The sequence below is a fragment of the Lytechinus pictus genome, chromosome 8 (genome assembly GCF_037042905.1).
Source record: "Lytechinus pictus isolate F3 Inbred chromosome 8, Lp3.0, whole genome shotgun sequence".
Taxonomy (NCBI): domain Eukaryota; kingdom Metazoa; phylum Echinodermata; class Echinoidea; order Temnopleuroida; family Toxopneustidae; genus Lytechinus; species Lytechinus pictus.
In genome coordinates, this window is record NC_087252.1 from 14,428,158 (window position 1) to 14,500,246 (window position 72,089).

The following is a 72,089-nucleotide window of genomic DNA, read 5'->3' on the forward strand; positions in this document are numbered from 1 at the left end:
CATGCAGTGCCATTAAACGGATATGTATCTCACTAATTAAATAATGCGAGCGCGAAGCGCGAGCTGAAAATTTTTAGACCTAAAAAAGGACATTATAAGCAATTTTTTGTAATCATGATACGTACCGGATCCCTAAACAAACAATGCGAGCGCGAAGCGCGAGCTGAAATTTTTGTATAATTATATTGACATTAAACAGGGAAATTTTAACGATTATTTTTTTTGGAATCCATTTAAAGCATAAATATCTCACCATAGTCATCTAATGCTAGTGCCATGCTTTGCTGATTTTATTAGAAAAAAGTACATCTTAACACATGAAGTCATTGTAATCATGATTAACATACACATCTCACTAATCAATTATTGCGAGCGCGAAATGCGAGATGAAAATTTAGGAAATTAAGACCTGAAATGGAGCATTTTAAGGCTTGTTTGTAGGAATTCATGAACGTATTTCACTAACCAAATGATGCGAGCGCGAAGCTCGAGCTGAAAGTTTTGTATAATTATATTGACATTAAACAGGGACATTTTATTGATTATTTTTTTTGGAATCCATTTAAAGCATACATATCTCACCATAGTCATCTAATGCTAGTGCCATGCTTTGCTGATTTTATTAGAATTACATCTCAACACATGAAGTCATTGTAATCATGATTATCATACACATCTCACTAATCAATTATTGCGAGCGCGAAATGCGAGATGAAAATTTAGGAAATTAAGACCTGAAATGGAGCATTTTAAGGCTTGTTTGTAGGAATTCATGAACGTATTTCACTAACCAAATGATGCGAGCGCGAAGCTCGAGCTGGAATTTTTGTATATATTGAATTCAAACATGGACATTTTAAGGACTATTTTTCAGGAATCCATTAAGAGTATACATATTTCACCATAGACATCTACTGCGAGTGTCAAGCGCGGCTGCTTCGCTGATTTTGTTAGAATTACATCTAAACACATGAAGCACTTTTTGTAATCATTGTAATCATGATTATCATACGCATCTCACTAATCGAATTGCGGGCGCTAAACGCGAGCTGAAAATTTAGAAAATTCAGACCTAAAGAGGGGCATTCTAAGGCTTGTTTGTAGGAATTCACTAAGATCGTAAGTATTTCACTAACCAAATGATGCGAGCGCGAAGTGCGAGCTGAAAATTTGTATTATTCAGATCAGAAAAATTGACATTTTGAGGACTGATTTTAGGAATTCATGAAGAGCAGACACCTCACCATTCAACTAATGCGAACGTAAGCACGAACAGGAAATGTTTTATACTAAGACCTTTTAGTAGTCATGAAAAAGAAGCATAGTATTATCACTATTACCTAAAACAATAATAACTCGAATTGCGAGGAAACATATTTGGTGTATATTGACTTGAAAACGGGAAGTTTTAGTACAACAGGATTATATATCTCGTTAAACTGTCTATGCGAGCACCAGGAACAATGAAGACACATGCCCTGAGCAAATAATGTTTCATAAAGTTATGAATAAAAACTTCTTATGTAATATAACAGAACATAATATAATATAACATTATAATGAACAATAATTTATTCTTTCCCACTACGTTTCTCTTCCTTTCTCCCTCTTTTTCTCCCTTTTCCCTTTTCCCTTTTTTTTTTGCCAGACGATTGGGGGGGGGGGGGGCACGTGCCCCCATGCCCCCCGTACTTACGCCACTGAGTTCATTGATGGCGGGCAAATAATTCCACAGAAGATAAATATTCTAGGTGGAAATAAACTCTGCTCTGACATAAAGTCTGGCGTAAAACTCTGAGTTCTGATCTGATGTGATGAAGTGATCTGATATGATCAAGTGATATAATATGATATGATGAAGTCCTTGTAGAAACTGCAGTTTATATATACACATTTTAACTATTCTAGATCATTCTAGTATTCACTATTATAGAGGCTTCTATATAGTATTCACTATTATTGAAGGTTCTAGTATTGTCTATAAAAAAACATTCTCCTTTCAGGAGCAGTCAAATTCCAGAAGACTCTTGAATGATCTCATTGAAATCAACAGTGTCAATAAAATAGCTAAGCCTATTGTTAATTTCCACTACTACTGGAATCATATTGTTCTCTTCCACAGCCTGAGGAATCTATTGTTTGCTTTTTCGTATTCAAAAATAAAACTCCTTGGCCTTAAAATAGGCAAAAGGCCTGCAGAACAAAACCTTTTACAAACACGTTCTCGAATGTTCATTCTTGGCTATCTATCCTTAACGAGAAGATCACTAAATAAATGAATGTAATTGCTCTTCCAATTCTTCTTCTATATAACAATATATATATATATATATATATATAGGAATTTTCCTCACCTCACCGCTGGTCTAAGTTGATACATTTCAACTAAACGTATATATATATATATATATATATATATAAATGTGTAAAGTTATACATGTACAACAGCTTTGGCAACTCTTTTTATTTAAATATTGTAAAGAAATGGATGAAGAGAACAATGGTAGGCGTAGCTTAAATCAAGGTTCCCCAGAGCTATCTACCCTTTGGAAAATTGGTAATGCCGAAAAAATGTCTCTGCCGGGAATCGAACCCGGGCCCCCAGCTTTGAACGCCGGTGCCTTAACCACTAGACCACAGAGACGGGTTAGTGGCTAGGGCGACCCCGATCCGATTGACCGTCAGATAGACAAATTTTCGACACTATACCAATTATAATTTCCTTTGTCGGGTGAAGGTGGGTTTCGAACAATGGCAAGCCGCCATGCTTCAGCTGGATCAAAGCTATTGCTTTGATACAGTACACGTAGGGGGAACGTATACAAATGTGTAAAGTTATACATGTACAACAGCTTTGGCAACTCTTTTTATTTAAATATTGTAAAGAAATGGATGAAGAGAACAATGGTAGGCGTAGCTTAAATCAAGGTTCCCCAGAGCTATCTACCCTTTGGAAAAATTGGTAATGCCCCAGATAGCTCTGGGGAACCTTGATTTAAGCTACGGCTACCATTGTTCTCTTCATCCATTTCTTTACAATATATATATATATATATATATATATACATACATCAGTACCAGACATAAGTATTAGGGAAGTACTTTCACTTTCGTACCTAGTACCTAATTATCTTTAAGTTTAAAGTATATAAACTAATAAAGAGCAGAGTGGGAACTAAGTCAATGATTGTCAGATCTAATTTGTGTAAGCCGCTAATTCAGAAAATTTAATTTTGAATCTTCGACACGATTACTATCTTCTTTTGAACTTCGTAGATGGACATCTTTCAAGATTAACAAAACAATGTGAGAATATTTTCTTTTGATATATTTGTTGTATTAAAGACGTTGTTTGCATCATTGAACAATAGTCCTAGAAAATGAGGGTTCTGCGTGTTATTCACAACTGGCAGCATCCCTTGGAAATCAGGTAGGTATGCTAAAAAGCAAAAATAAAAAAAGAGTCGACTTCATTTTTTCAAGATTATTTTTATTCTTTCTTTTTTTTATATTTATGTTTTGTCTTTGTTCCTTTTTGTGGCTTGTCATTTTTTTCCTGGACAAAAATCACCTTCCTTTTGTAACGCCACTATTTTTTTTTTATTATTATAATTTTACTTCTCAAATTTCGACCAGTACTCGGTTTTGAAAATCATTCTCAGGGCCCGGCATCATAAAAGTATTCTATCGACCTAAATTCATTTTAGTTTTTACCCAATGACAATGGAATGAATTACGAACTTTTCATTATTTCTAGAAGTCATTGTTGTATTTAAAGAACAAAACAATGTACAAAAGGTATATTAACAAACAAAACACTATCTTAAACAAACACGAACTATCCTGTCACTTATTAACAAAAATCCATACATATTACCATTATATCAAAAAGTGCTGCGTGCGATGTATCTCTATTTACATAGGCATCAGTTTTATATTATATCTTGAATATTATCGATATTTGTATTAACCTCTTAAAATACCCATGAATATTTGAAGAAACATAGCCCTGTCATCTTGACACCGGTGTCTTTCGATTTTGTGATTAAATGCGATAATAACTTACTATTTAAATCTATTTCCTCAAAATGTTGCACGATACGCTAAGTCTTAGGTGTCTACAGAGCGTCCATTGTCTGAAACTGAGGCACTACGCGCTATATTCTAAGCCTCACGTATGACATCATCTTTATATAGCTGCAATCTATAAACAGATATTCTCTGAAAAATGTAAGTCAAAATGTTAAAATAAACTATCCTGTCACTTATTAACAAACATCGATACATATTACCATTATATCAAAACGTACTGCGTGCGATGTATTTCAATTTACATAGGCATCAGTTTCATATCATTTCTTGAATATTATCGATATTTGTATTAACCTCTTAAAAAAACCCATGAATATTGAAGAAAAATAGTCCTGTCATCTTGACACCTGTGTCTTTTAATTTTGTGATTAAATGCGATAATTACTCACTATTTAAATTTATTTCCTCAAAATGTTGCACGATACGCTAAGTCTTAGGTGTCTACAGAGCGTCCATTGTCTGAAACCGAGGCACTACGCGCTATATTCTAAGCCTCACGTATGACATCATCTTTATACAGCTGCAATCCATAAACAGAAATTCTCTGAAAAATCTAAGTCAAAATGTTACAAAAAAAAATCAGTTATATCATGTGAAATCCTACATGTCTCTCTAGAAACGGCTTTTTCTCTTGATGAATGTTGTGACAAATCTAAAAAAAATCACCATTCATTTTCTATCGTCAGGTTTTTATGAGATTTGAACAATCATATGACAAGCTCCTCTGCCTCAGATAAATCAAAGTAGGGGCCCCGGGTCTAATTCTAGGCAAATAATTTTCTTCAAACTCACCAAAATGTAGACAAAATGGATGCTAGGTCTGGAAACATTTATTACAATAAAAGCTACGTCTACCATTCTTCTCTTTTCCCATTCAATTCATAACATACAATTTAAAATAAACATTAGAACATTAGGCTTAGAATATAGCGCATAAATAAATCTTAATAGTCAGTAATTATCGCATTTAATCACAAAATCGAAAGACATGGGTGTCAAGGTGACAGGGCATTTTTTTTTATATATTCACTGTTTTTTTCTAAGAGGTTAATACAAATATTGATAATATTAAAGGAATGATATGAAACTGATATGATAAGTAAATATAGATACAATGCACGTAATTAACACTTTGAAAAAGCCTTGGGAATTAAAAAATATACAACATGTGGGTATTTTGTGACATATAATCTTACTTTAGGGTCTCATCTATCCAATGCAAGTAAACGTTTTGACAGAATGTTACACTTGAGTAAGCACTGTCCATTTTTGTAAAGCTCGCAGAAATCTGTTTGCGAAACCTGAAATGCTCGTCTTCACGCTGTGTCAAGGAGAAAGGGCGAAATCAAATTAACCCTGCGAAACATTTCTCATACATTTCTTTTGCCTTTTAGTCAATAGAAATTAGACAGATACATTCAAGCATTTTGTAACAATTTTTTCCGCCCAAATTGAAATTTCAACACTTAGTAAGCACAACCTTTTACCCTTTTTGTGCCAGCTGGATCTGAGGACATAACTAAATCTGAATAAAAGTTTATATCAGACATCTCTAGCATTTTTTAACCTAAGTTATTATCATTTAAAGAGGGTTTACATTTCATTTTTATTTAATTCTTGTTTCTCCACACCTTTTCCAAGCTTTACAATGATTAACAAAATAAAAATCAAGCCTTAGCAATTTCATGTAAATCACAGCTCTGTGTAAAGCAAATATCGTCCCAATTGCCTCGGTGTGTGGGGGAGTGGAATGGGGCGCAATGCACTTTTTGAAGTGTTTTGGGCAAGGAAACAAGATTTAAAAGCTAAAATATATCTTCAAATCAATTTCAATAGATAAATTGAACGTGTTCTTCATGATTAAGGTCTACTTTTACTCGCATAACTATTTCAAAGTTCTGCGCAAATCATTTTTCACTAACTTTTCAAAAGTAAGCGGTGCTCACTCAAGCGGAAATATTTTTCGACAGTTATATCGTCATTTGCTTAAATGGACCTGTACCAGTGTTACAATGTGGAAAAATCTTCAGTATATTACATATGTATAAGTTTACAATAATTTTTTCTAAGTGGAAACTTTTTTTATACGCACTGTACAGTAATATGTGTGGATGTTTGTTTATTAGTGACACGATTGTCCGTGTTTGTTTAAGGTGGGTGTTTTATTTACTTATTATAAATTTGGTTCAATGTTTTGTTCTTTGAATGCAACAATGACTTCTAGAAATAATGAAAAGTTCGTAATTCATTCCATTGTCATTTGCTAAATGATAAAATGAATTTGGGCCGATGAAATACCTGTATGATGCCGGGCCCTGATCTGATAATCATTTTCAATATAGGTGCAATTTGACAAGTAAACAAAAAAATAGTGCGGATCTGCGCTATAAATGTGATTTTTGTCCAGAAAAAAATGAAATGCCACCATAAAAAAGAAAGAAAAAAAAAAAAACGAACAAATAAAGTACTTTTTGTTCAATTTATGCTATTTAGCATACCTAACTGATTTTCAAGGGATGCTGCCAGCTGTGAATAACAAGGAGAACCCTCACTTTCTAGGGCTATTGTTCAATGATGCAAACAACGTCTTTAATACAACAAATATATCAAACGAAAATATTTTCAGATTGCTTCGTTATTCTTTAGAAATGTCAATCTAGGAAGTTAAAAAGCAGATAGTAATTGTGTCGAAGATTCAACATTAAATTCTCTGATTTAGCGGCTTACACAAATTAGATCTGACAACCATTGACTTTCCCATTCTGCTCCTTATTTCTTTATAAACTTTAAACATGAAGATATTCTATTAACATCTATCTTGATATTATATATATATATATATTTATATATATATATATATATATATATATATATATATTGTTACGATACTGCAACAAATAACAATGAAATATTTTTGAGTGTTGAAGTCGAATTTCCTTTTCTATTACAGGTAATTAATTATACATTTACAAATCATAAATTGAGAATGGTCTTACGTCTTTTGAGATTGCGATAATAATCCAAATGATAGTATCCAGATAAAAGTCCACAATGATGGCGATGATGAAACTGATGTTGAAGCACGATGAATAACAGGTTACACTTCGTAATTCCGAAGGTTCTTTATTCCGAAGGTTCGTAATTCCGAAAGACGTAAATTGCCTATACCTCGATGTTCGTTAATCTAAAAACGTAAAAGGGTTCGTTAATCCGAACATTTGTGGCGTTATTCCGAAGGTTCGATAATCCGAAAACGAAATAAGGTTCAATATTCCGAAGGTTCGTTAATCCGAAAACGAAATAAGGTTCGTTGTTCCGAAGGTTCGTTAATCCGAAAACGAAATAAGGTTCGTTGTTCCGAAGGTTCGCTACTCCGAAAACGAAATAAGGTTCGTTTATCATTTTGTTTTCGGACTAACGAATCTTCGGAATTACGAACCTCATTTCGTTTTCGGATTAACGAGCATTCGGAATTACGAACCTCCTTTCGTTTTCGGACTAACGAACCTTCGGAATTAGGAACCTTATTTCGTTTTCGGATTAACAAACCTTCGGAATTACGATCCTTCGGAAATACGAACCTTCGGAATAACCGAACCTTCGGAATAACGAAGCTTCGGAATTACGAATGTATGCGGAATAACAAGAGTCACTGTAACGAGTTGAAATGTCCGTGAAGACGATGTTGATGATGATTAACAGTCAATTTCAACAATCCATGGGTTGAAAAGCGTTCATTGAACAGGTTGATGATGTTGATGATCTCGATGAGAACTGAGAATTCCTCTCTCAAAATAACTGCAAACAGTTCATTGATGGCGGGCAAATAGTTCCACAGAAGATAAATATTCCAGGTGGAAATAAACTCTGCTCTGACATAAAGTCTGGCGTGAAACTCTGAGTTCTGATCTGATGTGATGAAGTGATCTGATATGATCAAGTGATCTAATATGATATGATGAAGTCCTTGTAGAAACTGCAGTTTATATATACACATTTCAACTATTCTAGATCATTTTAGTATTCACTATTCTAGAGGCTTCTATATAGTATTCACTATTATTGAAGGTTCTAGTATTGTCTTAAAAAAAAAACATTCTCCTTTCAGGAGCAGTCAAATTCCAGAAGACTCTTGAATGAGCTCATTGAAATCAACAGTGTCAATAAAATAGCTAAGCCTATTATTAATTTCCACTGCTACTGGAATCCTATTGTTCTCTTCCACTGCCTGAGGAATCTATTGTTTGCTTTTCCCTATTAAAAAATAAGACTCCTTTGCCTTTAAATAGGCAAGAGGCCTGCAGAACAAAAGCTTTTACAAACACGTTCTCGAATGTACTTTATTATTCTTGGCTATCCTTAACGAGAAGATCACTAAATAAATGAACGTAATTGCTCTTACAATTCTTGTTCCATATAACACCTCCCCCACCGGAGAAAAGAAAGCTTTACCGTAGTAAAGGTTTCTTTAAGATTACTTTTTTCCTTTTAACTGTTCAAAGTCATCCTGATAAATTGTTTACAGTTATCGTGTACAAATGTGTACTACACAAACATGTTTAAATAAATGAACATCAAAGACACTTTCTTCAAATGACACACTTGGTCAAAATCATGAATAATTTCACTTTTTATACACTTGAAAGAGCATCAGCAATGAAATTATTCTTTCCCTTTATGTGTACAATTTTCAAAGGGAATGGTTGGAGCATAAGGCTCCATCTATACAGTCGTTAAATCTTTGTTTTGAATTTCTCCAAAAACACAAGAGGTTTGTGGTCTGTATAGACTGTAATCTCTCCATTGGTTAGATACACCTCAAACTGCTGAAGGGCAAGTACGAGACTCAGGGCCTCTTTTTCAATAGTTGAGTACTTCTTCTGAAACCGATTGAGTTTCTTAGAGAAGTAGCACACTGGTTTTTCGAGGCCTTCTTCATCTTCTTGGAGCAATACTGCTCCTACTCCAACATCACAAGCATCAATAGCTACTTTGAACGGCTTTGTGAAGTTTGGAGCTGCCAAAACAGGCTCATTCACCAAAATGGCCTTTAATTTCTCAAATGATCTCTGACATTCGTCAGACCAAACATACTTCACTTTTTGCTTCAGCAGGTTTGTCAGAGGGCTAACCACTGTACTGTAATTGGGAACAAATGTCCTGTAGAAGCCACTCATACCTAAGAATCTGAGCAATTCTTTCTTAGTTGGGGGAATGGGGAAGTCTAAGATAGCTTGTATCTTGGCTTCTCTTGGTAGCACTTGCCCTTGACCAACCACATGACCAAGATATGTGACCTTTGCCTTGGCAAATTCACTCTTCATCAGATTCACTACTAGATTGGCTTTATCCAGCCTGTCAAACAGTGCTCTCAAATGATCCAGATGATCATTCCAAGTATCACCGTACACTAGGATGTCGTCTATGTATACGACACAATTGTCAAGTCCGGTAATCACTTGATTTGTTAACCTTTGGAAGGTTGCTGGTGCAATTTTCATTCCAAAAGGCATGACTTTGCACTGAAATAAGACTTCATGTGTAACAAGGGCTGATATCTCTTTGGCTCGGTCAGTCAGTGGCACTTGCTAATATCCTTTTAAGCAAGTCTATCTTTGTGATAAAGGCAGAATTTCCAACCCTATCAATACAATCTTCTAACCTAGGAATGTGATACGAGTCAGTCTTAGTAACTGCATTTACCTTCCGGTAATCAATGCAAAATCTCTGAGAGCCATCTGGCTTTGGAACCATTACAATAGGAAAACTCCAACTACTCTGACTCGGTTCGATTATGTCATTATCTAACATAAACTCGATTTTCTCATTCACCATTTCATACTTGCTTCGATTGAGCTTATAAGGATTATAGTCTTACATCACCTACGTCTACATCATGTACAGATAAAGGTGTACGACCTGGTTTGTCTTTACACATATTTTTATATTCTCTTAACAGGCCAGATATATCATTTCTCTGATCTTCAGGCAGGTGTTTTAATGCCTCAACCATATTTCCTAACATATCTGAGTTAGACAACTTTACACCACATGGTTCGTTCTTAGATACATCTGTATAAGACAATTCATTATCTGTCTTCCCATAGCATTCTTCTTCATGATCATTTACATGTTTTTCTTCTTCTTTAACCTGTGTTATACCTATTGACTGACTAGCCTCTCGCTCAAAGTATTCTTTCAACATGTTTACATGACAAACTCTTTGAGACTTTCTTCGATCAGGGGTACTGATCACATAGTTGACATCGTTCAATTTCTTTTTGACTATGTAGGGACCACTAAACCTAGCTTCCCCTTGTAAAGGCAACAACACTAACACTTTGTCTCCAGGCTTAAAACTTCGCTCTTTTGCATTTTTGTCAGCTTGAGCTTTCATTTTTCCCTGCGACATTTTCAAGTGTTCCTTAGCCACATCACAAGCTTTTGAGAGCCTTTCTCTAAACTTTGACACATAGTCTAGAAGGTTTACATCCTCATCCTGAACCATAAACCTCTCTTTGATAAGCTTTAGGGGACCCCTAACCTCATGACCATATACCAATTCGAATGGACTGAAACCTGTGGACTCATTAGGGAAATCCCTAGTTGCAAACAGTAGGAATGAGATCCCTTTATCCCTGTCATCGGGATAGTCTTCACAATAAGCCCTAATCATGGTCTTCAAAGTCTGATGATAGCGTTCTAACGCTCCTTGGGACTGTGGGTGATAAGCAGAGGACTTGATCTGCTTTATTCCCAACTCCTTCATAACTTGCTAAAATATTCCTGACATGAAATTTGACCCTTGATCAGACTGAATTTCCTTAGGCAGGCCATACCGAGTTAAAAACTGCACCAACGCCTGTACCACTGTTTTTGCAGTGATACTCCTCAAGGGTATCGCTTCTGGAAAACGTGTAGACAAGTCCATAATCGTCAGGAGAAATCTGTGACCCGACCTCGTTCTGGGTAAGGGTCCAACACAATCAACAAGAACCCTAGTAAAAGGTTCATCAAATGCAGGAATGGGTATCAATGGAGCAGGCTTGATAGAAGGCTGTGCCTTGCCAATAATCTGACATGTTTGACATGTCTTACAGAAATGCACAACATCTTTGTGCATCTTAGGCCAATAGAAATGCCTCATAATTCTATCTTCTGTCTTCCGAAAACCGACATGACCTGCCATAGGTAACTCATGAGCCATTTTCAGAATCTCTGTGCGGAAACAGGGAGGAACTACAACCTGGTGAATTATACACCAATCTTCATCAGCTGGTCTCCGGGGAGGTCTCCACTTCCTCATCAAAATGTCATCTTTGACATAAAAGCACTCAGGAACCTTATCAGCCTCAGCCTCAGAACATGCTTTCTGTGACATGCTTTTTAATTCTGGGTCTGCCTGTTGTGCCTGTACAAGGGAGGATTTACTAAACAAACTATCATTGTTAGCAACAGAGCCTTCAACACTATCCCCATTCAAATCCTTGAAAAAGGTTTCAGCTAACCAGACATCAGTACTCTTCTCTACATCAGCAGATTCCGCATCATCCTTTTCAGCTCTACGAGTCTGAGACCTAGTAACAACACAATCCGGGAAAATCCCTGGAAAATCTTCCTGCAACAATTCAGTTTCAGCTACCTCAACCGGCTTCTCTGAAACCACTGGAGATGCAACAACTCTATCTCCAGCCAAGTCGTTACCTAACAAGAAATCAACACCTTCCATGGGTAATTCTGGAACGACACCAACAGTCACAGGACCAATAACTAGGTCACACTTTAAGTCGACCTAATGCAAAGGAACCGACATGAAATTTGGGCCAATACCTTGAATTAAGACTTCGGCATTCTCTGAACTCTCCGGAGGAATAGCCAAATGCACTGGCACCATCAGGGACTGTGCAGCCCCTGTATCCCTAAGGATTACCACATGACCTACCAGCAGCACCAGTCGAACAAGGGGATACTTCACCATCATACAAGAAGCTTCTAAAGGTTTCATCAACCTGCTTGACTTTATCAGCAAATACCAGAGAAACACTATCAACATCTCGATTGGGCTCTGATGGGACAAACTCCATCGAGGGAACACTTGTTTGCTTGACAAAACCCATGTCTTTCTTAACTTTGGTTGGCATTCTAACCAATTTCCAACATGATTCTTTAAAATGTCCCGATTTATGACAATGAGTACAAATTTTGGAACTACGACTCTCATACCTTTTGGTTGATTCTGTGCCCCCACTAGCCTGATTCTTGTTAGTGTCTTTGTCCTTGCTTGCATATTTTCCCTCACCAGGTTTATTGTGGGATTCAAATGACCCTTTACCTTTCTTTTTCCAATAATTCTTGAAAGGAGGCCTATCTCCACTACCTTTATGTGTGACCTCAAATTCATCAGCTACTATGGCTGCTTTACTGACTTCAGTAACTCTATGGTCATCTAAGTGAGATTTAATGCCAAAAGGAAGACTCTTTTTGAATTCTTCTAGGAGGACAACTTCCCTAAGGTGAACAAAGTCTTTGTCAACTTTCAGTGATCTGTACCACTTATCGAACATTATCTCTTGTTCCCTAGCAAATTCAACATACGTCTGGCCTGAGTGTCTTTGCATATTCCTAAACTTATGTCTGTACGCTTCTGGTACCAACTCATATGCATTGAGAATTGTTTCTTTCACTGTAGCGTTGTCACATGATTGCATTTCAGAGAGCGAAGAATAGACTTTTGCAGCCTTTCCAACAAAAACACTTTGGAGGAGAAGAGTCCAGTATTCCTCGGGCCAATTTAGGCTCTTTGCCACTTTTTCAAATGACACAAAATATGTATCAACTCCCTCTTCATCAAACTTTGGCACAAGGCGAATATTTTTCGCCACATCAAAGCCTTGGGAGATTTATCTTTAATAGAGTTAGTATTAGTATTTGCATGAGCTAACTCCATTTCTTTCAATTTCAACTGGTACTCCAATCTCATCTTCTCCATTTCAATGTTTTCTCTGATTCTTTCCTTTTCAAGGTTTTCTTTGATTTTTTTCCTTTTCCAATTCAATTTTTGCCAGTTTCATCTGAGAATCCTCTGACATATTGATTGAAGTTTCAGACTCCTCTGTAAGCTTCATGTGACTAGCTAACAAGTCAATTATCTCTGCCTTCTTTAAACCTGGGGCTAGAGATACACCCAAATGATCACAAGCTGTTATCAAATCATCTTTCTTCAGTGACTTCAAATGGTCATATGACAATTCTGTCATTGCAAGAAATTCTTCAACATCAAATGTAGCCATGGTGGAATATACAGAAATACATGCAAGTAATTAACACAGTACAGTATCTTCTACAACTTTTCAAAAATTTCCAAAATGTTTTCAATTCAAATTTGCTCTTGTTTCAAATTGTCTTTCGTCTCAAGTTGGTTTTCGTTTCCCGAAAAACTGGTTTTTTTTTTCAGATTGGCTTGTTGTGCAAATTGGTTTTCGTTTCCCGGACAAGCCCCTAAAATTATTTGTTACGATACTGCAACAAATAACAATGAAATATTTTTTAGTGTTGATGTTGAATTTCCTTTATTCATTACAGGAAATTAATTATACATTTACAATTCATGAATTGAGAATGGTCTTACGTCTCTTGATATTGCGATAATAATCCAAATGATAGTATCCAGATAAAAGTCCACAATGATGGCGATGATGAAACTGATGTTGAAGCACGATGAATAACAAGAGTCACTGTAACGAGTTGAAATGTCCGTGAAGACGATGTTGATGATGATTAACAGTCAATTTCAACAATCCATGGGTTGAAAAGCGTTCATTGAACAGGTTGATGAACTCGATGAGAACTGAGAATTCCTCTCTCAAAATAACTGAAAGCAGTTCATTCAGTGGCGCATCGTGGGTCACGGCATTGGGGGGGGGGGCACCAGCAAAAATTTCGAGTCACTTCGTGAGCGCGCGAAGCGCGCTGAGTTGCCAGGTATACTGACCTAATAGAGACATTTTAAGGACATGCAGTGCCATTAAACGGATATGTATCTCACTAATTAAATAATGCGAGCGTGAAGCGCGACTGAAAATTTTTAGACCTAAAAAAGGGACATTATAAGCAATTTTTTGTAATCATGATACGTACCGGATATCTAAACAAACAATGCGAGCGCGAAGCGCGAGCTGAAATTTTTGTATAATTATATTGACACCAAACAGGGACATTTTAACGATTATTTTTTTTGGAATCCATTTAAAGCATAAATATCTCACCATAGTCATCTAATGCTAGTGCCATGCTTTGCTGATTTTATTAGAATTACATCTCAACACATGAAGTCATTGTAATCATGATTAACATACGCATCTCACTAATCAATTATTGCGAGCGCGAAATGCGAGATGAAAATTTAGGAAATTAAGACCTGAAATGGAGCATTTTAAGGCTTGTTTGTAGGAATTCATGAACGTATTTCACTAACCAAATGATGTGAGCGCGAAGCTCGAGCTGAAATTTTTGTATATATTGAACTCAAACATGGACATTTTAAGGACTATTTTTTAGGAATCCATTAAGAGTATACATATTTCACCATAGACATCTACTGCGAGTGTCAAGCGCGGCTGCTTCGCTGATTTTGTTAGAATTACATCTAAACACATGAAGCACTTTTTGTAATCATTGTAATCATGATTATCATACGCATCTCACTAATCGAATTGCGGGCGCTAAACGCGAGCTGAAAATTTAGGAAATTCAGACCTAAAGAGGGGCATTCTAAGGCTTGTTTGTAGGAATTCACTAAGACCGTAAGTATTTCACTAACCAAATGATGCGAGCGCGAAGTGCGAGCTGAAAATTTGTATTATTCAGATCAGAAAAATTGACATTTTGAGGACTGATTTTAGGAATTCATGATGAGCAGACACCTCACCATTCAACTAATGCGAACGTAAGCACGAACAGGAAATGTTTTATACTAAGACCTTTTTGTAGTCATGAAAAAGAAGCATAGTATTATCACTATTACCTAAAACAATAATAACTCGAATTGCGAGGAAACATATTTGGTGTATATTGACTTGAAAACGGGAAGTTTTAGTACAACAGGATTATATATCTCGTTAAACTATCTATGCGAGCACCAGGAACAATGAAGACACATGCCCTGAGCAAAAAATGTTTCATAAAGTTATGAAAAAAAACTTCTTATGTAATATAACAGAACATAATATAATATAACATTATAATGAACAATAATTTATTTTTTCCCACTACGTTTCTCTTCTTTTCTCCCTCTTTTTCTCCCTTTTCCCTTTTCCCGTTTTTTTTTTCTTTTTTGCCAGACGATTGGGGAGGGGGGGGGGGGGCACGTGCCCCCCATGCCCCCCGTAGTTACGCCACTGAGTTCATTGATGGCGGGCAAATAATTCCCAGAAGATAAATATTCTAGGTGGAAATAAACTCTGCACTGACATAAAGTCTGGCGTGAAACTCTGAGTTCTGATCTGATGTGATGAAGTGATCTGATATGATCAAGTGATATAATATGATATGATTAAGTCCTTGTAGAAACTGCAGTTTATATATACACATTTTAACTATTCTAGATCATTCTAGTATTCACTATTCTAGAGGCTTCTATATAGTATTCACTATTATTGAAGGTTCTAGTATTGTCTTTAAAAAAACATTCTCCTTTCAGGAGCAGTCAAATTCCAGAAGACTCTTGAATGACCTCATTGAAATCAACAGTGTCAATAAAATAGCTAAGCCTATTGTTAATTTCCACTACTACTGGAATCATATTGTTCTCTTCCACTGCCTGAGGAATCTATTGTTTGCTTTTCTGTATTCAAAAATAAAACTCCTCGGCCTTTAAATAGGCAAGAGGCCTGCAGAACAAAACCTTTTACAAACACGTTCTCGAATGTTCATTCTTGGCTATCTATCCTTAACGAGAAGATCACTAAATAAATGAATGTAATTGCTCTTCCAATTCTTCTTCTAAATAACAATATATATATATATATATATATAGGAATTTTCCTCACCTCACCGCTGGTCTAAGTTGATACATTTCAACTAAACATATATATATATATATATATATATATATATATATATATACATCAGTACCAGACATAAGTATTAGGGAAGTGCTTACACTATCGTACCTAGTACCTAATTATCTTTAAGTTTAAAGTATATAAACTAATACAGAGCAGAGTGGGAAAGTCAATGGTTGTCAGATCTAATTTTTGTAAGCCGCTAATTCAGAAAATTTAACTTTGAATCTTCGACACGATTACTATCTTCTTTTGAACTTCGTAGATGGACATCTTTCAAGATTAACGAAACAATGTGAGAATATTTTCTTTTGATATATTTGTTGTATTAAAGACGTTGTTTGCATCATTGAACAATAGTCCTAGAAAATGAGGGTTCTGCGTGTTATTCACAACTGGCAGCATCCCTTGGAAATCAGGTAGGTATGCTAAAAAGCAAAAATAAAAAAAGAGTCGACTTCATTTTTTCAAGATTATTTTTATTCTTTTTTTTTTTAATATTTATGTTTTGTCTTTGTTCCTTTTTGTGGCTTGTCATTTTTTTCCTGGACAAAAATCACCTTCCTTTTGTAACGCCACAATTTTTTTTTTATTATTATAATTTTACTTATCAAATTTCGACCAGTACTCGGTTTTGAAAATCATTCTCAGGGCCCGGCATCATAAAGGTATTCTATCGACCTAAATTCATTTTAGTTTTTAGCCAATGACAATGGAATGAATTACGAACTTTTCATTATTTCTAGAAGTCATTGTTGTATTTAAAGAACAAAACAATGAGCAAAAGGTATATTAGCAAACAAAACACTATCTTAAACAAACACGAACTATCTTGTCACTTATTAACAAAAATCCATACATGTTACCATTATATCAAAAAGTGCTGCGTGCGATGTATCTCTATTTACATAGGCATCAGTTTTATATTATATCTTGAATATTATCGATATTTGTATTAACCTCTTAAAATACTCATGAATATTTGAAGAAAAATAGCCCTGTCATCTTGACACCTGTGTCTTTCGATTTTGTGATTAAATGCAATAATTACTCACTATTTAAATTTATTTCCTCAAAATGTTGCACGATACGCTAAGTCTTAGGTGTCTACAGCGCGTCCATTGTCTGAAACCGAGGCACTATGCGCTATATTCCAAGCCTCACGTCTGACATCATATTTATACAGCTGCAATCTATAAACAGATATTCTCTGAAAAATCTGAGTCAAAATGTTGAAATAAAATTCAATTATATCATGTGAAATCCTACATGTCTCTCTAGAAACGGTTTTTTTCTCTTGATGAATGTTGTGACAAATCTAAAAAAAAATCACCATTCATTTTCTATCGTCAGGTTTTTATGAGATTTGAACAATCATATGACAAGCTCCTCTGCCTCAGATTTATCAAAGTAGGGGCCCCGGGTCTAATTCTAGGGAAATATTTTTATTCATACTCACCAAAATGTAGACAAAAATGGTTGCTAGCTCTGGAAACTTTTATTACAATAAAAGCTACGTCTACCATTCTTCTCGATTCCCATTCAGTTCATAATATACAATTTAAAATAAACATATGGCAAGCATGGCAAAGTTGTCACATAATCATAAAAGTCAAATATGTTCAAAGAAGTTCCCCCAAAATGAGTCACTAAATAAAGCTATATGGCCCTGTAAAATAATTTCCCTGATTTATGCAGACATGTTTACAAAAAACATTGAAAAGACATCCATTAGAGAAGTATCGATTATGAGGGAAGACAGGTAAAATATATCTTACCAACAGTTACAATCATGACGTTTGCTTGAATTGTAATTGTGAATATCAAGATTCATCATATAAAACAAGGTTAGCAAAATGAATTATTAATAGTGCTTTAATGCATCCTTCGTGTGGTACTGAAACAAATAAATGTGTATATAAATATATATATATAATAAGATATCTTCAAGTTTAAAGTTTATAAAGATATAAGGAGCAGAATGGGGAAGTCAATGGTTGGCAGATCTAATTTGTGTAAGCCGCTAAATCAGAGAATTTAATTTTGAATCTTCGACATAATTACTATCTGCTTTTGAACTTCCTGGATTTTCTCAAGAATAACGAAGCAATCTGAAAATATTTTCTTTTGATATATTTGTTGTATTAAAGACGTTGTTTGCATCATTGAATAATAGTCCTAGAAAGTGAGGGTTCTGCGTGTTATTCACAACTGGCAGCATCCTTTGAAAATCAGTTAGGTATGCTAAATAGCAGAAATTAAACAAAAAAGTACTTTATTTGTTCGTTTTTTTTTCTTTCTTTTTTATTGAAGCATTTCATATTTTTCTGGACAGAAATCACATTTATAGCGCAGATCTGCACTATTTTTTTTTGTTTACTTGTTTAATTTCCACATGCACCTATATTGAAAATCATTATCAGGGCCCGGCATCATACAGGTATTTCATCGGCCCAAATTCATTTTATTATTTAGCAAATGACAATGGAATGAATTACGAACTTTTCATTATTTTTAGAAGTCATTGTTGCATTCAAAGAACAAAACATTGAACCAAAATTATAATAAGTAAATAAAACACCAACCATAAACAAACACGGACAATCGTGTCACTAATAAACAAACATCCACACATATTACTGTACAGTGCGTAAAAAAAAGTTTCCACTTAGAAAAAAATCTTGTAAAATTATACATATGTAAATATACTGAAGATTTTTTCACATTGTTACACTGGTACAGATCATTTAAGCAAATGACGATATAACTGTCGAAAAATATTTCCGCTTGAGTGAGCACCACTCACTTAAAAAAAAATTAGTGAAAAATGATTTGCGCAGAACTTTGAAATAGTTATGCGAATAAAAGTAGACCTTAAAGGACAAGTACACCCCAACAAAAAGTTGATCTGAATAAAAAGAAAAAAATCCAACGAGCATAACACTGAAAATTTCATAAAAATCGGATGTAAAATAAGAAAGTTATGACATTTTAAAGTTTCGCTTAATTTCACAAAACAGTTCTATGCACATCTTGGTCGGTATGCAAATGAGGGGACTGATGACATCACTCACTCACTATTTCTTTTGTATTTCATTATCTGAAAAATGATTTATTCCCATTTTCTCCTCATTGTCCTTGAAACAAAGTTTCATTCCTCCCTGAATATGTGGAATTACCATCGCCTTAACATTTTATGGTTCAGTCAAGTTGGTCCTTATTGTCAAATCTCTAAAAATGGTAATATTCTATATTTCAAATAATAAAAAACAAAAGAAATAGTGAGTGAGGGACCAGGGACCTGGGAACGATTTTTTCAGTGGGGGTGCTGAAATCTCTCCTCAGAGGTGGGGGGGGGGGGGGGGACAGACACAATTGAGTTTAACATAATTACACACACACACACACATATATATATATATATATATAAATATACATACATATGACAGTCACTTCTTGGCTTTCTTCTTATAAAAGAACATAAATATATAATTAGATAATTCGAGTGCGAAGCGCGAGCTATTTTTTGTGGAAATTTCATGTATTTTGCCCTGAAAATTGAACACTTTGAGCAATGTTTGTGGTCAAAGATGCGTATGTAACAAATAATAATTGTGAGCGCGAGCAGATATTTTTTTATATACGCTCTGGCCTGATCGAAAGGGACGTGTTATAAGGACTGTTTTGCAGTTACCCATGAAGACGATACATATATCAACAATCAAATAATGCGAGTGCGAAGCGTGAGCTGAAAATTTTGACATTCCGACCTAAATACTGGACATTCTAAGCACGTTTTTTAATTATGAGCAGGATAGGTGTATTTACAATTGATGCGAGCGCGAAGCGCGAGCGGAAACAAAATTAAGATTTCAGACCAAAAAAACGAGAGATTCTAAGTACTTTTCTAATCATGATAAGGATAGGTATAAAACTATACAATTGATGCGAGTGGAAATAAAAATGAGATTTCAAACCTTAAAACGAGACATCATTCTTATGCACTTTTCTAATCATGAACAGGATAGGTATATAACTATACAATTGATGCGAGCGTAAAGCGCAAGCGGAAACAAAATTGAGATTTTAGACCTGAAAACGGGACATTCAATTCATGTTTTGTAAATCAAGAAAATGATGGGTAATTGGATATATTCTTAAATTAATAATGTGAGCGCGAAGCGCGAGCAGAAAATTGTTGATATTCTGATCTGAAACTCCACACTGAATGTAAAATGGTTTGAACAGATAAAGAAAACTCAGACGAACATAAGAATAAAGATTTGATCAAAATCAGACAAGGAATCACAGTTATTGCATTTTAAAGATTAGCATTATTCCCCACTTGTTCTTTTGTATTTTATTATATAAAATTAGGTTTATTCAATTAATTCCTTTCAAGAACCAAAACAGTTGAATTGACAACTGATTTATTCCATTAGATATTTTTTGCTGCAACTTATTTCATTATAAGGGAGACATATCATTCATTCTGGTATGAAAAAATGAAACAATTTTGATTCCACAAGGAACAGCTAGGATAATGGGGATGTGACAGCATCAGCCCACCTATTAAATATGCGTGCGCGTGTTTAGAGTTGGACCTAGTATCTGGGCATTCTAAATACATTTTTTATGATAAAAATCAATAATGCGAGCGCGAAGCGCGAGCAGAAAACATTTGATATTCCGATCTGAAAGAGGGTGAATTTACCCCCTCTGCTACTATAGGGTGTGACAGGTATTACGACTTTGCTCATGAAGAAAAAAAAATAAATGGAAAGTAATGAAATATGCATCCAGATCACGTGTCACCTCATTAACCCAAATGACCAAGTTCATGCAGGGATGGTGTTAGGCTATTTTGAGACTGAGGACGACAGCGTTTCATGAAAGGACTTGTCAGACGTTTTATCCGACTGTTACCATAGAAACAGTGCTTCTCCGCCAATCAAATCCAAGTAAAGTTGTTGATGAAACGCTTCCGAGATGACCAGGCTCACAAAATCACTTCATTTCTCTTCAAGCAAACAGAGGAGAGATGGAGCTCCACGATCAATTCAAATTGTTTCCAATACCATTCCTATACCCTTTCTTCCCTTATCTTACATGACCCTGGGAACAATTCTAATAGGGGATGTTGGTTTGGAAGAAAACTTTGACAAAAAAAAAAGGTTTTGACTACAACATGCGGTTGATTTGGGTCTAGGAAAAAAATAACTAGCAAATTAAAAAAAAGTATTCACTACAAAATGAAGGTGATTTTGGTTCAATTTCTACATTTTAGCAAACCTAAACCTGATTTCCAAGGGGTGCTTCCTCTGGTGTTTACCATACGCGACACCCCAAGCAAATCTTCAGCACCCTTGCACCCCCGCTTCTCACTTTCATAATTGGAGGATAGGTTTATGAAAGGGGTATCAAAGGGCCCGCTTCCCAGCCCGTAGGGCCATGGGGCAAGGCGAAAAAGACTGTGAAATTTGATTTCTATTACTTGTAATTTTTGTATACAATACACGGGCGGTCGGGCGTGCGCTCACTTGATTCGACATTAAACCTGGAAGTTTCAAGTCCAACCACCCCAGTGTGTATCACGTATTGCGCGCGACTACGTCTGTATCGGAGTGCTGCCCCGCTGGAGCTTGATTGAGTCGCGTTATATAGGAGGGGTGTTATTGGAATATGTGAAAGACTATGTAAATGATTTGCGATTGTCTGATGTGATAATTATGTACATTATAACATATTAAAAAAAATACAGGGGGGAACCTGATTTCGTGGGGGTGCTGCCTATGGAAAATAATACACGCAGCACCCCCAGGATAATTTCTGGGGGTGCTTCAGCACCCCCAGCACCCCCGCTTCTCAGGTCCCTGTGAGGGACATCATCAACTCTCTCATTTGCATGTCATTGAGTTGTGCATATAACTGTTTTGTGAAAAATAAGCGAAATTTTAAAATGTCATAAATTCCTTATTTTACATCCGATTTTGATGAAATTTTCAGCATTATGCTTGTTTGATTTTTCTCTATTTATTAAAATCAACATTTTTCTGAAATGGACTTGACCTTTAATCATGAAGAACACGTTCAATTTATCTATTAAAATTGATTTGAAGATATATTTTACCTTTAAAAAACTTTTTCCTTGCCCAAAACACTTCGAAGAGTGTATTGCGCCCCATTCCACTCCCCCACACACCGAGGCAATCGGGACGATATTTGCTTTACACCGAGCTGTGATTTACCTTGAAATGGCTTAGGCTTGATTTTCATTTTGTTAATCATTGTAAAGCTTGGAAAAGGTGTGGAGAAACAAGTATTAAATAAAAATGAAATGTAAACCCACTTTAAATGGTAAAAACTTAGTGAAAAGTTGCTAGAGAATGATGTCTGTGCTTACAGCGAACGCCAAAGTGGAGTCAAGTGACTCTAGAAAGGGAGTCCGGCGTCCATGACTCTCGTGGGGAGTCAAATTTGCTGACTCCGTATACAGAGTCAGATCATGGCTACGATTTCCCCCCATAATTCAAGAGTGCACGCGTTGCTATGTTACCCGGGGGCCAGGGGCCTATGCTGTATACATGCGTGACAAAAGGGGTGTTCTTTCAGTTTCAGACGAGGACTGAACGTAGTACTTGGCAGCAAGGAAATCAAAAACACCGATTTCAAAAAAAAAATAGGTGGTCACAAAAGACTTAAACATACATGGTCAAACGTTCTTAGCCCTATTATTTGTCTTTGGTGTACACAGTACAGCATTTTGTTTGACTGGCCACCCCCGGGCTACGTTGGCGGCCCGGCAATTCAGACACAGTTTAAATTGGCGAGCGGCCAATACGTCTGCTTTTTCGTGGTGATTGATTTACGTTCGTTTTATCGCTGAGAGTTTTACTGAATTTTTTTTTCTAATTGTACTTTTTTGGGAAGTATTTTCTCTTGGTGTGGTGATATGGAAGAGCAGAATGCCGTCTTGTTCTGCAATCAACTGCACGAATCGAGATGTTCGTGAAAATCGCCAGAAAGGATTGACATTTCACAGCAACAGGTAAAGAAAATAACCCTTTTCTCGTAGTCCCATCCGTAGATTTTTGTGTTAACTGTGTGTAGGTATTTATGTTTTTGATAAATCTCGTGTGGACGGTGAGTAATGTTTGATTGAAAAATCAACCTCATGATAAGTCCTAAGTCAAAAAGTACTAAATTAGATTAAAAGAGGAATGTGTAAAAACTAAATTGTGAATTCTACAGTGATTTCTGTTATTTTTGTTGTGAGAAAGAAAAAACAAACAAATAGACTAACTAAGACTATTTCATTTGTTAGCCTTCTAATCTAATTCTATTTTTACTACGTCTAAGTTACAGGGAGTACAGACGTACAGTCAGGCCTAACGTAGGCTAACGTTAAACTGCTAAACCTAAAATCCCCTAGGGGTCTATAATATAGACTATATTTATCTCGAAAAAAAAATCAGTACCAAGCAACTCCCCTGGCCTCACCTCCACATAACTACGGTACTAATTGTGTTCAGTGCCAATGCAAGTTAGACTGACTTATCCTCATGTGGTGAGTCAAGGTATATTGCCTCCATTCTATTGAGAGTTGCACTTATTATGGGAATGTTGCTCGAGACTTCGACAGCTGGCAGCCATCTGTTTTGAGGAGTTTTAATTTTTTTTTGTAATTCTCGACTCGTACACAGTTAGAGTGATATCTCCTTGGTGAGACGGCTCGCTATCGTGCAGCCACCATTAGGGTTAACAATTCAAAATCCCCCCGAAGGTGGCTCATCGATTTTTGTCTTTATTTCATGAAAATATGTAAAAACAACTGAACCAAAATGAAGATTATTACTCCGTTTTGGCATGAAATCCATCAAGACGGGGAAAAATAAACTGAAAAGGCAGAAAAACAGTGACTTACTTCGGCTGTCGTGTAACTTCACTTTCCAGTTTTATCTGAACTTCATACGTAAACACATGGCCATTAAGTCCCTGTACATATCGAGCTAGAACTTCGGTCTCTGTATTTGGTGAGTGGAGCTAACGGAGTTCAGCAGAACAATCAACATAACAGAGACCGAAGCTTTTGGTCTAGACGTGACTTACCTAGTCTACCTTTCTCTTGATCATGTTGATTTTTTATGTCACCCTTTCTTCGAATAATTGCAATCACATTTTTTTTAAAGATTTCCTCACTGCAACCCAGATCTGTTGAGACAATGGGTGATAAACATGCGTCGGGACAGATGGATGCCAACAGCCAGGTCTCTTTCATGTTCCAAGCACTTCACACGAGAGCTTCCATAGGTTTGGACTACGTGTTCAGCTCATTGATTCTGCTGTGCCAACAATAATATATTAAACACTTCCCAGGCTGTAAAAAATACATGATTTGAAGTGATAAAGTAAAATCAGACAAACAAAGCATTGACAATTTCATCAAAATCGGACAAGGACTATCAAAGTAAACACATTTTAAAGCTTTGCCTTATTTTGGTGAAACTGTTCTATGCATGTCATTATGAATATACAATGAGCAAGCTGATGATATCGTTCGTATCCCAACTAATTTTATATTTTTGTATTCATTTGAAATTATATGTATTCTTTTTTTAACATTTAGAATACCAAAACCTACTAATGGATACCAGTTGACAGAAATCACATGTATGATTGTTGCACACGTTTGTTTGCGACTAAAGGACCACAATTTATGGAATTAGCTCATTCTTAGTGATTAGACTTTTTAATCAACAAAGTTTAATTGTTCTTTGCATGGGATATTCCTTTTACATTTTGTATTTTATCTCTTTTCTTTATCAAATATTTAGAAAGTTACCCAACGGAAATGTCCTGCTGTCCGTGTTTCTGCACCACCTTTGAAGGAACCAGATGTTCATTCTCGTCCACTGCCAAAGCAAAGTACATCTACTGATCCTCTGGCTGAGCACAGTTATGCTACAATGGATTCGCCACGGAAATTGAAGCACAGGTTAAAGCTGTCCAAAGACAGACTGGAAAATGCAGAAAGAACCTAAAAGTAGTCCATCAACGAACACGCCGTTTGAAACGAAAGGTGGAGACCCTGAATTTCGTCGACGATGAGCTACGGAATGATAAGCTGATTTCTACAAATTGTGCAGTCTTACTTGAAGGGACTGTAGACGGCATACCTAAATAAGTGATGACTAGAATCATTGAGTGCAAGAAAAGGAAAAAATCATCCGCTTATCCTGAGGAGCTGAAGTCATTTGCACTCACATTACAATTCTACTCGGCAAAGGCTTATGAATATGTCAGAAAGACTTTTGACTTGTGTCTACCCCACCCACGCCAACTCCGGGGATGGTATAATAGGATTGATGGTGATCCAGGTTTCACAAAACAAGCGTTCATCTCACTCGCGGGAAAAGTGACCAAAAACAGAGAGGCTAGTAAAGAGACTGTCATCGCCTTGATGTTAGATGCCTAATAAGACCCCCCCCCCCCCACCCAAGATCTCGGCCATTGACCGCGAGATCAAGACGAAAATTGGCACGCACATTACAACCAACGTTATCTACAGAACTGATTATGCGCAATTATTTGGCAATTATTCAGATTGATTTTTAATTAATTAATTATACTAATTTATGCATGAAATTACTTAATTTGCCATTAATTTGTAAATAAAGGCCCAAAACTGCTGAAGCAGTTTGATCTAGACACTCCTTTTCTGCATTCTTATTGAATACCCATAAAAGGATTTCAGTACTTATCATTTTTTAATGTATTTTATTGCTTTACAAAATTTGTATATTATTGCTTTTCAACTTTTTTATTTTTCATTTTTTTTCGATGGAAATCATCGGTGATATTCCAATCATAAAAAACATGAAATTGATTGATTATAGTCAGTTAAAAGTGCAAATAATGATATATATTTATGAATTTTGGCTAGAAACAGAATTAGCATTTGATTTGTACATGAAATCACGTTTTTGAGCAGTTTTGGGACTGACATGCACTTGCAGCATGTTGCGTAACTTCGGAACCGCGTGCCCGGGCTTGCAAATTTGGTATCAAAAGTTGCGCAAGACTTGAAAGCAAATAGTCATGAAACGTCCCAATGCGATATTTTTATGTTACTGACTTTTGCAAATAATGTCGAGGGGGGCCTTTTAGCCTCCCCCCAGTCTTTTTAGGGTTAAATATCAATTGGCAATTGATGTGTTTGCATTTATTGTGAAAGGTATGAGCAAGACTTGAAAGCAAATAGTCATGAAACGTCCCAGCGCGATATTTTTATGTTAGCGATTTTTCGCAAAAAAATGTCGAGGGGGGGGGGGGGGCTTTTAGCCTCCCCCAGTATTTTTAGGGTTAAATATCTATTGGTAATTGATGTGTTTGCATTTATTGTGAAAGGTATAATGTGCAAAATTTGCTGAAGGGGTAAACAGATGAATATATCAAATGCTGGAAAGTTTAAGCTTTTATTCAGGTACATGTAAAAGTTTACATTTTATGAGAATGAATTTTGAAAAAAGTAAACATTTCATGAGAATGAATTTTGAACAAATGAGTTGGGTTTTTTTAAACCACTGTTTAACACTGTGGTCAGTTGATTTAAGAAATTCAAAATCTGAGCTGCCAGCTGCCTGACCTGTCTAATTATGTTCAGATGGATGAAAAAACATCCAAGAATGCCCATATATTAAAGTCACACATTCACTATGAAGATATCTATGAAAGTTGTATTTATTGTCGCCAACGACAATAATTCTAGCACGGGAGACTTAGTCATTGGAGGTGATATTTTAGATTTTCACTTTTTTGAAGCACTGAATGATAACTTTACATTACATCAAAACCCCATTTGGGGTGAGACCGCAGTTCGGATTGCAAACTGCGGTTCTAGACCCCATTTTTCATTTGAAACTCTCAATAACATTTCCAAGCCCCGATAAACCCATCTTGGCCAGGTAATCCCCGTTGTCTCAATTTCACCTCCACAGGCCAGTAAATGAGCGTTGAGCCAAGGACGAAAAGATAAACAACAGTTGTGCTATTACGTAAGACTTCTCTGCCTGTAGAAGGACCTTCGGACCGAGGTCAAGAAACAGGTGTTTTGATACTTAAATTGCATGCCTGGGGCAATTAGGGGTTTGTAGTACTTGGAGAAAATAATTGATGAAAAGGGAAACTGGGGTATAGTGTTCTCAAATGGAGGTTTTTCGTCATGAAAGTACAATTTTTTTACAGGTTTAATTTTACACCTCATCTGATATTCTGATAACATGCAGGGCTATGCAGGTCAGATTTTTTTAACTTTGAAAATGTTATATTATGCCTTTAACCCAAAATTGTTGTGACATGCTAAAGGCCTGTTTTCAGGGAACACGCAAATGTTTTGCGAACGACGTAAATAGTATACATGTCAAAAATGGCCAAGTCCAACAATTGTATTCTATGCGGGCCAAAAAATGTGCAGAATTTTGAACCATTAAAAACTTTGCCTTCGGAAACCACTAAAGAACATAATTGTGTATTGTTCCTTATTATTTGCATATGTTAATTTTCGATATCTATATCTTTGACCTTTTAGGTGCTTCATGCCTAATAATAGTGGCCCTATGTGTTTCTTATCCCTCTTAGACCCTACATATGGAGTCTGGATGACCCCCCCAAATGGAGTCATGATGACTCCCCAGGGGAGTTGAGCTGACTCCCAAATGGGAGTCCAGCAAACGATTGACTCTATGTCAAAATTGACTCCATGTTGGGAGTCATCTGACTCCCCTGGGGAGTCGAAATTTCCTGACTCCCCTGACTCTCCAGATTACTCCCTAAATGGAGTCAATATTAACATAGAGTCAACCATTTGCTGGACTCCAATTCGGGAGTCACCCAGACTCCCTTTTGGCCGTGAGTGTACTAAGTGTTGAAATTTCAATTTGGGTGGAAAAAAATGTTACAAAATGCTTGAATGTATCTGTCTAATTTCTATTGACTAAAAGGCAAAAGAAATGTATGAGAAATGTTTCGCAGGGTTAATTTGATTTCGCCCTTTCTCCTTGACACAGCGTGAAGACGAGCATTTCAGGTTTCGCAAACAGATTTCTGCGAGCTTTACAAAAATGGACTCAAGTGTAACATTCTGTCAAAACGTTTCCTTGCATTGGATAGATGAGACCCTAAAGTAAGATTACATGTCACAAAATACCCACATGTTGTATATTTTTTAATTCCCAAGGCTTTTTCAAAGTGTTAACTTTTTTTTGATACGCACTGTATAATCAAAAAGCGTTGCGTGCATTGTATCTCTATTTACATTTCATATCGAGGCATCAGTTTCATATAATTTCTTTAATATTATCAATATTTGTATTAACCTTTTAGAAAAAAAAAACATGAATATATGAAGAAAAATAGCCCTGTCACCTTGACACCCGTGTCTTTCGAATATGTGATTAAATGCGATAATTACTCACTATTTAAATTTATTTCCTCAGAATATGGCAAGATACCATAAGTCTTAGGTGTCTACAGAGTGTATATTGTCTGAAACCGAGGCATTATGCGCTATATTCTAAGCCTCACGTCTGACATCATCTTTATACAGCTGCAATCCTAAACAGATATTCTTTCGGTTATATTATGTGAAATCCTACATGTCTCTGTTGAAACGGCTTTTTGTCTTGATTAATTTTGTGAGTCAAAATGTTAAAATAAAATTAAGTTGTATCATGTAAAAATCCTACACGTCTCTCTTGAAATGGCTTTTTGTCTTGATTAATATTGTGACAAATCCAAAGAATTCACGTTTCATTTTCTATCGTCAGGTTTTTATGAAATTTGAACAATCATATGACAAGCTCCTCTGCCTCAGATTTATCAAAGTAGGGGCCCCGGGTCTAATTCTAGGCAAATATTTTTCTTTAAACCTTACCAAAATATAAACAAAAATGCATGAGAGCTCTGAAAACATTTATTATATGAAAAGCTTCGTCTACCATTCTTCAAGATTCCCATTCATTTCATAACATGTATTTAATATACACATTGGGCATGCCTGAAGTTATTTTTCACATTCGTAAAAGACATATGCTCATCCAAATTATAATCCCCCCCCCCCCTCCTTTCCCTGTCTTCCCTCATAATCGATACTCCTCTAATGGATATCTTTTCATTGTTTTTTGTAAACATGTCTGCATAAATCAGGGAAATTATTTTACAGGGCCATATAGCCTTATTTAGTGACTTTATACTTTATTTTCAACTAGATTTTTTTTTTTTTTTTTGGGGGGGGGGGACTTTTTTTAACATATTTGACTTTTATGATTGTGTGAAATAATGTCATGCATGCAGGGCTAATGTATACAACTTTGCCATGTTTGCCAAATGTTTACTTTAAATTGTTTGTTATGAAATAAATGGGAAAAGAGAAGAATGGTAGACGTAGCTTTTATTGTAATAAATGTTTCCAGAGCTAGCAACCATTTTTGTCTACATTTTGGTGAGTATGAAGAAAAATATTTGCCTAGAATTAGACCCGGGGCCCCTACTTTGATTTATCTGAGGCAGAGGAGCTTGTCATATGATTGTTCAAATCTCATAAAAACCTGACGATAGAAAATAAATGGTGATTTTTTTTATAGATTTGTCACAACATTCATCAAGAGAAAAAACCGTTTCTAGAGAGACATGTAGGATTTCACATGATATAACTGAATTTTATTTTAAAATTTTGACTCACAACATTAATCAAAACAACAAGCCGTTTAAACAGAGACATGTAAGATATCACATAATATAAATGAAGGAATATCTGTTTATGGATTGCGGCTGCATAAAGATGATGTCAGACGTGAGGCTTAGAATATAGCGAATAATGCCTCGGTTTCAGACAATAGACACTCTGTAGACACCTTAGGGCCACCGCACACCTTTCGACTGTTCGCGATCCGATTTTGGAACAAATTTGCTCATTTTCTGAAAATGTGAATGGAACATACATGTATCATTTTCTTTGAGGTTATAATTAATTGAAAGAATACTAATATGACCATTATTCTAAGGAGGATGATAGCATAGTCACATATAATTTTATGAACATTTTCGTACGATGATTTCGAACATTACACAGTAAGATATTTCAAGTCTCAATATTAGCATCAAATTCTACTACATTTTATTCTGAAATCGGGTCGTGCCATATTTTGAGGTAATACATTTCAATAGTGAGTAATCATTGCATTTAATCACAAAATCGAAAGACACATGTGTCAAGAGGACGGGGTTATTTTTCTTCAAATATTCATTGCTTTATTAGAAGTTGATACAAATATCGATAATATTCAAGAAATTATATGAAACTGATGCCCATGTAAATACAATGCACGCAACACTCTGATATAATGGAAATATGTATGGATATTTGTTAATTAGTGACATGATAGTCCATGTTTGTTTAGGGGCTTTGTTTGCTAATATACCTTTGGTTAATTGTTTTGCTCTTTGAATACAAAAGTGACTTCTAGAAATAATGAAAAGTTCATAATTAATTTCATTGTCATTTACTAAAAATTAAAATCAATTTACGTATGATGCTGGACCCTGATAATTATTTTCAATAGGGGGTGCTGGTCGAAATTTGACGAGAAAAACAAGCAATAATGATAAGGAGTTGCGCTACAAAAGGAAGGTGATTTTTTCCAGGAACAAAAATGACGAGCCACAAAAAAGGAAAAAAGAAAAAAAAGAAAAAAAAAGAATGAAAAAACTGAACAAAGGAAGGCGATTCTGGTTTTATTTATGCTATTTAGCTTACCTACCTGTATCGGTCGCACAGAAACTCTGTTAGCGTAACATTGCGCTAACACTGCGCTAACAAAGGGCCCTGTTACAACCGGTAATCTCGCCACGATGGCTATTGTCAAAGTAATGCATTATTTACATCTAGGATCAACGGTTGACATCACAATCTGTATATCATTATTCATTAACAAATAAGCTACTAACAACATGGGTAGAATGATCGTTTTAAACATCATGACTAAATCCGTCAAAACAAATTGATTTATGTATTAAAAAGCTATTTTTGGCTCGCTCGCTTCTCTTGATCACTCAATTAATTTGAAATTATTTTGTCCTTTTGTCGTGTCTTGCCCCGAGAACTTTAATCTCATTACGCCACTGACTTCCGCCCAAACTAAAAAAATAATAAAATAAAAACTATCCAAAAAAAAAAGGAAAAAAAATCCCAACAAGAGAACAAAGCAGCCCCCAACCATGAATACAGATTGACAACCATATGCTGGCCAGTATATATAATATAGCGGTGGTTTACTTTGAATTCTATCAAGATAATTATGAAATTTGGCGCTTTAAAATTTTTGTTGACTTAGATGGTGTTCTTTAATATTGATGAGCGAAAAGCTAATCAGAAATCAGAGAGCCGACGTCAATTTTGATGTTTGCGGTGAGGTTGTCCGAAAACAGAATTACGGAGCGGAAAGTGTGTTGCGATTTGTTTTTTGCGTTTTTGCAAACAGAACCAAAGAGCTGAAACCGTGTTCTGATTTTGTATTTGATATATAAAAACACAAATTTAGAATGAGAAATCAGAAAAAGCCTACTAAGTATTTTTTTATTTCAATTTTCTGTTTTTGATCTACAAAGTACCTTCATTGTTCTGCCTGTCTCTTTCTTCTGTTGTTTTGGAGTTTCGTCAATAGCTGCATTACTATGTTCAGATTGTGGTACAGGTGAATCTCCACCATGGTCACTTGAAACAGAAAGGACAGGACATTTCTTGCCCCTCGTGGTCTTATTTTTTGGGGCATCTTGCATCAATATGGACAGAACAATCTAGCATTCAAATTAAGTGCAGTGCTGATTTGGTTATGGCAGAGCTTGTATCGTGACTGACTGCACAATCAACAAAAACCTGATGAGAAACAGTAGGATCCAGCATGAGTACGCCAATAATTAGCAACTATACGCAACTGTACGCCAGGTCTACGTCGGTTTATACGCAACACTACGCCATTCCAAAAGGCGTTTTGAGAAACCGGGGCATTTTGACGTAGTGTTGCGTAGGAGTGGCGTACAGTTGCGTAGTGTTGCGTGGGCTTACCTTTGTCCTTCGTTCTCTGGCTCTACGCCAACAGTACGCCAAAAAATTAAACATGTTTATTCTTTTTGCGTTCCTCCCGCATACCCACATGCGTAGACTTGCGTAGATTAGCGTATGCAAAACAAATGGCGGCGCAGTGTTGCGTGGTCTCTACGCTACTCTACGCAATCTTCTGTGTTAAAGCCCCTTAGCTTCTGCCGGGCCTTTTATTGTTAGATTATTAGGAATAGACGGGTCAATTTATGGTTTGACTCAGAACAAATTGCAACAAATATTTTTTTCAACTATTTCTGGCAGTATTTGACCTCAGGAATAACATACTAAAAATGTACCAAAATCAGCATACGGGAAAGAAGTCATTTAAAAGATGGCGTGCAAGATTGCAGCCATTCACTAAAAATTGATATAACTCACTCATTATCCACCCTTCGGTTCATATTACATGGTCCAGTGGGTAAACGAATTTATTGATACAAGTTAGAGTGAATATTAGCACTCCAGGGTGCCAAGAAAATCCAAGATGGCGCCTAAAATGGCTGCCGTAGGCTAAAAATCCACAATTCATCTATTACTTTAATACTTAAGTGGCTTTAATTTTATTTATATTCAATGGTCTTAATCTGATGGTAACGTAGTACATCGGACAATTTACAAGGACAGCCAGTGGTCTGGTGTGTCCAAAAATCCAAGATGGCTTCCAAAAATTGAATTTAAAATGGTTGTTAATACTTAAAATGGACATAGCTCATATCATATCCACCTGGGAGATATGATTTTGGTGTCTAGACCATGGTTTGAATGGTCAAATAATACATTGGGACAAGTTACAAGGACAGTCAGTGGTCCTTTATATCAAAAAATCCAAGATGGCTTCCAAAAATGGAGTAAAAAAATGTTGTTGCTACTTTTTAAAAACCCAACATAGATTGTTCAGTATCCGGGAAATTGATTTTCATGCCTATACCATAGTTTAATAGGTCAAATATTACATTGGGAGAAGTTACAAGGACGAGGAGTGGTCAAGTTTGTCCAAAAGTCTACGGTGGCTTTAAAAATAGTATAAGTTAGCCGCTGGTATTTACAAATGGACAGAGTTCATGTAATGTCCGTCAAGGGCATATGATTTTGATGTCTATACCATGGTTTTAAAAGTTAAAAAAAAATTAGTCAGTGGTCCAGTATGTCGAAAATCCAAGATGGCTTCCAAAAATCGGAGTCTAAAATGACTGCTGTTACTTTAAGAATAGACATATATACATTTATTTCATTTAAATTCCACCAAGGAGATGTGATTTCGATGTCCACACTATGGTTTCATGGTTAAATTATACGGTTGGACTGGTTACATTGATATGCAGTTGTCCAGTTTGCCTAAAAATCCAAGAGGGTTTTCAAAAAAGCATCTAAAACGATTCATATCACTCAATAATAGTCAGAGTTCTACATTATTTATATGTTGGTGTTTTAAAGTAGCAACGAAATTTTTAGACTCCATTTTTGGAAACCTTCTTGAATTTTTGAACATACTGGACCACTGTCTGTCCTTGTCATTTGTCCCAATATCTTTTTTGACCATTGCAAACATGGTCTAGACACCAAAATCATTATGTCCCAGGTGGATATGAAATGAACTATGTCCATCTTAATTATCAACAGCCATTTTAAACTCAATTTTTGGAAGCCATCTTGGATTTTTAGACACCATCTTGGATTTTTGGACACACCGGACCACTGGTTGTCCTTGTAACTTGTTCCTATGTACTATTCCATCCTTGAAATCATTGAATGAAAACCAAATTAAAGCCACTTAGATGAATTGTGGATTCGGCAGCCATTTTGGGCGCCATCTTGGATTTGCAAGATACACTGGAGGGCTTATAATTCACTCTAGCCTTTATCAACAATTTGTTTTACCCCACAGACCATGGAATATGAATCGAAATAGGATTCTAGGGTGGATAATGAGTCATTTATCAATTTCCAGTGAATGGCGGCCATCTTGGACGCCATCTTAAAAATAACCACTTTCCCGGATGCAGATTCTAAAATATTTTTAGTGTGTTATTTCTGAGGTCAAATGGTATAAAAAACCGTTGAAAAAATCATTTGGTGCATTTTGTTCCGGGTAGGGGTATTTTGGGTCGTACATTGACCCGTCTAGAATTTGGCTAAGCTTCTGTGAGTTTTTCAATACTGATAGGCATCCTGTTAGTGCTCTGTTAGTGAAAATAATGCGTCTAGGCGATGGTTTTTGCCCGTGGAAGATGTGACTGGCCCTACTGTTAGCGTTCTGTTACACTAGCAGCGAGTTTTCGCAAACTCTGGAACTCGACATTAGGGTCCGGTAACAAAAACGTTAAAGGAGAATGAAACTCTTGGAGCAAGTTAGCTTTTGTGAAAGCAGAAAAATGAAAGAATAAGATCAACAAAAGTTTGAGTAAAATAGGACTAGCAATAGAGGAGTTATGAGCATTTGAATGTCGAGATCACTAATGCTATGGAGATCCTCCCATTGGCAATGCGACCAAGATCTATGATGTCACAGATGAACAACTCTCCCCTTTTGGACACTGAAATTATACCCCAAAACATCTCTTTTTGCTCATTCTAATCATATGACAAACGATTCATCAATGATATAATGTTGTGAAACCTCTGTACTTGTCCTCTCATAAAGAGAACACCTCACCTTGTGATAGACTCTATAAAAGTGAGAATATAAGTGAAATAAGTACTAAAGTAATGAGGGAGTTGTACGTGTGTGACATCACAGATCTTGGTCGCATTGCCAATGGGAGGATCTACATGGCATTAGTGATCTCAATATTCAAATGCTCATAACTTTCTTATCATTCATTCAATCTTCCTCAAACTTTCAACAATATGTTTCTTTGATTTTTCTCTTTGATATGGATTCAGCTGGTTTCAAGGGTTTCATTCTCCTTTAACGATTAATCATAGACTCGATTTTCAAGCCTGATTGTGCATTATAGTCAATAGAATCGAACGTAGAAAACTGTTCTAAAATCATTGCTAAGCATTGTGTTAAATGCCCTATAGATCTGCTTTTCGTGTGCAAAATTCTTTCATGCAATACCAGCATGCCATTCCTAATTATTGAAATCCCCTTTCATGCATGTCCGACTGGTCATCATAGCATATGCTTGCCCGAGCTCGCAGCGGGAGGCTACGATCATGACTATCATGACTCCAGCTGGCTGGAGACATGCGAATTGTAGATTATGACATGGATAGGAAAGTGTTTTTTTTTTAACAACTCGAGTACATATTGAGTAAGGAAAAACTTACTGAATTCAGACTTAAATATAAAACATTACAGTCCATCGAATAGATGCTGCATCTAATGTGGATTATTGGTGGATCGCTTGTAATTGATTCCATGCGTCAGATCACCTCTCCAGCTAAACCATTTCGCATGCATTGACATGTACACAGCATATGCAATAGGCCTGTTATAACCGATAATGTCGCACCAACGCATAATGTCACAGTCAACGCATAATGTCGTAGCTTTTCTACTAATGCATAACGTCGCAAGTCTTAATGCACAATGTCGCAGCGGTGTTCGCTTCAGGACTCGAGTTAAATATAAGACATAAAATATGTTTCCAGTCATTAATTTGTGCAAGCTTTGTCATCTTAAAGGAGAACTATATTGATTATGAATGTGGTCTTATTATATGTCAATGGAAAGGTAATGATGTGGGGATTATCAGTGGGTCATTCAAAAATAACGAAAATAATACATAAGGTGAAAATCGCCGATTAAAAAACGCTCAAAATGCCTCTCCGAAATATGCCTCGCATCGGTCTCTGAATTGACATGAATTTGATGACGTCACTTTCTGTACGAGATGCGTGATTGGCTCTCCCACGTGAAGCTCCACTTGCACGCAAAACCTGTTGCGAGGGTACGTTTTCTCCACACTGTCACTGAATTCTTCGATCACGAAATGAAAGAAAACCCAGAATTTTAACTAGATTTGGATTTTCAAATTGATGATTTTGAAAGTGAAGAGAATGATGATGAAATGACTACAACAAAGTGACTTAGTTGGGGGTAAATTGGGGGAATTACGCCGATGATGATGAGTCGGACAATTCAACTTGCAACACGATCACATGCCAATTCGCTACCTTACTCATGCAGCTGCTAAGTGCTAGCTACACCGCGCGGGCCAAATTGAATTCATGAAAATGAATTACCACACTGTCCAGACAGAGTCTCTTACCTCTGTGACTATGAAGAAGGAAAATAATGATAAAACTGTACTTATACAAACAAGTGAATGTAATCCGAACCTGAAGGCAACTCAACGAATAGCAGCAGACGATATGCACCGACGATAAACTTCATGTGGCTGGGATAGATTGTCACTCGTTCTGTTAGATGTAATTTTTATCTCATTAATTTGACAAAATTACGAAACTCGGGGAATTATTTATCTATATAAAAATATAGTAACATCTCGTATTATTTTTTAAATTACGATAAAACCTTTTAAAAGCTCGTATATGTGATCGTAATCAAAATCACAAACATGCCGTATTGCTTGCTCGCCTTGGCTGAGAGAGTAGATCTATGCACGTGTCGCACACACTGATCAGTGGTTGCACAGCTCTCAATCAAGCTACGCATGTTGGGGATCTTTTACATCTAATTCTAATTTACCTCAACGTTTTCCTTCAAAAAACGTTTTATCGTAATTTAAAAATTATACGAGATGTTACTATATTTTTATATAGATAAATAATTCCCCGAGTTTCGTAATTTTGTCAAATTAATGAGATAAAAATTACATCTAACAGAACGAGTGACAATCTATCCCAGCCACATGAAGTTTATCATCGGTGCATATCGTCTGCTGCTATTCGTTGAGTTGATTTGCCTTCAGGTTCGGATTACATTCACTTATTTGTAAGTACAGTTTTATCATTATTTTCCTTCTTCATAGTCACAGAAGTAAGAGCCTCTGTCTGGACAGTGTGGTAAGTCATTTTCGTGAATTCAATTTGGCACGCGCGGTGTAGCTAGCACTTAGCAGCTGCATGAGTTGGTAGCGAATCGGCATGTGATCGTGTTGCAAGTTGAATTGTCCGACTCCTCATCATCGATTCCGCCAATTTACCCCAACTACGTCACTTTGTTGTTCACTTTATCATCATTCTCTTCATCTTCAAAATCATCAATTTGAAAATCAAAATCTAGATAAAATTCTGGGTTTTCTTTCATTTCGTGATCGAAGTATTCAGTGACAATGTGGAGAAAACGTACCCTCGCAACAGGTTTTGCGTGCAAGTGGAGCTTCACGTGGGAGAGCCAATCACGCCTCTTGTACAGAAAGTGACGTCATAAAAAAATCCCCAATTTCGCGGACGTAATTCTGCGTGTTTGAAGCATTTAGAGAGAGAACTTTAAACTATCAATTAACTGAGTTCCGTCGGTCTCCATTATAAATGATGTATACCATCGTGTTCTCCTTATTTTCTCCTTTGATTTGATATATGATTCTCCATTTTTACGATTTTCAATATATTTCTCCTTTAACGTTTTTAAGAGCGTGTTTGGTGAGGCAGGTGCGGATGCAGGGGAGGGGGTCAGTATCGAATTCATTGTCAGGTGGAGGGGATGGGCTTTGAAAAATTTTAATGTGTGGACTAGTGAAACGCAAGTATACGCATATCACCATTCATCTGTGCATATCGCCATACATGCAATTCAACTTATTTTGCGGGAGAGTAAAGTCATCCAGCTGAAAATTAAATACAAATTTAGCTACATTTCATTGGTGTTCATGACTTTTGATAAAAAAAATCACATTTCCTATTGTTACTCGGAATGTGCCATCAACATGTTAAAAATTTAGCGCTCACGTATCATATACTGCCAAATATTGCTCAGAATGTTCATTGCTTTGGTCTAAATGCCACAAATATCCAAAAAAATTTGAACTCGCGATTTGAGTTCGCGCTTCGCGCTCTCATTATCTATATAGGCAATGTGAGATAGCCTATCTTGTTTGTAGGAATAAAACTAATTAAATGCACTTGAAACTTCAATCTTTACTTGGCCCGCTCCCTCTGTAAACCAACAGCGAAAATTGGCGTTTAGCGGCCTATCGGGGAAACATAAATAAAAACATTTTGCGCCCCACCCCGTTTTGGCGAAATCTTGCTTTATATACTGTATTAGAAACAAGTACATGCGTGCTCTGACCCTGGACTCCAGCAGTTTTTTTAAAAGTTATCCATCGCCCTAGTCGCGCTTCACACTCAATTTTGTTAAACATGCAAAATACATTTTAGTCTCCCTCTATCCCTTTTCCTTTGCCACCCACCAGTTTTGAAATTCTTGTGCCGCCACTGGTCGGGGGCTTTCGTTATTTAGAAGAGAAACAAAACAGGTTGTTAATGCATGTAAAACATTGTAATACTCCGTTATATTATTTAATTTTTTGAAAGAAATACAAAAACATATTTTTTTTAGGATGGGTTTTAATCTAAAGTCTAAACGAATCTTAAGATTTCTTGAACATTTTGCTGAAGTTTGTGAAACTCTTCAGTGAGAAAGGTTTTCACTTTTTTTTCCGGGGACATTAATTCTGCCCCCTCCCGCTACGTGCCAACTTGTTATCAATTTATCACGTGCTCCCCTCTTCCCCACGAGAGATTTGCATAGGACCTACCGCTTTAAAATTATTGTTCACAGGGTACATTCCGAGTTACAATACAAAACATTTTTTTTTTTCTTAAAATGTCATGAACAACGATAAAGTATGAACTCTTTAATAAGTGATCACTCTTCATCATAATGAATTCATACTGCCCCGCCCTCCCCCATCCATGCATTCGCGCATGTACCACCAAACACACTTTCAAAGACTTTCAGATGACCGAGCTTGAATGAATTAATGAGTGAAAACATATCTTATATCTTATCTGCAACTCGGTTCCTGAATAAAATACCGCTGCAAGATTATGCGTTAAGACTTGCGACGTTATGCGTTAGTAATATAAGCTATGACTTTACGCGTTGACTGTGACAAATAATCCAACGCATAATGTCACAATCATCGCATAATTTCGCAATTGCGACGTTATGCGTCGCTGCGACTTTCCCGACCTTTCGTTAGAGAACGCGAACGCTTATTTACGACGGTAGTTGATTTTGGAAGAGACTTTTTGGGCCCGTCGTAAAAGGCTGACCTGCAATTTAAATTATGTGACATGACGATTTTGTTTAGCTCTCGCATCTGCAACGGAAACATTAATCTGCGATTCGTGTGCAAATTACTATGGTAACAGCGACATATCTGATTTAGGACAACTTTCCAGAGCCATATTTGGTTCCTCCCAGAGCTCGAGAGGCCGCCCGGGGGGCGAAATTATTTTTCCCACCGAGTTCTGGACCAACATATGAATATTCATGACTTGCGTCTTCGGATTAAGAGTACGCATGCGCGTGGACTTTGCCTCGACCAGTGCCGGTCGTAAGCATTCACGTTCAGTTGCTCAGAATGAATTAGCATCGTCAAATTACCGGCACCCTTGCATAGTTACATAGGCCTTATAGGCTTATATCTATATACTGTATATAAATATCCAATTCTTAAACACTTATCAAACTAGCTGCCATTAATGGCAAGCCATGTGCTAGGCTAGGGCTAGCTTAGGCTAGCGCATTAACTTTACCTCAAATCTGGACATGTCTAATGCCTAATACTAATAGTTTTAGCCGACTAATGCCATGGTTAACTTCGAACCGGTAAATTCCGAACTTTACGTTTGATTTTATTTACCATGGTTTAATATGTATAGTCCGTATACAGAACCAGTCCTAGATCTAAAAAAATATCTTAGTTCTAGTCTAGTCTCTAGATCTAGACTCTGATCTACGCTGCATGGAACAACTAGTGTACCAAAGGGGGGGGGGGGGCAGACTGCCCCCTGACGATTTACAACTGATCCAGGGGACGTGCCCCCCCCCCCCCTTTGAGAAGCCAAATTAATAATTTGTAATGTCAAAATGCAACAAAAAAAGACTTATGTCCCCTCTTTTGAACGTGAAGATCTTTTTTTTTGCTTGTCAAATTTTTTTCAGCTAAGAAATCCTTAATTTGGGGTGAAGACGGGGATCAATATCACTTGACGTTAGTTTGTGCCTGACGTTAGAATACGTTCCATGCACTGCAGTGGCGTAGCTAGGATTATTTTCCTGGGGGCACTGGGGGTCCTTGCTTTTTCAGAAGGGGGGCACCGGCCATTTTGTCCGGTGTGTGTGTATGTGTCATAAGGGCGGATCGGACTTTCGCCAATAGGGGACGGGGCCCGAAATTATCTTCACCTATATTTTCCCCGATCAGTCACTTAAACAACATAAACATGAAATAATATCATAAGCCTTATAAAAAGTGTGAGCGCGAAGCGCGAGCGATTTTTTTAAAATAAATATAATGGGCAATGGTATGTGTGATCCTGAACAAGATTCGTATGTAACTAGATGGTTACTGCAAACGCCAAGCACGAGCAGAAATTTGCATTAACTGTTCTAGCATTATCGAAAAGGGACCTGTTAAGGACTGCTTTCAGTTACCCACGAAGACGGTATATATTTCAATAATGCGAGCGCGAAGCGCGAGCAATTTTTGACATTCCGACCTAAAAAAATGGTCATTCTAAGCACTTTATGTATTAATAAATGGGATAGGTATGTAACTAAACAATTGATGCGAGCGCGAAGCGCGAGAGGAAGAAAATTGAGATTTTAGACCTAAAAGCAGGACACTCTATTCATTTTTGTAATCATAAATAGGATATAGTTATTGGGTATCATTAATAATGCGATCATGAAGCGTGAGCAGACAATTATTGATATTCTGATGTGAAACTGGATAATTTAAGTACATTTTAAATGTAGAACATGCAGGCTATCGCGCATGTTTTAGATTTAGACCTAGAATCTTGGCATTCTGAATACATTTGTTTAATGGAACATTATGGAATACACGTAGACATTATGAACTTGGCAAATCAAACAATGTGACCACGCAGCGTGAGCTTAAAATGCTGATATGTAGACCATAAAACGGACATTTTACAGAGCACTTAAATTTGTAAATGAAATAAAAATAATGGAAGCTCGAACAAAGTCCGAGCTGAAATATGTTTTGTATATTGACTTCAAAACTTGCTCCATATTAGCCTATTGAGCAAGATATGAATCTCATCGAACAGGCCATTCTGGCGCGAAGCGCAAGCAAAAATTTTATATAGTAACATGAAATATTTTTTTTTCAAGTCTCCCCCTCACATTATTTCATTCACTCGCCTTCCTCCCCTTATTTTCCTCTTCTTTTTTTTCTTCTGTCTTTATTCTTCTTTTTTTTTTCTTCTTCTTTCTCCCCCTTTTTTTTCTCCAAATCTCAGGGGGAGGGCACGTGCTCCCCAGCCCCCGTAGCTACGACACTGATGCACTGGCATACCTAGGATTTTCCAAAAAAGGGGGCAAATTTTTGGAGAATTTTTCGTCGACAAGCCCCCCCCCCAAAAAAAAAAAAAAAAAATCTTCACGTTCAAAAGAGGGGACATACGTCTTTTTCATTGCATTTTTACATTACAAATGATTAATTTGGCTTTGCAAAGGGGGGGGGGGGCGCATCCCCTGAAGCAGTTGTGACTCGTCAGAGGGGCAGTCTGCCCCCCCCCCCTTGGTACACTAGTGGTTCCATGCTGATACAGCGTAGATCAGAGTCTAGATCTAGAGACTAGACTCGAACTAAGATAATTTTTTTTATTCAATTCAAATTCAATTCAAATTCAATTTATTCTTGATAATAATAAAACATCATCAAATTGTACATTCGTATATAGAAATATCATTACAAGAAAAGGAGGGCAACAAAAAGTTTACACTTGAAAAATAAGAAGCCTCCAAAGAATACAGTAATTAATATATGTACACATCAGATGAAGAGGGGGGGGGGGGAGCGAAACATGCTCATTCACACACAGACACATCCACCGAGACACATCGTCATCATCACACACAAAAGCACACCCGAACATCCATCATCTTGGTTCATTCATTAACAAAAATAATACATATATAAATGAGGTGAGTTTGAATTCAAATTAGGAATAAGTACTAATAATGATCTTTTTGAGTTTGCATTTAAACGAAGAAACAGTTGAACATGAAATAAGGCATACATTGAGATTATTCCAAATTCGTGGCCCGGTATACTTAAAAGAGTTCAGAATTAAGGTTGAAGCTGTTTTAGGGTAATGAAAGCTATTAGCAGAGCGAGTATTGTATCGGTGAAAGTCGTAGTTATATTGAAAAAGATTGATGATATTAATAGGAGCATATCTATATCTAACTGCGTGCATAAGTGTAGCAATCTTAAATTTATGAATATCGTAGACTGTCATTGTTTTTAATCTAAAAAATAATGGCCCTGATGGTGTCAGATATGGAGAATTGGTGCAAATGCGTAGTGCTTTTTTCTGGAGTTTGTGGATACAATCCAATTTAGTTATTCCAACACTGGCTCATGTTATGTTGCAATATTGAATATAAGGTAGAATCAAAGAGTTATATAGCATAATTAAATTCTTTTCAGGTAATATGGATTTCAATTTACACAGTATTCCTACACTTTTGGATATTTTGTTACAAATATGTAAACGATGATTAGTAAATGTTAATTTATCATCTAAAATTATACCTAGAAATTTGACTGTTTTAGTTACATTCAGGATTGTCGAACCTAGTTTTAACTTAACAGCAGATATATTACACGAAATGTTTGGTTTACAAAAATACATAACATTGGTTTTATCATGATTTATTGTTAATTTATTGGCTCCAAACCAGTCTGTCACTTTGCATAACTCTTTCTTAGTTTCATTTAAAAGTTCATTAAAATTACTATGTGAAGAAATTATATTAGTGTCATCTGCGAAAAGTATAAAGCTAAAAAAAGAAGATACATAACATAAATCATTGACATACAAAATGAATAAAAGTGGCCCCAATATTGAACCTTGCGGTACTCCGCATTGAACTTTATAATAAGAAGATTGACAGCTATTAAAAAAGGTGAATTGATATCTATCGTTTAAGTAACCAGAAAACCAATCCCATGCTATGCCCCGAATACCAAAATGTTTTAATTTATACAGAAGAATTTTATGATCAATAACGTCGAATGCTTTGCTTAAATCAAGGAAAATGCCAAAAGAGTGTAGATTATTTTCAACGGAGTTAATAAGTACATTATGTAAATCAATAAGAGCATGTTCACATGAGTGTCCTGGTCTGAAACCATATTGGGCATTATTTAGTAATTCGTTTTTGTTTAAATAACAAAGTGTTCTATTGTATACAATCTTTTCCAATATTTTCGAAAAACAAGGTAGTAAAGTTATTGGTCTGTAATTCGAAAAGAGATGTTTATCACCTTTTTTGTGTACAGGGATTATTTTACCTATCTTCATTTTGTTAGGGACTTTACCGGAACAAAAAGACAAGTTTATGATATGAACTAGTGGATCAGCTATAAGTTGGATAACCTTTTTGACTAAATTAGTACAAACATCATCAAAACCTGTACTATTAGTACTTTTGAGCTTAGTTACAATATTTATTATTTCATTAGCATTTGTTGGATTTAAAAATAACGATTTACTACAAGGATTCTTTAAATATGAAGTAAATTTAGAAATGACTGATTTGTCCAACTTTGAACGAGCTAATAAAGCAATATTAGAAAAATATGTATTAAACTCTTCAACAATGTCTTCATCTCTATCTATTTTATTCCCATCTTTTATGAAGAATGAGGGGAAATCAGACTTCTTGCCCTTGCCAATTAAGTTGTTTAAAATTTTCCATACCTTAGAAAGATTATTTTTATTTGCTTGTAATAATTCGCAATAATATGGCTTACGGGCAAGCTTTAGTGTATTATTTAAGATATTACGATATCTTTTGAATTTAGTATGCGATTGAACATCACGTTTAATACAAAATATCTTATAAAGTCTATTTTTCTTATTAATACATCTTAGAATAGAAGGAGATACCCAAGGTTTCCTTGGAACATATTTCTTTTTACGACATTTCTTTTGACACTTTTTATCTACAGCTTCATTGAATTTATACAAGAATCGTTCATAAGCAAAGTCAACATTGTCAAATAATAATACATCAGTCCAACTAATCTCAGAGAGCTCTTTTTTCAAAGCATTGATAGTTGTAGAAGTAATACATTTCATAGAATAATTTGACTGATGTGATCTAAAAGCATTCTCAATGCGTTTATTTTCAGTCATAGAAAAAACGGGTAAATGGTCAGTGATGTCATTATATAGGATACCAGCTTTAACCTTTTTATCACACACATTTGTAAAAATATTATCAATGAGAGTCATCGATGAGTTATTGATTCGAGTGGGTCTATTGATTAGGGGGCGAAAAGAGTTATCGTAAACAATATTTACAAAGTCATTTATATAATTTACAGTTAAAGAATTCATTAAATTAATGTTAAAGTCTCCCATTATATAGGTTTCTTTACTTTCATTTGTTATTGTACGTAAACATTCGTTTAGAGCTATATTGAAATCATAAATGTTTGTATGTGGGTCTCTATATATGACAGCAACTATGATATTTTTATGTTTAGGTATACTTATCTCAATAAAGAGAGATTCACAAAGGTTGAGAGATAAATGAAGATCTTGTCTCTCAATAACATTGAAAGTATTATGTATAAACATCGCAACACCGCCACCTTTGCTTTTCAATCTATCACTATGAAAAAGAGTATAATTATTAATATGAAATAACGATAGGGGTGTTCGCTCATGTATCCAAGTCTCGCTAAATCCGTACACAGAAAATTGACAATTTAGTTCGCATATGAAATCATGAATTGTATCAAAATTCTTATACATGCTTCTTGAATTGAAATGGATTAAACTAAGATCAAATTCAGTTGTCAAACTCATTTCTTGACTTGCTTTAAATTCTTCAGGTAGCCAATACTTATTATTGACATCAAATATATCGGTATTCCGGTCAGGATCGATACTATCAATTAGATCATCAAAATCACCGTTTTCTTCATACAAAATACTATCATCAATCAAGGTAATTTCATTGTGGAATAGATTACCAAACTCACAATCAGAGATATTACTAAAGGGAAACAGGAAATCACACACTTTCATCACCACTCACTAAACGTAAAAATAACAAAAACAATATAGCCTAGGTTACTACTCGTTATAAAAAAGGAAACATCTAAGATTATATAGAAATCGAAATATCATTAAAAAGCAAATGCCAGAGGGAAATATGGTGTGTAGTTATACATTGTCAGTTAATTTCACATGGTTTATACTTTTCATTGATTGTTTATAATTTGTCCAGATCAGTTTTTTCTCTTATCATTCTCTTGTGCTGCTTGTTGTCAAGACCCTGTACAAGGGCTATGATTCTTCCGTCGCGTACCCATGCGTCCTTTCCTTTTTGATGATTTTTGGTCAACCAAAGCAATTCTTGATTACTAGCAGTTAGCGATTCATCAATTGCTAAACCACTACCTTTTAGATTTTTGCGAGCTTTGAGTACAGCGTCGCGCACACGATAGGATCTAGGACTGGTTTTGTATACGGACTAGACAAACCATGGCAAATAAGCTAACATTTGTCTAAACCTAATTAAACGTAAAGTTCGGAATTAACCAGTTCGAAGTTAACCATGGCATTAGTCGGCTATTCAGTGTTGTAGTCAAGGCTCAAACCTCCAAGGCCAAGGCTTCAATACCAAAGGCCAAGGCCAAGGCATGGAAACCCAAGGCCAAGGCATGAAAACCTGAAGGCCAAGGCATTTCAAACTTACGATATACAGAACAATGAACTAACAATACTTAGGCGGCAGACATCACACATGGTAAAATGTATGTGAGCGAGGGGACTGAGCGAGAAAAAAATTAACCTTTGTACATTTAAAACAAAAATAATGTCATGATAGAGACATATTAAAATAATGATATAGTTTAATACCTGTGGACACATAATCCATAATTTTTCTCGGCGATTTACAGTGCAATAATTATTATTACCACGGTCATCTGATCCTGGCATTCTCAACGTATGTTTTTCTCCACTCCCTTGGACAGGGGCAGCAGAAAATTATTATGGGGGGGGGGTCAAGGCCAAATAGGCACTCATTTATCAAAATGAGTTTTTTTGTGCAAACAGATACATGTATTTTCAAAATGAGATTATGAACTGCGTAAAGTAATTGTGTGTTTTGTAGAAATTAAGTTGAGCAAAGGCTTTCTAAAGTGATTTTTAATTATAAGATATATATTTTTATGTAGGTTTTACTTATCAGCGAGAAAGCATAGCGAGCAAGCGGTTTGAAAAAAAATATATTCTGAAGTTGTAAAACTTGATTTATTGTCAATTATGGGGCTAATCATTGTTAAAAGGGCATCCTTGCGCAATGTTGCCAGCGCGAACCACCAGCTCAAACTTCTTGACATGTCGTGTAATAAGACATGGAAATTAAATATTCTGAGCTGGTTTTGTAATCATGAAAAAGATGTGTATCTAACTTAAAAATAACTTTACGCTCGCTAAATTTTTGTATATACTGACCAGAAAAGGAAGCAGGTAATTACTGCATTTTAAATAGGATACATAAATCACCAATAAAAATAATGCGAGCGCAAAGCGCGAGCGCAAAAATTTGTGATATTCCAACCTGAAAACTGGACATTATAAGCATTTTTTTTTGTGAACGGTAAGAGAACGAGTGCAATATTGATGCGGGTGCAGGAAGCGAGCCAAAAATTTGTGATATTCCAACCATAAAGCAACATTCTATACATTTTTGTAACCATGAGCAGGATTAGTACTGTACTAAACAATAATTGATACAAGCACGATTCAAAATCTGTGATTTTCGAACCTAAAACGTATTATGTTTTATTATTAAAGAAGGTATATATTCTTTTTTAAAAAGGGCATATTTCATTTGGAAAAAAAAAATCCTACAGGGATTTTTTTTTTTTTGGGGGGGAGGCAAGAGAGCACAAAGCGCAAGCTAAAATTTTCAAATGCTTAAACTGAAAATGAGTCATTTTTAGGACTCTTGTCAGTTTTCATATTTTTTCTGCTTACAACCACTTTTAAATTTCAATTCTCATTTCTTGTATCTTCTACACTTATTTTACCTTAAAAAAACAGAATAAAGAATACTAACAAAATAAAGTTATATTCAAAAGTATATAGAATAAACAGGGCGCACCCCATATCCTTATTTGGAAGAGGGTAAATCTTAATTTCTTTAAACAGTTTATCAATCATTAATTATTAATACTTATTGATAATATTGATAATTATTGATTATTCAATCATTATTTTTTTATTAATTATTATTTCTTGAAACCATATTGACACAAAAACAAATACGTTGTTTATTTCCTTTAAACTGTAGAGAAATGAAATTCACTGTTGAACGATATATGATTAAAAAGAAGTAAACATTTTTTCCCCTTTGTTTTGTAAATCTGACCCAAAACAAATATACAATTTAGAAAAGAGATAGAGAGAAGAATAAGTTCCACCACCAATAATAAACTTAGACAAGGGGGGAAAGGGAAAGGAAAAGATGGAGTAAATGTGATATTATTTTTTAAAATATCGCAAAATTAGCTTTTCCTATAGAAAGAGGGGGACAAATTTTGTTCACTCGCTCGCTTCAATCGCTTTCTTCTTTTTTGACAGAAATTCTGCTCTATATGCCATGCTTGGCACCTCAAAGTTTCTGGCTCATCATGCCATTGACATAACCCATGTGGATATGACAAAATTGAAGACTGTGTTCAAGTTTACCAAATCTTTTCAGAATATCATTAAGACTTAAAACATTCTTGTTGGCGAAAGAAAATAATACAAGGAAAATCTTAATAGAATAGAAATCAACCTTTTTATCGTTCTTTAGAGTTAGCTATGTTTAAAGTATGAAAATTGTTGTCAAAATTGCAGTCAGATGTCAAATTTATTCTTGCCATCAAAGCACTATTATCTTGATCATGATCATTATTATTTACTGTCATTATCATCATTAGTCATGATTACAACACATTACCAATACATAATGCTATTTTTCATAACTGATGTATTCTTTGTTTGAAAATTCTTGATAATGGTGACAATTATACAATTGATGACACTGCTAGTGCACTTACTACTGCTGCTGCTATTGTTACTGGTGACTGGTAGTATTGACCATTAGTGTCATTAAATAAAAAAAAAAACAATTGAAACATTTATAATTACTTATTTAAAACAAATGAAAGTACAAAATACAGAATGCCTTGAAATGGCATTGAAAATGCCTTGAAAATGCCTCAAAATCCTCAAGGCCAAGGCTTGAATGTTCAAGGCCAAGGCTTTGAAAAAGTAGGCCTTAAGGCCAAGGCCGAGCATCAAGGCACTACAACACTGATTAGTACTAGGCATTAGACAGGTCCAGATTTGAGTTAAATTAAGTTAATGCGCTAGCCTAAGCGAGCCCTAGCCTAGCACATGTCTTGCCATTAATGGCAGCTAGTTTGAAAAGTGTTTAAGAATTGGATATATTTAAGGCATATGTAACTATGTAAGAGTACCGGTAATTTGACGATGCTAATTCATTCTGAGCAACTGAACGTGAATGCTTACGACCGGCACTGGTCTAGGCAAAGTCCACGCGCATGCGTACTCTTAATCCGAAGACGCAAGTCATGAATATTCATATGTTGGTCCAGAACTCGGTGGGAAAAATAATTTCGCGCCCGGGGGCCCCACTTCCATTGACGAGTGGATACCAGGCGCGACCACGTGTAAAAAGAGAAAGAGTGGGCAAGTACGTTACGTATAGGCCTATATGTAGCGTTTAGGGTGTCAAAAAACGATGTAACGTACTTGCCCACTCTCCTTTTTTACGTGTGGTCGCGCCTGGTATCCACTTGTCTATGGAAGTGTGCCCCCCGGGCGGCCTCTTGAGCTCTGGGAGAAACCAAATATGGCTCTGGAAGGTCGTCCTAAATCGGATATGTCGCTGTTACCATAGTATTTTGCACACGAACCGCAGTTTGTATTTCCGTTGCAGATGCGAAAGCAAAAAAAATGCTAATGTCTCAAAATTTAAACTGCAGGACAGTTTTTCACGACGTCCCAAAAGTCTCTTCCAAAATCAACTTCCGTCGTAAATATGCGTTCGCGTTCTCCAGCGAAAAGTGGGGTAGAACGCTTTTGTGCGGCCGCCACTGATTTCCAAGGGAGGCTGCCAGTTGTGAATAATACGCAGAATCCTCACTTTCTTGGGCTATTGTTCAATGATGCAAACAACGTCTTTAATTACCACAAATATGTCAAAAGAAAATATTTTCAGATTGTTTCATTGATCTTAAAAGATGTCACTCTAGGAACTTTGAAAGCAGATAGTAATTGTGTCAAAGATTCAAAATTAAATTCTCTGATTTAGCGGCTTACACAAATTATATCTGACAGCCATTGACTTTCCCATTCTGCTCTTTATTAGTTTATATACTTTAAACTTAAAGATAATTAGGTACTAGGTACGATAGTGTTAGTACTTCTTTAATACTTATACCCATTCTGCTCCTTATTTCTTTATAAACTTCGAACTTGAAGATATCTTATTAATATCTATCTTAAAAGATGCATGATGGACAATGAAACTTGGTTTAAGTCAAACTCGTTTCTTTTGAACCATAGTAGATGTGAGCTTTTTGGCTCAAAATTTCAACTAAACAAATTCAACATCGATTCCATTTCTATCTCATACAGTGACATCCCCTTGTCAAAGTCATGTCGCAATCTTGGAGTTATTTTTCATTCTAAAATGTCCATGCTTAACCAGATTACAAGCATTTGCAGATCAGTTCGTTATCAATTGCGCAATATTGGCTTCATAGGAAAATATATTACTCGCTCAGCAACAGAGAAACTGGTATATTCACTCATTTCTTCACGATTTGATTTTGGTAATAGCCTCCTTTACAACTGACTAGATTCTAACCTTGGGAAATTGCAAGTGTTGCAAAATGCAGCTGTGCGTATTGTAACTCTATCTAGCAAGCGCAGCCACATCACCCCTATAATTCTACCTTATCTGAATTACGGAGCTGTCATTCGACACCTTGACGAAGTCAAGTCAATACTACTATTCAATAAAATTGATATATTTGCTGTGAACGAGACCAAGATAGACAACTCAATAAGTAATTTTGAGGTAGAAATTGAGAACTATGTCATGTTTCGGAGAGACCGAAACCGTCAAGGTGGCGGTGTCGCCCTCTATGTCCATTAATCCTTAAAAACAGAGTGTATTGCACAACATGACTCATTTAAGGAATTCGAAATTGTAGCTACTATCGTTCATTCGAAGAATTGTAAACCACTTTTGGTTGCTACCTGGTAGACCACCGAATTCCAAACTCGATGTACTTCATGCATATGAGGCATTTTCACAGCATGTTGATAGACTTAAGAAAGATATTATATTAATCGGTGACATTAACTGTGATCTGTTATCGCATGCTCTTTCTTCTCACACAAGAATGTATTGTGAAATTAATGACATCAGTAGGTGGTTTCAGACCGCCTCGAAGTTCGTCAGTTCCAGGTATTTTTATTCTCTGATCGGGAAATTTACCCCGATCAGAAAATACCAGGTATTTTGGTAATGTGAAAGCAAACTACGCGTAATTTCCCCGAAAGAAAATACCCGCTAAATAGTAGGTACTTGCCGAAATTACGAGAACTTTCGCGGGGATTTTTCCAAGGTCGCAGGTATTTTGGCAATGTGAAAGCAATTTACGGGAACTTTTAGCCCAGCGTGTCGTTGGGCGCGGGCGCCGTGGGTGGCTGCTGGGCTAGTGATTTTGAATATCGCGCCTTGCCTGCTTATACAGACCATATTGCGCATGCTCGTAACTTCAGGAACTTATCCCGAAGGGTATGCTTCGGGGCGGTGTGAATGCAGGAATAGTTAATTGGTATTTTTTAGCCTAAAAAAGTTCTCGTAATTTAACGGGGATTCTTATGATCGAGGCGGTTTGAAACCACTCTCAAACAGGTAAATACCACAGAACCCACAAGATTAACCACCCAGTCCACCACTCTTGTTGATCACATGTCATGTAACTGTTCACATAGAATAAAATCGCATGAGGTGGTTTCAAACCGCCTCGATCACAAGAATCCCCGTTAAATTACGAAAACTTTTTAAGGCTGAAAAATACCCATTAATTATTCCTGCATTCACACCGCCCTGAAACATACCCTTCGGGATAAGTTCCTGAAGTTACGAGCATGCGCAGTATGGTCTGATAAGCAGCAAGGCGCGAAATTCAAAATCACTAGCCCAGCAGCAACCCATGCACGGCGCCCCACCCAACGACACGCTGGGCTAAAAGTTCCCGTAATTTGCTTTCAGACCGCCAAAATACCCACGACCTTGGAAAAATCCCCGCGAAAGTTCTCGTAATTTCGTAAGTACCTACTATTTATCGGGTATTTTCTTTCGGGGATATTACGCGTAGTTTGCTTTCACACCGCCAAAATACCTGGTATTTTCTGATCGGGGTAAATTTCCCGATCAGAGAATACCTGGAACTGGCGAACTTCGAGGCGGTCTGAAACCACCTATTGTGTCATTCATAGCGGATTAAGTGATCACTCCATGAGCTTTTTTATTTTAAAATCCGAATCTACTCCATTCCCAAGAATTGTCCAGTTTAGAGACTATAAACTAAACACTTTGATGTAGATAAATTTATAATTGACCTTAAAAATCAACATAGGAGAAGGTAAAAGATATAGATGATGCTGTTGAGTCTTGGCAAAGCTGGTTTACTGATGTAATCGATAAGCACATGCCTGTCCGAACAAAAAGGTCAAAACAACGCAATACTCCCTGGATGAATTCGAATTTATATAAGCTTATGAGAGATCGAGACAAGACAAAACGTAAAGCTCTTAGAACCAAAGATGATGACATGATGTCACAATACAGAATGCTTCGCAATAAAGTTACACTTGAAATTCGAAAAGCCAAGCGAAAATACTTTACTGACAAATTTTCAAATATGAAAGTAGACCCTAAGCAAACTTGGAGAGTCCTAAAATCAGTAATTTCAGATAACAAATCTGATTCTTCCTTCAGTGATTTAAGGGAGGATTGCGATATAGCCGAGAAATTCAACTCATACTTTTCTCGTATTGGAACAGTTCTAGCTGACACAATTCCAGCAACGATACCTTCAAGTGACTACTACCAAGTCATCAACAGCACATTCAATTTTACCTCCATTCATGAATCAGAAACTCTGAAACTCATAAAAGGACTGAAAATAAAAAATCTACTGCTGGCCTAGATGGAATTTCTGTATATATTTTGAAACTAAGCGCTCTCGAAATTACCCCCATACTTACTTATTTAATTAACAAATCATTGAAAGATGGGAAATTCCCTAGTTGTTGGAAAGCTGCTAAAATTGTACCTATACATAAACATGGTGATAAGTCCTCTCCTGACAATTTTCGACCTATTTCACTCTTACCCTGTGTATCCAAGATATTAGAACGTGTTGTGCGACGCCAACTACTAGAATATCCCCATAAGAATGACATTTTATGTGAACAACAGTCTGGATTTAGGCCGTTGCATTCCACCACATCAACGTTAATCAAAGTCACCGACGACTGGCTGAAAGCCATGGATGATTCCATATATACGGGTGCTGTATTTATCGATTTGCGAAAGGCTTTCGATACCGTAGATCATCAAATCCTAATTAAGAAAATGAATAATATTGGTATACAAAGCTCAACCGGCCAATGGTTCTACAGCTATTTAACCGATAAATCATGTCACACACTCGTTAATCACTCTCTTTCATCTACCAAAGTCACCTCATGTGGGGTCCCAAAAGGATCATTATTAGGGCCGCTTTTATTTATCAATAACGACCTTAGCATCAAAATAAAGTCAAGTTAACTAAAATTGTACGCTGACGATACAGTACTATATAATTGCAATGCCTCAGTCCATGAACAGATGAAATTGAATCTACTTTAAACAGCGATTTACTTATTTTAAATCAATGGATGACTGAAAATAGATTAAGTGTTAACTACGAAAAAACAGTCTGCATGTTAATTGGCAGTCGTCATATGTTGTCAAAAGACAAATGCCTGAATGTAAATCTAGGCACGAACAAAATCAAACAGGTTAATGATGTTAAATACTTAGGAGTAATTTGTGACGACCAAATCAAATGGAATACTCATATTGATAAAATGATCAAAAAGATAGGTCAAATGGTTGGATTTCATGGTAGGTTAAGAAGCTTTCTAAACGAAACTATTCTCAAACTCATTTATGAAACTATTATTCTTCCCCACTTTGATTATGGAGATATTATTTCTGGATCGGCCAGTAGATACCTAACGGAAAGACTTCAAAAACTCAAAAACCGCGCTGGTCGTTAAATTTTATATATAAATCGTTCATCTCGCACATCCAATTCTGAAATCCACAATACCCTTGATTGGAACACCCTTTATACCAGAAGAAACAAACACTTGCTAATTTATTTTTTTTAATCACTAAATAAAATGACCCCGATTTACATTTCAGACTGTTTTAAAACATCTACTCACGAGTATAACTTACGCTTTGGAGACAAGTTATGTACTCTTAAACCTAATACTGAATTCTTTAAAAAGAACTTTTGAACATAGAGGCGCCAGCTTATATAATAATCTTCCCGCTTGTGCCCGATCTGCAACAAATTTACATGCTTTCAAAAATTGCCTCATGACATTAGACGCAACGTCTCACCTTACATAATTTTCAACTTTGGGATTTCTAAAACTATAGGCCCATTCTGTCCCGGGAGGGGGGGCGGGTGTCGGGGTTGTCCCTTATTTTTGTCATCTGATTTTTGTTTATTTGTATTATGTGTAATCTTTATGTTATTACCAATCACCTTTTTATTATATTGCTAGCATAGTTATGATCATGTCTTTTATCGTTTAGATTATATAGATTACTCGTGTACACCCATATCCTTTTATTTATTTATTTTTTGTTTGCTTGTAAATATAACAGTTTTAATTAGCTTCTTTTCTGGACCCCATGGAAGACCAGCAGTGTCGTGCCTGGCACAGCTGAATATGGGTTATCCAGCCGATTCTATTTTGTTGTTTCTCTCACTCTTATGTATGTATGTATTTGTCTTGTTTTTTATGTATTCTGGATCGGATAAATAAATACTATACTATTACATGGGGTAACGCAGCGAATTATCAAATTAATAGACTTTTTATATTACCAAAAAGAGTGATTCGTATTTTTAGTCATGCAGAATTCAGGGCACATACAAATATTCTGCTTTTGAAAAATAAAGTCTTGAAGGTTAAAGATTTATATTCTTTTCGACTCGGACAGTTAATGTACAAGTTTATCAATAAACTATTACCGTTACCTTTTAATAATACGTTTGTAAAAAATGATACAATTCATAAGCACTTCACTCGCCAGGCGAGTTCCTTTTATTCAACTCTGAATAGAACATCGTTTGCACAGAATACATTTGTTTTACTGGTCCAAAATTATGGAATTCTTTTTCAAAGGATATAATACAATGTAATTCAATACAAAATTTCAAAGGAAAACTTAAAAAGTATCTTCTTAATTCATACTAGATTGTTTTTTCACAAAGTAATGTAATTCAGAACTTAATATGTAAATGTATTTATTACTTATTCTTTGTATATATATTTAATCGTTTTATGATTTCTGTATACAGTGAATTATTGAATCATTTATTAGGTGGTCTGTCTATGACAGATCACCTCTTGATTTCGCCAGAATTTTCTTTCTTTATTTCTTTATTCTTTATTAGGTGGTCTGTCTATGACAGATCACCTCTTGATTTCGCCAGAATTTTCTTTCTTTATTCTTTATTTCTTTATTCTTTATTTCTTTATTAGGTGGTCTGTCAACGACAGATCACCTATTGATTTCGCCAGAATTTTTATTTCTTCCGTACACTTTTTGTACACACGTTCACTCGAAATCGACATGGTCAATTTCCTTCAAATTTCTGTCAGTCATCAAGCCCTATGATTTCAAGTAAAATCAACTTTTCCAAGGTCATCACGTCATCGTGACGTCATCCAGGCGCCATTTTGTAAAATCACATTGTCGATCATATCTCCATTATCAATTATTAAAAATCAATCAAATTAACATCACATCAACTTCAGGTCAAGGGTCAAAAGGTCATGTCATCAAAGGTCACCTGGAGGTCACGACGCGCGCGTATGCGCTCGTCAAATTTTTAAAATGCTCAAAATCACTTTTTGACCAATGTAAAGTACGTTTCAGGTCATTTCAAGCATTTCAAAAATTTGCGCGCGCACACGTATGCGCGCGCGTTTCCGCGCGTAACGCCTTCAACGCAACGCAGAAACGCCGTTTTTTTATATCATTGCATTGATAATATAATTCTGAGCAATTTGATACCTTGATCAACCTTCTACGACCATTAATAACGAAATTAACACCCGTTAAAGTTTGCAGCACGTGTGCGCGCGAGCTCTTACTATAGGCCATATATGGGCAAAAACATGCCTATTAAAAATTCACTGTAGTTCTTTAAATAGTCCGTTGACCCCCAATTTTTTTTCATATATCGATAGAGTATGAGTTGTAGATTTGATTTCATGTCACCATTGTCCCTCAATTTGATCATGACATCATCAAAATGGCGTCGGAAGTTAAAATATCCATTTTCCTTGTTATGACGTCATAACAATTATGCAAATTAGGCTCTAACTCCGTGAATATTGGTAAATTTTCGCCCATTTTTCGATATGTTGTAGCTTAAGTCTTACTCTTTCTGAATTATTGCCTTTAATTTTCATTTTAATAAACGGATCATCCTCAAAAATTGCAAATAATAAAGACATGTCATTTTTCCTCATTTTGCGTGTAATCTCTATGGGACATGACTTTTTCTCAAAACTAGATTCGACATTCCTCTATTTCGTGAGCCATATCTCCTTTTCTTCTTGTCAGTTTTTCCTGAGCTTTTAGTATGTTGTAGCTGAGATTCTAAGCTTTCGAAAAAATCAACCTATTTTTTCGATCAGATGCCGGGATCATGCCCGTATTTCACTTGCAAAATTGGATTGGATATTCTCGTATTTTCCTTACGTGTAAAGTCTATGGGAAATATTCTAGCTCAATTCTTTCTTCATTAGGTGGTCTGTCAACGACAGATCAATTATCAAAAATCAATCAAATTAACATCACATCAACTTCAGGTCAAGGGTCAAGAGGTCATGTCATCAAAGGTCACCTGGAGGTCACGACGCGCGCGTATGCGCTCGTCAAATTTTTAAAATGCTCAAAATCACTTTTTGACCAAAGTAAAGTACGTTTCAGGTCATTTCAAGCATTTCAAAAATTTGCGCGCGCACACGTATGCGCGCGCGTTTCCGCGCGTAACGCCTTCAACGCAACGCAGAAACGCCGTTTTTTTATATCATTGCATTGATAATATAATTCTGAGCAATTTGATACCTTGATCAACCTTCTACGACCATTAATAACGAAATTAACACCCGTTGAAGTTTGCAGCACGTGTGCGCGCGAGCTCTTACTATAGGCCATATATGGGCAAAAACATGCCTATTAAAAATTCACTGTAGTTCTTTAAATAGTCCGTTGACCCCCAATTTTTTTTCATATATCGATAGAGTATGAGTTGTAGATTTGATTTCATGTCACCATTGTCCCTCAATTTGATCATGACATCATCAAAATGGCGTCGGAAGTTAAAATATCAATTTTCCTTGTTATGACGTCATAACAATTATGCAAATTAGGCTCTAACTCCGTGAATATTGGTAAATTTTCGCCCATTTTTCGATATGTTGTAGCTTAAGTCTTACTCTTTCTGAATTATTGCCTTTAATTTTCATTTTAATAAACGGATCATCCTCAAAAATTGCAAATAATAAAGACATGTCATTTTTCCTCATTTTGCTTGTAATCTCTATGGGACATGACTTTTTCTCAAAACTAGATTCGACATTCCTCTATTTCGTGAGCCATATCTCCTTTTCTTCTTGTCAGTTTTTCCTGAGCTTTTAGCATGTTGTAGCTGAGATTCTAAGCTTTCGAAAAGGTCAACCTATTTTTTCGATCAGATGCCGGGATCATGCCCGTATTTCACTTGCAAAATTGGATTGGATATTCTCGTATTTTCCTTACGTGTAAAGTCTATGGGAAATATTCTAGCTCATTTCTTTCTTTATTAGGTGGTCTGTCAACGACAGATCACCTATTGATTTCGCCAGAATTTTTATTTCTTCCGTACACTTTTTGTACACGCGTTCACTCGAAATCGACATGGTCAATTTCCTTCAAATTTCTGTCAGTCATTAAGCCCTATGATTTCAAGTAAAATCAACTTTTTCAAGGTCATCACGTCATCGTGACGTCATCCAGGCGCCATTTTGTAAAATCACATTGTCGATCATATCTCCATTATCAATCATCAAAAATCAATCAAATTAACATCACATCAACTTCAGGTCAAGGGTCAAAAGGTCATGTCATCAAAGGTCACCTGGAGGTCACGACGCGCGCGTATGCGCTCGTCAAATTTTTAAAATGCTCAAAATCACTTTTTGACCAATGTAAAGTACGTTTCAGGTCATTTCAAGCATTTCAAAAATTTCACGCGCACACGTATGCGCGCGCGTTTCCGCGCGTAACGCCTTCAACGCAACCCAGAAACGCCGTTTTTTTATATCATTGCATTGATAATATAATTCTGAGCAATTTGATACCTTGATCAACCTTCTACGACCATTAATAACGAAATTAACACCCGTTAAAGTTTGCAGCACGTGTGCGCGCGAGCTCTCACTACAGGTCATATATGGGCAAAAACATGCCTATTAAAAATTCACTGTAGTTCTTTAAATAGTCCGTTGACCCCCAATTTTTTTTCATATATCGATAGAGTATGAGTTGTAGATTTGATTTCATGTCACCATTGTCCCTCAATTTGATCATGACGTCATCAAAATTGCGCCTAAACTGAAAATTTCATTTTTTCAAAAATGACGTCATCAAAATTATGCAAATTTGATCATTACTCCGTGAATATTGATCATTTTTCGCCCAGATTTCGATATGTTGTAGTTTAGAATGTATTCTTTTTCGTCAGTTACATAAATTTTCATTTTGAAAAACGCATCATGGTGTAAAATTGCGATGAAAAGAGGCATGTCATTTTTCCTCATTTTACATGTAATCTCTATGGGACATGACTTTTTCTCAAAACTAGATTCTACATGCCTCTATTTCGTGAGCTATATCTCCATTTTTTCTTGTTAGTTATCCCTGAGCTTTTGGTATGATGTAGCTGAGATTCTAAGCTTTCGGAAGTGTGCCCTCCATTTTTCGATCAGATGCCAGGATCATGCCCCTTTCTCGCTTGCAAAATTGGATTTGTAATTCTCAAATTTGCTTACGTGTAATCTCTATGGGGAATATCGTGGCTCAATGGATAACGCACTTGACTTGAGTTCTCGGGGGCGCAGGTTCGAGTCCTGGGGGTGAACAAGATGATTTTTTTTTCTTTTTTTTTCTTTTTACCACCTCGTACATGATCCTTTATGATAATTAAAAGGTATGAAAGTTAAAATTTAGCAAGATTAAACAGATTATGATTACTTTTTTCATATCACATGTATTTTCATATATCAAAGAGACCCTTTTCACAGTGCTTTATCATCTCCCGTCTTTCACAAGTATTCAATCCATAATGAACATTCCGTTGTCATCATGAAGATCATATTGATCTGCTTGAACATGGTAATAGTGATCATGATGGCGAGAATAAGGACAGACCACCTAATTCGTCCGCATGACGAATTAAAATCTAGTTTATTTTTATTTCTTCCGTACACTTTTTTGTACACACGTTCACTCGAAATCGACATGGTCAATTTCCTTCAAATTTCTTTCAGTCATCAAGCCCTATGATTTCAAGTAAAATCAACTTTTTCAAGGTCATCAGGTCATGATGACGTCATCCAGGCGCCATTTTGTGAAAATCAGGTCATTATCATATCTCGATAACGAGTCATCAAAAATCAAATATATTTGGTATACATCAACTTCAGGTCAACGGTCAACTAAAAATTTCATCAAATTCCGCGCGCACACCTCGACGCGCACGTACGCGCGCATTTAAATTTTAAAATGCTCAAATTCGTTCCAAATTAATTTTTCATACGTTATAGCCCATTTTAAGCATTTTGCAAAAAACGCGCGCACGCACATGCGCGCGCGTTTTCGCGCGTAATTGCATCTTCCAACATAGAATCGCCAAATTTTTTTATATCAATGCACCGATAATATAATTCTGAACAATTTGATACCTTGATCAACCTTCTACGACCATTAATAACGAAATTATCACCCGTTAAACTTTGCAGCACGTGTGCGCGCGAGCTCTCACTACAGGCCATATATGGGCAAAAACATGTCTATTGAAAATTCACTGTAGCTCTTTTAATAGTCCGTTGACCCCAATTTTTTTTTCATATATCGATAGAGTATGAGTTGTAGATTTGATTTCATGTCACCATTGTCCCTCAATTTGATCATGACGTCATCAAAATTGCGCCTAAACTGAAAATTTCATTTTTTCAAAAATGACGTCATCAAATTTATGCAAATTTGATCATAACTCCGTGAATATTGATAATTTTTTCGCCCAGATTTCGATATGTTGTAGTTTAGAATGTATTCTCTTTCTCGTCAGTTGCATAAATTTTCATTTTGAAAAACGCATCATGGTGTAAAATTGCGATGAAAAGAGGCATGTCATTTTTCCTCATTTTACGTGTAATCTCTATGGGACATGACTTTTTCTCAAAACTAGATTCTACATTCCTCTATTTCGTGAGCTATATCTCCATTTTTTCTTGTTAGTTATTCCTGAGCTTTTGGTATGATGTAGCTGAGATTCTAAGCTTTCGGAAGTGTGCCCTCCATTTTTCGATCAGATGCCAGGATCATGCCTCTTTCTCGCTTGCAAAATTGGATTTGTAATTCTCAAATTTGCTTACGTGTAATCTCTATGGGGAATATCGTGGCTCAATGGATAACGCACTTGACTTGAGTTCTCGGGGGCGCAGGTTCGAGTCCTGGGGGTGAACAAGATTATTTTTTGTTCTTTTTTTTTTCTTTTTACCACCTCGTACATGATCCTTTATGATAATTAAAAGGTATGAAAGTTAAAATTTAGCAAGATTAAACAGATTATAATTACTTTTTTTCATATCACATGTATTTTCATATATCAAAGAGACCCTTTTCACAGTGCTTTATCATCTCCCGTCTTTCACAAGTATTCCATCCATAATGAACATTCCGTTGTCATCATGAAGATCATATTGATCTGCTTGAACATGGTAATAGTGATCATGATGGCGAGAATAAGGACAGGCCACCTAATTCGTCCGCATGACGAATTAAAATCTAGTTTTTTATTATTATTTATTTTTTTATTCATTATATATATATTGTTTATTTCTTTATTTTATCTTATTATTTATTCATAAAAATGTACTTAGGATAGGGGGCCTTCACCCTACAAGCTCTGCTTTTTAGTTGGTCTCCTTCTCTTTCGATTTCATAGTATTACTGTATTATAAAAATGATTTAAATGCTATATTTTGTAAATATGTATATTAAACTATCATTGCAAATGTAAAAAGATTGAAAGAGAAAATTAATGAATTGAATTGAATATTGAAAACTCTTCAACGGTTGCCCCTAAAGGAACGCATAGTCTTTAAAATCCTTCTTTATATTTTTTTCATATAGTCAATGGCATCCCCCCCCCCCCAGTTACAATAAGTCTTTGATGCATAATTACCAATTCTCAAACAATTTACGATCCTCACCAAATCTCTTACAAATTCCAGTTGCTAAGAAATCATGCAGGGAATGGGCCTTCGCTCACGCAGAGCCTGTGGAATTCTCTTCCACAGAGTTTGAAAATCCAGACTGCAGTGACCACCTTCAAGGACAACCTGAAAATATACCTGTATAAGAGATATGTATTTTATGTAAATAGTTTTGGCTGTTCTGCTCTGAAGCGCCTTGAGCATCTAATCAAGATGAAAAGTACGATATACAAATCTCATGTATTATAATCAGTCTTGTAGTCGAGTCACCATGGTCCGAGTCCGACTCACCAAATTAAAATGTCATATTTTGATTTGTTTACTCTAAAAGCCTTAAAGTAAACAAATTTAAATACGACATACAAATCAAAATAATGACATATTTTAATACGTAAACAAGAAAAAAAGAAATATGAAATTATTTTAATTTGTTGTTTACTTTAAAAGGTTTAAGTAAACAAATTAAAATGTAATATAAGTAAACAACAAATTAAAATAATGTCATATTTTAGTTGGCTTACTTTAAACCTTTTAAAATTACTTTGACATCATACAATCAATCAAAAACAATCACTCACCCAATCAACAATTGATTCAAATCAACAAATACTTTATCTTTTACAATTAAAGATAAAAAATGACAAAGTAAGGGGAAAGCTGTTGACTTTGAGGTAAATAATATTTATGTACAGTTAACTCTGCGTAAGTCGAAGTCGCATAAGTCGAATAATCAGAACATCCAAGACTCGTTTGCAAATATCAGTGCCTGCAAGAAATACAACATAATGTGTCTTTGATGCCACAGGGTCTTACCTGTTTCAAGATTTTACAAAAGCATGAACAATTTGTTGCTTTTCATTTAAACATCATTACATCAATAGTACCATCTTTACAAATATGTTGTGTACAAAATTTGTAGAAAATGTAGGCCTATTACTCTAAAAAAATGATACCAAATGTTCCTAATTTATTCAATTTCATGTATGAACATTATGGTAAAACAGAACTAAAATTCCCTTTGGACCTTTACGTTTTTGTGTCTCATTTGTTTAGTATTGTTTTATGCTCAAGTGTGAATGGATCCTTTCCAAAATATGCAGTTCCCTTTGTAAAAAAAAACATATGCTGGCATACAAAAAGGGTGAAAGATACATGTATTTAAAATAATGGATTCATCCAGGCTACGCGGTGTTACGATATCAGTATTGATATCTAAGCACTTCATACACCTCCCGCAACATGGATACCAAGCCTGTTGATTGACCTGCCTAGCTGGCCTGTATAATAAAACTGTATATAAGTTCACTACCAAAGTCTCCGCCAGAGTCCTTTGTATTGGATCATGGTGGCAGCTGAAACCAGTGATCGCCTTTGAAATGACAAGGATCAAGTAACCAGCTACTGTTGGGAAGTAAACTGCATGTCTTTTTACTGAAATTCGCATGCTTCATAACCTATACTAACCCAACGGGTGCCCGCTCGCCCCGGCTATCGCATCGCTACTGTACGTGAATACCGTACGTGCATACCCAATGCACTGTCACAGCAAACGAAACCGTGTTGTGTGAAGGAGCGAGATGCTAACGGTAACTGTAAACAATCAAATATAGCCTGAATAAGTTATAACTGTGTTCAATCACTGGCACAGAGGTCTGCATCAGAAGATCAACATACACTAAAAGTTATGTTCCACTTTATATGTTTGTCATTTTGCCTCCGACGAAGATTCTGCTAGGATCGAAAGCTTAGGCCCCTTTTTGACTTTCTAATACACTAAAAGTTGATAAAACCTAAATTACTTAATTTTCTGGACTGGAGTGTGAACAATGAATTAATATTTTCCTAATATTAATTGTAAATCTGAAGTGTGAGAAGTGAGTGGGAGTGACCAGCATTTTCACTGCATGAAACACCTAATGACATTCACACAGGGTTGTGAGTGCGTTAGAGGTATCATCACCAGTCGACCTGTGACTGTAAGGAGCGTTCACACGTGGATATAATCAGACATTAATATCTACACTCATTCGTTTAAATACTTAATACGTACAGCGAACATACACAATGAGTAGTGGAAAATATCCAGAAATTAACTGGGAGGCAACATACCTACCCGAAGAGTTCCATCTTTTCAGACAAAGAATTGAGCTGATTCTAGCAGACCAAGACATAACTGATCAGAGAAAAGTGGCTATAAAAATCAAGATTGCTGTAGGCAATGAAGGCTTGAGTCGAATCAATGCATCGGGGCTATCAGAGACCGATAAAGAAAAACCGCAAGAGCAATGGAAACTATTAGAGGCACAGTTGAAGGTCAATATCAATTTTCGCATACACCGCTTAGAGCTAATGCGGTACAGGCAGAAACCAGATGAAACGATCGATGAAATCGTAACCAGGTGTAGGGACAAAGCCAAAAATTGCGATTTCGAAGAAGCTGAGTTAAATGAGCGAATCATGGAGCTAGTGATTGCGTCAACTCCAAGTCTCGAATTCCAAAAGTCATTGCTAGATCAATCGAAAGGTTACAAGGTCGAACAAATTTTGGTAGAAGGTCGTAAATACGAGGCAGTCGCAACAACAATAAAACTTACAGCTTACGGAGAGACATCAATTTCATGTAAGGGTACACTAGACATAAAGTGTAGATACAAGAGTACAAAATGGTCAACACAGACATTCTATGTAGCAGATGTCAATGGTCCAGCGATCCTAGGGTTGTAAGGTAGCACTGACCTTGGATTATCACAATTCACTCAATGCACGACAAAACACCTACACCCAATCCTAAACCTAAACAAACACCTATCACAAGTGTAAGGGATCTCAAACAAGCATATCCGAATCAGTTTGACGCTATTGGTAGTTTCCGGGGGAAGGCAATGCTTCATGTCAAGGACGATGCTAAACCTACCATAGATGCACCCCGCAAGTGCAGCGTACACTTGAAAGACAAAATCAAGGCGGAACTGGACAGTATGGAGCAGCAAGGAGTCATCAGAAAAATCGAGTACCACACCGATTGGTGCAGCTCCATTACCACTGTTGTGAAGAAAGATGGATCCATCAGGATTTTTCTTGACCCCAGGAGGTTAAATGATGCCTTGAAGAGATGCCCGCACAAGTTACCAACATTGGAAGAGGTCCAACCTGTCTTTGCAGGAGCTCAGTACTTCTCTAAGTTAGACGCGAAGGCTGGTTACTGGTCGGTTCACCTATCAGAGGAGTGCCAGGATCTCACCACATTCCGTACACCATTTGGAAGGTACTGCTTCCAAAGACTACCATTTGGGTTATGTACTAGTCAGGATATCTTCCAGCAGCATATGGATAGGATTGTCCAAAATGTGCCAGGCTGCGTATGCATCGCAGATTACATAGCAATCGTAGGAAGAACGGAGGAGGAACACGAAAGGAATCTCTACTTACTCATGGAGACGGCAAAGCAAGAAGGCTTAGTGTTCAACAGCTCCAAGTGTACTATCAAGAAGGAAGCCATCAACTTATTTGGTTCCAAGTACACTAGATCAGGTATCTACCCAGATCCGAGCAAGGTAGAAGATATCACATCAATGCCATCACCCAAGGACAAAGAAGATGTTCAGAGATGCCTAGGATTATTCACATACCTAGCAGCATACATTCCTAACTTCTCAGAGAAGTCAGCGCCACTTCGAGAACTTCTACACAAGGAAGTACCATTCATCTGGGACGATGATCATGAACATTCCTTGAACAGCCTGAAAAGTGCAGTATCATCAGGTGCATGTCTACAATTCTATGACCCAAAGAAAGAGACAACTCTTGAGGTAGATGCATTGATGAAAGGGCTAGGAGCATGCCTGCTCCAGCAAGGCAAACCAGTTGCATTTGCATCCAAAAGTCTTTCCACTGCACAGTCCAACTATTCCAACATAGAGAGGGAAACCTTAGCCCTAGTGTTTGGTATCAACCGCTTCCATACATATCTGTTCGGGAAGGAATTCACCGTCGTAACAGATCACAGACCATTGGAGATGATATGGAAGAAACCTCTTAGAAGTGCACCACCACGTCTACAGAGATTGCTTATCAAAGTCCAAGGATACCGATGTCAAGTCAAGTATCGACCAGGAAAAGACATGATTCTTTCCGATACCTTGAGCCGACTTCCTAATCCCAAGGAAGCACGCGATGTTCCGCTAGATGTCAGAGTGGAATCCATCTGCTCTGAAGCCGAAGATTCGCAGCAGATTGACTTGATATACTTCGGACAACACAAGAGAACAGAGCTTCAGAGAGAAACAGCTAATGATCCTGTTCTCAGATCACTATGGCAAATAGTCACTCAGGGATGGCCTGAGACCATCCAAGAATTGCCGACATCCCTTCGTCAATTTTGGTATTACAGAGATGAAATCGGAGTATCACACGAAGTACTCTTCAAGGGAAGTCAAGTCATCATACCGAAGACACTAAGGAATGACATCCTTAGACAGCTTCACCTAGGACACATGGGAATCGAAAGCACGAGGCGACTTGCTCGTGAGACAGTGTTCTGGCCAAACATCAACAAGGACATTGATCAGTTGATAAAGCAGTGTGAAACATGCCAGAAACACCAAACAAGACAGCAGAAAGAGCCACTGCATCCCCATGATGTACCACCAGCACCATGGACCAGACTGGGTACCGACTTGTTCATGCTCAATAGACAAGATTATCTACTCGTTACTGATTACTATTCCAAGTATCCCATCATTGCTAAGCTAACCGATACATCCAGTGCAGCTATAGCAAGAGAGATGACGGGAATCTTCAGTCTGTTCGGTCCACCAGAAGAGATTGTGTCCGACAACGGTCCACAATTTGTTGGAAAACCATTCCAAGACATGTGCAAAAAGTGGAATATCAAGCACATCACTTCTTCACCGCACTATCCAAGATCCAACGGATTAGCTGAGAGAATGGTTCGTACAATCAAGAATCTGTTGACGAAGTGTTCTCAAACTAGCCAAGACAGTCAACTAGCCATGATGCACCTGAGAGCAACACCAGTTGACAATAACTTGAGATCACCAACAGAGATGTTGTTTGGAAGACCCATCCGAACCACATTGCCAAGTCACTATCTTTCGAGAGATTCTGCTGCCACCGAGTTTCTCTTGAATAGGCAAGACAAAATGAAGGAAGTGCATGATCGACATGCAAGTTCTGATTTGCCACCACTGCATGTAGGACAGCCAGTGAGGGTTCTGCATCCAAGAGACCACACTTGGATACCAGCCAAGGTATCCAAGTTCTGTGAAGAACCTCGATCCTACGAAGTTTCAACGCCGTACGGAGGAATCTTGAGGAGAAAGAGATCTCACTTGAGGGAAGTTCCATCCACCAACCCAACTTCGAAGCGTGTGAGGTTCGACGAAGACCACTCCACAGAAACTCAACCAGAGGAAGACAACGTCCAACGAACACCAATGTCCAACTTTAACGCTAATCAATCTCAACAGACATACTCACAAACTACGAGGTCTGGACGCACTATTCGCAAACCAGAGAGATTCATGTTTGAAGATTGAACATTATGAACACTCTAAACGCTCAAACGAAGAAGAGAAAGAGAAGAAAGAAGAACAACACTGAAGACAGTAGTGTAGTTTAAAAGTTTATTATATGCATGTATAATAATTGTACATTATTTTTGGTATGTCAAGATAGTGTTTACGAAATTATCAAAAAGACACTATAGCCAAAACTTATTGTTTGGAAATATTGATTTCAGGATCAATCCGGTTATCCAAATTATCATCAGTTTTGCACAAGATTGAAGTTATGTAAAATTGAAGATGCATACAGTTTATCACAAATTGATATTATTCTCACAAACCAAACAATTTCTATATTATCTGATATATCATAACTAAGCCAAATTACCAAAATTTGCAGACTACAATATCATTGAAATTTTAAATTCTCAATCTTATCAGAAGAAGGGGGATGTTACGATATCAGTATTGATATCTAAGCACTTCATACACCTCCCGCAACATGGATACCAAGCCTGTTGATTGACCTGCCTAGCTGGCCTGTATAATAAAACTGTATATAAGTTCACTACCAAAGTCTCCACCAGAGTCCTTTGTATTGGATCACGCGGGTACGATCGTTCATTTATTCACGTGGTGGGCAAACTCGGCCTGCGCTTAAGGAAAATCGCGCAAAAAATTAAGTTACCGTAATTGTGCTCCGCAATATGCTCATGTTAAAAACACAAATTTATAAACACTTTAATTCAGTATTATTTGATATTACTGTGTTGAATATCAATGAAAAAATTGAAAACTTCAAGATGTAAGAATCTCCGAAACAAGGATCTTATATCTTAAAAAGAAAAAAAAAGAGAGAAAGAAACAGTTCAACTGAAGTGTGATTTATAGACTGCAGAGTTCGCCCTACGATACGGCCGAGTTACCCATGCAATCGTATACACAATACATGCAGCTGCACAGTGCAATGCGCTGTGTAGTCCGCTGCCCCGTACGGCCTGCTATAGCACAAAACTGATGTGCGCAGCTTTTAGTTTTAGCGTTGAGGCAAATCATGGGCAAATAAACTTTATTATCAATCGTAGGATATACATTTTCCATGAAATATTATTGGAAAGTACTTCAAAATAGTTAATAATACTGACTATTAAATTCACCAGATTAGTATTAAATCTTCCGGCCTCAAACCCGGCCTCGAGCCGAGTCATCGAGGCCGCATCCCTTACAAAAAATTCCTGGAGTACTCTGTGATATGTACTGCAGGAAGTATCGCAGGAAAGTACTACAGGAATTACGTGCACGTAATTTGGGACGGTACCACAGAACTGTACAACAGGAGTACAACAGGTCCGTGTCCTGTGATACTTCCTGTGGTAATAACCGCATTAGTATGCCAGGAAGTATGACAGGACATGATCACCACAACCGCTACAACCGCTACAACCACTACCACACTACTACTAGTACTACAGTACAGTATCACAGGAATATCACAGGATAGTATCACATGATAGTATCACAGGACAGTATGACAGGACAGTACTACAGGAATTCCGCAGACCAGTATCACAGGGAAGTACTACAGGACAGTATCACAGGACAGTACTACATGAATACCAGACCAGTATCGCAGGACAGTACTACAGGAATACCACAGGCTTCTGGTATTGTGTCCTGTAGTACTGTCCTGTGATACTGGTCTGGTATTCCTGTAGTACTGTCCTGTGATACTATCCTGTGGTGATGGATAGTATCACAGGACAGTACTATAGGAATTCCGCAGACCAGTATCACAGGAAAGTACTACAAAAACAGTACTACAGGACAATTTCACAGGACACTTCTACAAGAATATTACAGGGCAGTACTGCAGGAATACCAAGAGACCTTACCGCAGGACAATACCTGCAGTACTGTCCTGTGGTATTCCTGTGATACTGTTCTTTGATATCTTGTGTGGCATTATTGGTCTCATCCTGCAGCCTTCTTGTGATACTTTACTGTGGTAATCCTGCAGGGGTATTCTTGTTGATTTCCTGTGACAATCCTATGGTATTGTCCTGTAGTAGTCTGTGCCATTTTCTCACGACACCGCCCTGCACTGGTTTGTTAGGCGTAGTAGTTTGTAAGAAGTTCCTGTGATCTAGCACAACGACTTTGACATCTTGACTAATGAAAAGAGGGGTGAAAAAAAAACCTACAAATTTGCAAAGATGTTCAAAGCATATTTACATACCTTTATTATGTATGAGTTGTACTATGCACAGTATAAAACATCTTTTATATTATAAATGACTGCTAGAATAATGCAGTAACATTTCATCTTTGGGATAATACATGTACAAAGATTTATATCCACCAACATTGAGATGCCACATGAATTACTTTCACTATTCATACATTGCTGCCATTTTGAGATCACATAAAGAAAGCTAGATTCGACCCAGAATCCTTCCCTCTAACAGAACAATAAGCAAGTATTATTAATACCTCAGTCACATTTGCTGACCGGTTGCCTTACGGCGAGACAAAATCAGAAGTTTTAGGTATTCCTCTACAAACCAGCAACGTGTAGCTGCTAGTAGCTGGTACAAGGATGATTAAAACGGCTAATTTTCACTCGCCGTAAGGCCACCAGCCGGCGAATGTAACCAAGGCTTAACCAGTATTATGGTTGTAAAAAAACCTGTACTAGCTGAGCAATCGCATTTTCCCCTTTTGTCAACACCCGATTGGCTTAATACTAAAAGCAGAACATCCTTTACTCAACCATGTTACGAAACAATGTATAACCACTTGTGCATGTACAGATAATGCATGGTGCACAAACAGTAAAACAGTAAATTATGAAAAAAAAGAAAAAAAAATGAAAATCCATAATTTATTGTCCGAAATAGACATGATATGAAATACTCCCGAAAATTCGCTTTGCCCAATTGATCGCGGGCCCGGCAGCCGCTGCGCCAGATCGACGAGGCTCCATCCCTTTAATCGTTGAACGCCAAACAGGGTAGCAGCAACTCCCATCTTTTAACGTCTTTTGGTCTGACGCGGCTGGGGTTTGAACCCCCGACCTCCCGGTTGTGAGACGGACGCTCTACCAACTGAGCCAACACACCGGTTGAAATGTGTTGATCACCAGTATAAATTTAAAATACATGAACGTAATCATAATCACTTCATTTTGCTCAGAATTCACTTAAAGGAAAATGAAACTCTTGGAGCAAGTTAGCTTTTGTGAAAGCAGAAAAATCAAAGAATAAGATCAACAAAAGTTTGAGTAAAATAGGACTAGCAATAGAAGAGTTATGAGCATTTGAATGTCGAGATCACTAATGCTATGGAGATCCTCCCATTGGCAATGCGACCAAGATCTATGATGTCACAGATGAACAACTCTCCCCTTTTGGACACTGAAAATATACCCCAAAACATATCTTTTTGCTCATTCTAATCATATGACAAACGATTCATCAATGATATAATGTTGTGAAACCTCTGTACTTGTCCTCTCATATAGAGAACACCTCCCTTGTGATAGACTCTATAAAAGTGAGAATATAAGTGAAATAAGTACTAAAGTAATGAGGGAGATGTACGTGTGTGACATCACAGATCTTGGTCGCATTGCCAATGAGAGGATCTACATGGCATTAGTGATCTCAATATTCAAATGCTCATAACTTTCTTATTATTCATTCAATCTTCCTCAAACTTTCAACAATATGTTTCTTTGATTTTTCTCTTTGATATGGATTCAGCTGGTTTCAAGGGTTTCATTCTCCTTTAAGTCCATAAATAATGAACGATATTTTTGAATGAATTTCACATGATTTAGAATGTTCACCATAGGTTAGAAAAAATATGAACATAAGATTACTTTGCCGAAATGTAGATCAAATCTATTGAGACATTAATCTTTTTGACATTGAATAGGCATATCATTGTTTTGCACAGTCTTCTTGTCTAAGAATTGCTCCAACTACGGATTGAAGGGTTATATATGAATGTAAGCATGAGCCCATCATAAACACGAAATTGCGGCATGTAATTTGATTTGCTACATGTCATAATTGATAACTAAATGACATTCAATACTTGATGTTAATACATAAAATAATTAAGGTCATGTGGCAACGTGAATTCATACCTAGTCGAGTCATTTAGTAATTTCAATTAGTGTATGACCTAAACAATTATGACATATAGCTCAAAATTGACTTGAATGATTATGACCAATTTGATTGACCTCAATTATTTGAAGTAGCAACATCAATTATTTAACATAAGCACGCTCAATCGACGTGGAGTAATTCTTCTTTAGGTCATGTTACTATTCGAATTGGAACATGTCATTGTTTAGGTCATGCAGCAATTCAAATTACTTGCTCAAGTAAACAATTACAATTGTAATATCACGCAAAAGGAATTAGCTGTACATGACATAATTCTGTTTTTGATGGGTTTATGCTTCCATATGTTAAGTAAATAGCTTTAATTCTTAATGATTATCCAAAAATACATATACATAAAATAAACCAATATGAAGAGCATCATATCCAAAGTGATCACCAGTTCACCCAATGTTACAGAACAAAAATAAAAAGCTGATTTTCTTATGTACTTTCACACACATTATACATGTGCACTGTATGTCACTTGACCCTGGCAGACAATAGAATTGACAAGCAGTGAGTCCTACATGTACATGTAGCTGCCTGGTTTGCATACTTTAATGTTATATGAATTTCAATCATGGCCATGTGCTGTTTATACACTAAATGGAGGGATCTTGTCATAATGTTATGTCAATTAAAAACGGGAATAAAATCCCAATTATCCTGAATAGACTAGCCCCCTAGCAATGGACATTGTAATCTTGTTTTCTTTTACCTTTCATTGTTTTTGAAAATTTCCATACAACTCTTTTTTTTTTAAATACTTTATTAAAGCTTTTATGATTACAAATGTAATTAAATAATTTGACTTTAATCTTGATAAATGTATATTACTGGTATACTAATTGTGAATTTTTAGCAAGAAACAGCATTTGTGTTGGATTAGTACATAAAAATGTTGCGAAATTTCGGAACAGCATACCCAGGCATCGCAAATTTGGTCTCAAAATATGTGCAAGACTTGAAAGTAAAAAGGCAGCTAACATCCTCCCAG

At 36.4% G+C, this 72,089-nt stretch overlaps 1 protein-coding gene and 1 pseudogene across 1 annotated transcript; one reads left to right on the top strand and one right to left on the bottom strand.

Annotated features, from left to right (window-relative positions):
• Positions 1-10,867: 10,867 nt before the first annotated feature.
• LOC135155222 (uncharacterized protein K02A2.6-like) lies at positions 10,868-11,821 on the bottom strand. The gene has a single exon (XM_064104124.1). The coding sequence runs from the start codon at positions 11,819-11,821 to the stop codon at positions 10,868-10,870; it is 954 nt and encodes a 317-aa protein (XP_063960194.1).
• Positions 11,822-23,119: 11,298 nt separating this feature from the next.
• Positions 23,120-27,666, top strand: LOC135155223 (uncharacterized; annotated as a pseudogene).
• Positions 27,667-72,089: the final 44,423 nt, after the last annotated feature.

Coding starts and splice junctions, on each gene's coding strand:
- LOC135155222 (XM_064104124.1), bottom strand. CDS start 11,821: ATGGAAGGTGTTGATTTCTTGTTAGGTAACGACTTGGCTGGAGATAGA.